The 69,403-nt window shown below is 42.0% G+C and overlaps 8 protein-coding genes and 1 non-coding gene across 12 annotated transcripts in view; 3 read left to right on the forward strand and 6 right to left on the reverse strand.

Annotated features, from left to right (window-relative positions):
- Positions 1–30: 30 nt before the first annotated feature.
- LOC139647195 (insulin-like growth factor 2 mRNA-binding protein 2) lies at positions 31–25,244 on the reverse strand (the record flags this gene model as incomplete). The annotated part of the gene is made up of 3 exons (XM_071523059.1): positions 24,885–25,244; positions 23,677–23,737; positions 31–79 (listed from the first exon to the last, which is right to left on the reverse strand). Coding segments are annotated over exons 1-3 (285 nt in total), but the record flags the coding sequence as incomplete, so codon positions are not given.
- Positions 25,245–28,962: 3,718 nt separating this feature from the next.
- LOC139647193 (transformer-2 protein homolog beta-like) lies at positions 28,963–35,600 on the reverse strand. Of its 4 annotated transcripts, XM_071523056.1 has the most exons (9): positions 35,455–35,572; positions 33,097–33,334; positions 32,590–32,735; positions 31,913–32,114; positions 31,629–31,817; positions 31,395–31,510; positions 29,658–29,783; positions 29,430–29,506; positions 28,963–29,309 (listed from the first exon to the last, which is right to left on the reverse strand). In XM_071523056.1, the coding sequence occupies exons 3-9, from the start codon at positions 32,709–32,711 to the stop codon at positions 29,299–29,301; spliced, it is 843 nt and encodes a 280-aa protein (XP_071379157.1). In that variant the 5' UTR covers positions 32,712–32,735; positions 33,097–33,334; positions 35,455–35,572; the 3' UTR covers positions 28,963–29,298. The 4 variants fall into 4 exon arrangements, with proteins under 4 accessions (XP_071379157.1, XP_071379156.1, XP_071379155.1 ...); XM_071523055.1 differs by lacking the exon at positions 33,097–33,334 and having other exon boundaries at positions 31,952–32,114; positions 35,455–35,600; XM_071523054.1 differs by lacking the exon at positions 33,097–33,334 and having other exon boundaries at positions 29,430–29,503; positions 35,455–35,600.
- Positions 35,601–36,980: 1,380 nt separating this feature from the next.
- On the reverse strand, positions 36,981–39,557 carry hce2l1 (high choriolytic enzyme 2-like 1). Its single transcript, XM_071523030.1, has 9 exons — positions 39,433–39,557; positions 39,293–39,344; positions 39,004–39,063; positions 38,766–38,918; positions 38,491–38,608; positions 38,169–38,347; positions 37,940–38,021; positions 37,723–37,847; positions 36,981–37,634 (listed from the first exon to the last, which is right to left on the reverse strand). Exons 1-9 carry the CDS (start codon positions 39,502–39,504, stop codon positions 37,621–37,623), a joined length of 855 nt encoding a protein of 284 aa, XP_071379131.1. The 5' UTR covers positions 39,505–39,557; the 3' UTR covers positions 36,981–37,620.
- Positions 39,558–40,619: 1,062 nt separating this feature from the next.
- On the reverse strand, positions 40,620–42,913 carry hce2l2 (high choriolytic enzyme 2-like 2). Its single transcript, XM_071523031.1, has 9 exons — positions 42,813–42,913; positions 42,688–42,730; positions 42,517–42,579; positions 42,242–42,397; positions 42,000–42,117; positions 41,549–41,727; positions 41,255–41,336; positions 40,913–41,037; positions 40,620–40,743 (listed from the first exon to the last, which is right to left on the reverse strand). Exons 1-9 carry the CDS (start codon positions 42,873–42,875, stop codon positions 40,724–40,726), a joined length of 849 nt encoding a protein of 282 aa, XP_071379132.1. The 5' UTR covers positions 42,876–42,913; the 3' UTR covers positions 40,620–40,723.
- Positions 42,914–43,338: 425 nt separating this feature from the next.
- trnak-uuu (transfer RNA lysine (anticodon UUU)) lies at positions 43,339–43,411 on the reverse strand. The gene has a single exon. It is a non-coding gene; the product is annotated as a tRNA-Lys (tRNA).
- Positions 43,412–43,479: 68 nt separating this feature from the next.
- On the forward strand, positions 43,480–44,864 carry LOC139647179 (paramyosin-like). Its single transcript, XM_071523032.1, has 5 exons — positions 43,480–43,790; positions 43,950–44,050; positions 44,216–44,353; positions 44,521–44,642; positions 44,729–44,864. The coding sequence occupies exons 1-5, from the start codon at positions 43,740–43,742 to the stop codon at positions 44,788–44,790; spliced, it is 474 nt and encodes a 157-aa protein (XP_071379133.1). The 5' UTR covers positions 43,480–43,739; the 3' UTR covers positions 44,791–44,864.
- A 366-nt stretch (positions 44,865–45,230) lies between these two features.
- On the forward strand, positions 45,231–49,824 carry ankzf1 (ankyrin repeat and zinc finger peptidyl tRNA hydrolase 1). Its single transcript, XM_071523022.1, has 16 exons — positions 45,231–45,274; positions 45,616–45,747; positions 45,838–45,941; positions 46,067–46,169; positions 46,290–46,501; positions 46,612–46,721; positions 46,854–47,007; positions 47,327–47,549; positions 47,647–47,745; positions 47,990–48,160; positions 48,309–48,440; positions 48,578–48,875; positions 49,011–49,122; positions 49,217–49,384; positions 49,470–49,540; positions 49,686–49,824. The coding sequence occupies exons 2-16, from the start codon at positions 45,624–45,626 to the stop codon at positions 49,810–49,812; spliced, it is 2,208 nt and encodes a 735-aa protein (XP_071379123.1). The 5' UTR covers positions 45,231–45,274; positions 45,616–45,623; the 3' UTR covers positions 49,813–49,824.
- Positions 49,825–50,506: 682 nt separating this feature from the next.
- On the reverse strand, positions 50,507–55,468 carry glb1l (galactosidase, beta 1-like). The gene is made up of 16 exons (XM_071523023.1): positions 55,257–55,468; positions 54,687–54,856; positions 54,447–54,597; positions 53,702–53,762; positions 53,535–53,629; positions 53,270–53,450; positions 53,110–53,168; positions 52,888–53,009; positions 52,642–52,682; positions 52,376–52,494; positions 52,181–52,255; positions 51,947–52,036; positions 51,707–51,820; positions 51,364–51,495; positions 50,874–51,101; positions 50,507–50,726 (listed from the first exon to the last, which is right to left on the reverse strand). The coding sequence occupies exons 1-16, from the start codon at positions 55,320–55,322 to the stop codon at positions 50,523–50,525; spliced, it is 1,908 nt and encodes a 635-aa protein (XP_071379124.1). The 5' UTR covers positions 55,323–55,468; the 3' UTR covers positions 50,507–50,522.
- Positions 55,469–68,315: 12,847 nt separating this feature from the next.
- myo10l3 (myosin X, like 3) overlaps positions 68,316–69,403 on the forward strand; it is a 59,318-nt gene continuing 58,230 nt past the window's right edge. The window contains exon 1 of the mRNA XM_071523027.1: positions 68,316–68,553. Within this exon, the coding sequence (XP_071379128.1) occupies positions 68,533–68,553 (21 nt within the window). The 5' untranslated portion in view covers positions 68,316–68,532. The remainder of the gene's footprint in view (positions 68,554–69,403) is intronic.

Raw genomic sequence — 69,403 nt, forward strand, 5'->3', positions numbered from 1 at the left:
CACACACATACACACACACAAACTACTGACCTCCCACTGTAGATGAGGGGGAATGTTCCGGATCTGGATCTTCCGACTCCTGCGGAGATGAGAGACAGAGAGGGAGTGGATTTAACAGACCTGAACCACAAACACACACACATACATACACACACACACACAAACACACTTGGGAGTTACAGTCGTCTGTTGTCTGTTGATGGTCAGGAACACACTCACCAACACATGGCACAGACAGAGTGTTTACAACTAAGCCGAAAGCTGAAACTTCACTCTCGCAGACACTCACACTCATATACACATTCACATACGCAGCATCACACTCACAAACTCAGTCATTTGGGAGAGTTACTAGTTTCTGCAATACGTGAGAAACCACCTAACTTTCATGACTAGAGCTGAAATGCAGAGTCACCTTCATGACTGTATTGTATGTAATTAATCAGTCTATGTTATATTACATTGTATAACACCCACGACTCATTTGTCCCAGTCACGCTGGACAGTAACCCAAATCAGAGGATTGTCACAGACCTGCTGGAGGAAACACAGGTGTGTAGGTAAGGGGGTTTATTACACAGCACCTAGTGACTTTCAGCAGCACCCTCCTATACGTGCTACTGCCCCACAAAAAAACATGAAATGATAAAAAATAGATCTGATGACAATGGTTGTGAGCTGAAAACAAGAGTGCTGGAAATGCTTGTGAATGGAAAAACTGAATGATGAATCGTCAAGTGATTCGATAAACCCAAAGACTACATGATTAAAGTAGAGATGATTTGATGAAAACCAAACCATTTTTAGCATTTATCACCACTTTTTTATCATTCATCATTTATCATATAAACAACAAAACTGCCATTTATCGTTTAAAGGCCAGCCCTAGGAAGGTGGAAGTGACAAAAATATAAATAATTGGAGATATAAAATTTTCCTTTCATTCATCACTTGCACTACAAAATTGCCATTTATTGTTTAGTGGTGCAGCCTCAAGGTTGTTTATTGCTTGGAGATAAAGTTCTGCTCTCTTACCTAAATGACAATAGAAAACCACACCCACTGACAAACCTCCTTCCACAAACCTGCAGCAGACAGCAACAGGAGAAAGTCGAGCAATCTGACACTTTTTTATCAAATCACTTATATCTTAATAAAAATCATCCTTGGATTTACCCAATTGCTTGACAATGTATCGCTCTTGTTTTCAATTCACATGCATTACCAACAAATATATTTTAAATCATTTCATTTTTGTTACTTCCGCTCCTCATACTGTCCAGATAGTGCTTGTGTGCACGTGTGTGTGTGTGTGCGTGTGTGTGCGTGTGTGTGCGCGCACGTGTTGGATATTCCAACTTTGTGCATGTGGATTGCACTTGATACAGAGACAAGCCCATGGCTCAGACAGACCCGGAGACAGACAGACAGGACTCTCCCTCTCTGCCCTCTCTGAGATCCACTGCAACCAAACAGCCTCTCTGCCTCAAGTGAGCGTGTCCGCTCAGAGAGCAAAGCCACACAAACCGCCCAGCGACCACAAGCTGTTAACAACTACATTAACGTGAGTGAGCCCAGCTCCGCAATGAGAGCTGCTGATTTAAAAAGCAGAGAGGCTGGCGGAGAAAAAGCCACACCGCTGAGGGAACGAATCCCAATAACCATTAAAGAAGCATTTCAGCGTATGAATAGGAGGTATTAGAGGAGGGAGAGAGAGAGAGATTGGAGGACAGAGGTACAGAAATGGAGTGAGAGTGCTGGTGTGGGAGGAGAGAGGGGAGAGAGATAATGAGAGGTGGATCTCAGTTCAGGGGGTTGCGGCACGGTACACCCAAACACACGGAAGCAAGCATATAATACATGTGCGTGCAAAGTTAAACACACACACATACCTCCCTTTCTATCTCCCTCTTCTATCTCCCTCCAATACACACACAAACACATATTTCTCCATCTATGGCTTGCATCTTTCTCTCCAGAATCTGCAGTCGTCTGGGTGCAAAAGACCGCAGGTCAGAATTTCCTGTCAGCGAGGAGCAGAGGACTGGGCTGGCAGCTGGACATGAATGAATGACTCTTTCTAATTGTGCTGCTGGAGGAAAAAATCCCAGAGGGAGAAGAGCAACACAGCGTCACACAGATCTGGGACAGACCCGCTCCCTTCTCTCCTCTCCTGCCGTTCCCTCCCTCCATCCAGGGATGTATTGTTAAATGTAAGGGGGGTAAACTATAAACTGCTGGCAGTGATCACCATCAGGCGAACAACCACAACAAAAACAGTAACAAAACACAACAAATATTATCACAAAATAAATTATTTTCAAAATAGTGCTGCTGTGATGTTTTAGTTTCTTGAAAAGACCCTATTTAGATGCAAATTACATCAGCGTGATTCTACAGACTATAATCTATTCGATAAATCCATATGAATAAGATTTAAATCAGTTTGAAAAGGTGGATAAACTCTTTCTTAAGTAAAACAACAGGCAAACTGAGTTGAGGTGGGTTTATCCTCCACTACATCCCTGCCTCTCCCATGCGTTTCCTCTGACAATAAGAGACCGTAAAACATAGAAAAACGGGAAAGTGATTATTCTCAATGCATCCTACCAAACACTGGCCTGCAAGCCTTCCGTCATTGAAAGTGGCTACTGGTGAGTGTTTTGATGAAAGATCTCTCTTGGCAACCAATATGCAAACAAGGATAGACCCATAAAATCAGTCTGTACCACTAAACTACATTACCGTTTTCAACATAGTAAACAACCTCCTGCGATCCAACAGCAGCCAACGGCAGAAAAGCATTTAAGGCCAACTCCAAACCTCAGCAACAGCCCCAAACGTCGACTTTCCTGGGTAGCCGAATATGGACAATAAAAGCTCCATTCATTCGGCATCGTCTGGCTAAATAGCCCGTGAATTCTGAGGGCCAGGTTCTCTATTGTGCTTTTGCTAATTGATTTGCTTTTCTCAAGTGCCAACTCTAACCTTGATCAGTAATATTAGACCGCATGAGGCTGAACTGGTGCACAGCAACAGTGGTGTTGTCCTCTGTACCCTTTATATAAGCACCCTGGAGAAGGATCCATTGACAGAGAGCGAGCGAGAGTGCGAGCGAGAGAGAGAGAGAGAGAGAGAGAGAGAGAGAGAGAGAGAGAGAGAGAGAGAGAGAGAGAGAGAGGGGCGAGGTGCACTCCTGGAGGGCACAGCAGAGATGCGGAGATTGGCGTGTGCAGCAGGCTTCCTTTATCCACTACATCAGTAACACTAGATCACCACAACACATGGATCTCTTCCTTTTCAAACTAGACCACTTTTTTATTTCTTTAACACACACGTTAACTGGAACTAAAAGTCACTTGCTTGTCTCTCATTCTGAAATATTTCTCCTCTGTTGCTGAAGGAAGCACCCTGAATGGGCATCTCATGGAAAAAGTGACAGTGCGTCCCAGCAGTTCTTCAAGATCTCATTTCCAGCATGCCTGTGGCTACTGGCTGCCCATAAGATCACTGCTCTCTGTCTGTCTGTCTGTCTGTCTGTCTGTCTGTCTGTCCGTCTCCTGGGTTTAGGGAGGGGCCCCAAGACACACACCACCCAGACCTGGCAACACACACTATTGTCTCTCTCCACACACACTGCTCAGGTCTGGGTACGCGTGATTTATTCCCACAACTTGTATGTCCTCAAGCAACAGTTACTAAGTTTGTTGCTTTATAATCAAAGCGACGGGGCATAACCCAGTGGTAATATCTGAAGCAGCAGGCATCAGTGGTAATATCTCCTGTTTGTTTGCAGTCAAGGTGAACCCAACGCCCTTTCTCAGCTAGCCCTCCTCCTGCTTTCCCAAAGCCCAAAATGAACTGCAGTAGAAGATGCAGACTGAAGTCGATGGTTACTTAATGTTTGTCGAATGTAACCAAGCTGTCTGCTGTTGGTTTGGAGCGGCCTGCCAAGAGAAAAAAGAAAGCCTCTCAATTTCGGCCTTTAAATATCTGAGGGTGGCCATGTTCATTTGAAAAGCTAATATTTACTGCACCCAGCTGCACTGCACAAGGTAAAAAACCATGTCTGCGCACACGCGTGCATACTAATGCGCACATGCATGCGGAGCAGTCGTAGGAATTCTAACCTCTGAGAGGGCGGGCAGACAGAGGGGTGAGAAAGAGGGTATTCACCCCTCGCCAGCATCTTGCAGTGTTCCTAACGATGAACATCTGATCATCACTGTCAAAAGCTCCAAATGAAATTCACCATACATAAATCACAGGGCTGCATGTGGAGAGACCTAATTGAATAAGGAGCATGTGTCTGCCAATACAAAATGGGGGAAGGCTTTTAAATGATACCCTCTTTGGTGGAGGCTGAGAAAAGCGGTGGGACAAGAAGTCAATAGCTAGGGCAGTCAGGGAAGAATCCCACCACAAATGGTATACATTAGATTAATATAGTGTAGTAATTTTGCAGTAGCCAACAGCATGGCTTAAAATATATACCGCAATTGCAAAACGCTGCGAGTCAAACATATCGTGAGATATTAGGCGTATAACTCAAAGATATCACCGTGAACCTGACAGTGTTCGTAAAGCTTTGTATTTTAAATTGTCTCTTAATTACAGGAGACAGCTGAATTCCATTCAATTGCCATTTATTGAATTGATATGAAATGGAATTAAATGAAATATAGGCCTATGCAGGCTGTACTGACCACTAAAAAATACAACATAAGGAAACAAGGCTAAAAACTGTTTTTGTTTTCCCCAACAACCTTGTTAGACATTAAAAACCTCTTTCACCTTCAGTGAGTGCAAATAATTCATTTCATGCTGTTCTATGGGGCATCATGGCCACTCACCTTGTCCTAAACTATCTTTAAGTATTTTCTTGTTGAACAGTCCAAAAGAAATCCAAGTCGTCAATATCAGTATTAACACAAGGGGAGAACACAGTAAGTCCATGTTTTTCTTTTTTTTTTCTGATATCCTTCAGAGTTCCTTGACTGGGAAAAAACTTTTAAGAGGAACTCACAAGGCAGCAGTGATTAAACATTTCCTTCTCTGCTCAAGCATTCTGTCTAATGAGGCCTTTAAAAGCGTTGTTTACCTTTCCCCCCCGGCTCTGTGCAGATGCCCATGCTGTCAGAGCGCTCACAAGGCCCGCAGTTCTGTGCCCAGCGGGGGAGCTCTCTCGGGAAGAATAAAGAGACATCCCAAATAGCCTTTCAGTTCACCGGGCCTGTCCGGGGCACGCTGCCTCACCAAGCTACCACAGTCACCTCTGCAAAACACCTCACATCTAATTGTTCCTCCATAAAAAACCTCACCTGACTGATAAAGCGTGTTTTTTTTAATCCATTCAATTGTCAATTCCCTCTCTCCTGTCTCCATCCGGCTGTCAACTCTCTCGCTGACTGATTCTCAAAAGTGTCTGATTATAAACTGCCCCTCCGTTGCTTCGCAGCAGTGTAGCGACATATTAGCTGGTGATTATAAGAGACAATTGTGTCCCTGTGATAAGATGGTGAGTAATATCAATGGATCAGTCTAATGGCAGAAAAACAGAAAGCTTCCTATACCGCCCTCCTCTCCTCTCTGTAATCTGTGCGTTGACAAAGTGCTTTGTTCCAGCAGATGGCCTCGCTTGATGACACAATAGATATCGGAAGTCCAAGTCAAGCCAGAAACAAAGGCTCAGGCCGATGAAAGACTTCATATTGCGCACAAGAGAATGGATGACTGTCAAAATGAAAGGTGATACAGGCTTCATCACAGCCATACAATATCGGTAAAATAGGAAATTAAAACCTCTACGGTCATAAATCACATTTGAGGCTTGTGATTATGCACCTATACGCTCATATTGCAAAGCCTGTCTGCTTGTTTTTTTTTCTCGTGTCTGTCTTCCTTTGTGTGTAGTCCAATGCTTCAGTGCTTAGTGTAGTATTATGTGACCATCTAACAATCAGATACACCTACATTGCTCTGTATGTGAAGTTGTGCTTATACCAGTGTGTCAGCATGTTGCTGTAAAGCTCTGCAAGTTGTCAAGATGCCTCTGCACCATCTACTGCATTTAGCAAATGACACAATTCTGATTTACCCTGTGTAATATTGAAAACAGTGCTGGTTCGATTGGTATATGGGTCAGTCAGGGTGGGTTGGTCTAATAGTCTGGTGGTCCTTATACACCATCCAGAGACTAGTCTAATCTGAATTAACCGCATTTCCAGCTTTGACCCTTAAGCTCTTAAGCACCTAAATGCCCTGAAATCTCCAAGAGGAAGCCACAAGTCAACAATATTCAGGAGACCCTACTGTACTCGTGTGAGAAGACGTCCCTCTGCTCCTCTTTTCAAAGTCTGGCAGCACTCCCACTGTGCTTTCTATTGCTGGATTAAAACAGAGCACAGTGCCATTTCTGTGTAGTCCTCTGTGACACGTCTCTAATGTGCATCCAATTGTTGCGGAGCAGACATAACAGAATTTGTATGGTACAACTGTCTATCCATTGTCATTGTCTTTTAACTAAAAGGGTCTGCTGCTCGAAAATATGTGCATGACACTGTAGCAGTTCCTCAGCTTACGTATTACATATTATATACATAAAACATATAGTTGTTGTTTTTTTTTTCTTAAAACATAACCATTAGTTGCATGCTTCAACATGTCAAGTTAACCAAATGCTGAAAGGTAAAGCACACAACCACTGGCCCATGGCGTCAAACACAAGCTATGGATGACACAGAAAATTGTTATAATGCAGTAAAGTATATGTAAATATAAATAGATTAATTGACTGAAATGTCACTTACTGTGAGCCATGTTTAAGAGAAACATAGTAAAGAAACTGCGTTACAATAAGCCTGCTAAGAATTAAGGATCATTACCAATAATTAAGTTGACCGAGGCCACAAGTAAAAAAAAGAACCCAGAGGAGAAAAGAGAGCTGTGCACAAAACAGATACTGGGTCAGAAATATTAAAGACCTTGATTCAACTCAATTTATATGATAATATTTTCAAGGTAATAGCCATCGTTACCAGTGACACTTACCTTCACATTTAATTTAATTAATTCTCTCTATTCATCCCAGCATTGAATTGCATTCATCACAAATCTATTCCCCATCAGCCTAAGCCAGAACATGGACATTGTATATGCTCTTTGTCATTTCTCCCTCATCATATATTTTTCACACTGACACTGTAAAGTGAACAAAGCTGGCGCTCCACGGTGCTGCTAACCATCTCATCTCAGTGTGTAGCGCTCAGGTGCCGGGCTCTGTTTTCCCTGCTGGCCCTCAGCGCGTACGTAAGAACTCATCAGGATGCAGCAGGCTCACCTGCCTGCCTGTTTCTCCTCACGCATTACTATTCACTGTGGCTGTGGCACAGAGGCAGGAAAGCAGGCAGAAAAGCAGGCAGGTAGACACACGCAGCTCCCTGCTAATGGAAGCTACAGCCTTCCTGTCGAGATCTGCCTGCTCCTTGCTGTCAACACTCACTCAGCTGGATAATAGAAAGATGTAAATAAGCAGCGCTCGCACATCGTTTGTTCACCGCTGCATTCAACACAGAGTGCGTTGAAATGGTCTGTTGGTGATGCGGAGAAACATCAAGTAGATTGATATCTTGGACCACAGAATAATTCAATAGCAGAGGATGAGGTTGATTCAGAATGATTCAATTGATTTCACTAACTCGGTCCAAGCAAGTCATTTACGTTTGAGATGCACACAGTGTTAAGGATGGAGTAGCAAAATGTTTATCCTGCTTCAGATGAATGGTCCTCATCATTACCTAAGGAAGCAACTTTCTGTATAGAGCGTTATGATTTTCACTGGGCATGTAAGCCCAAAGATAGATAATATGGTCAGAATGAAAGGCAAGAAAACAAGCAATTAAATCATATAGCATTTTCATACACAATATGATTAGACATATGTAGCACTCTTAAAATGTGCAGAGCAATTTGCATAAAGCTGTAGATGTAAAATTAATTTCAGTTCTCAGGTGTAATAATCACATTTAATTTCAGTTGGTGCTAAAATGCCACAGGGTACCTAGCTGACACAAAACAATTTTTCTGGCTCCTCAGCCAATGAAGTGAGTATTTTAAAATGTTCAATTTGCTTATCGCTGTGGCACAATGCATTTCTGTTTAAATGACAACTGTTGGCAGCAACACAGCTACTGAGCACACCAGCATGACACAACACGAATTCACACATTCTCAAACAAATCTGTACATTTGCATTTGGTGCGCCAATCATTCTCGTCCCCCGTCGTCGCCCCTTTCTTTCTAAATAAAGGTCCCCGCTGAACCTCCTTCTTAACCAGTATAGTAGGTGGCCTTGGCAGTGTGAAACAGTTGCTTACGCTGCAGTGGGGAGCTTTATAAATGTTAATGACTAGTAAGAACCATATGGGATGCCCTGCCTCATAAAGGATGCTACACTGACAGAACGGCTGGGACAGAAACTGTGACAGACAATTGACTGTAACTATCGCTAGGACAACTTTCCTGAGATTATCAACCGAACCTGAATGAAACACCAGTGTGGAGCGCAGGCAGCTTCCAAAGACCTGCCAACAGTCCTACACACAGCAGCAAACCTCACCAACAAATCGGTGTTTACCCAAAACCTAAAATAGAACGAAAAACATTGAAGGCTTATAGTGATGGACATGAAACACAACTTGCAATCCTTTGCAAAATGGGATTTCTTTTTACACAAGTGCAGCAAACATTCAATCAGATGCAACGCCAGCATTTAGATCATCTACACATAAAACGTCATCGGTGCTGCAACCGCTTCCCCTGCCACTGAGCCACAAGCATGAGACAAAAAAATAAATACAAGGATGATTCCAGAGGACATGCAGAGTCATGCCCTACACTGTCCTGTCTGTCCTGTCCTGTCCTATACTGTCCTGCACACATCAAACACCCGCTCCTCCACAGTGAGCAGCAGCCTGCTCCTTCAGAAACTGAGGAATCCTCTGAGTCCCCATCACAAAGCACACAGTCAGCACTCTGCTGCACTGTCACTGACAGGCACACAGCGAGCCTACAGGGATACACCACAGGCTGACACACACATGCACGCAGAGGCACGCACACACACACACACACACACACATATACGTATACACAAGTGGACACACTAACGCATAGCGACTGGTGTGCGTTCTTTTCACATCCCCCTCCCCTACACACACACACACACACACACACACACATATAGATATACTCTCTCTGTGTCTCTCTCTCACACACACACACACACACATTCACACACACCAAAGGCTTGCTCTATGTGCTAAGGGCTACTGACAGGTGGATACCAGCTCATACTGCGGTGGTGCAGTGTGGGTCCGATGTTAGCTGCTCCTCATTGCTGTGCTCTGTAGCTTTACGTTGAGTTGTACAGCATGTTCCTTAGGTCTCATCCTTTAATCTGCCAACCGTGCGGTATTATAGCTGGGAGGCTGAGCCTGCCTGCCATAGGTGTAGGTCCCGTCAGGGTTAACTTGGATCAATACCGCACGTACACCACTCAACATTATGCAAGCCCTCGGATTGTCTGCCCGCCCGTCTGTCTTTCTGTCTGTCTCTCTCGTTGCTCTCTCCCTCTCTTGCTCGTCCACAGTCTGTCTCTCACTCATCCTCCCATCTCACTATTCTCTCCAGCTCCCTCTGGAGAGAGAGGTTACTTGTTCACGCACACATACACACACACTACTTCTTCTCTTTCCTGCTCTCCTCCCCCTGTCTGTAGTGGAGTCCCTAACAGAAAGTGAAAACGTGTAACTGGCAGGAGGTGAGTGAAGACTTATCCTCTGAGAAGCAGAAACACTGACAAGCCCGGTCAACAAGGAGCATATTTTAAAAACATCCTGCCAATCACAGCTACTGTCACTGAGGAGCGCTCGCTCTCCATACGGTGGCAGAACAAAGCGTTCGGGAGCCACAAGATCGCTGGCGGTGTGTGTGTGCAATGTAACACACTGCGTTTCTTAAACACTGGGCCGGGAATCGGTACCAGGCTGTGAGATGCTGCTGAGGGACGGGACAGTTGTGGCTGATAAAGGAATAGGCCACTGTTTAATATGAATTTGAATCAAAACAAAACAAAATAAGTGTAGTGTCCTAATGGAAAATATAGACAGAACATTGGATTGGAGCCACAAATTAATTAATAAACATAAATAAATAAGTAATAGATAATAATAAATACTATTACTACTAACAATAATACATTTTATTTGTATAGTGCTTTTCTTGATACTCAAAGACACCTTATATAAACCAGAGGTATATACAAAATGAAAACATTGCAAATAATTAACACTGCTTAATAAAGAAAATGCAACTAAGAAAATAAAGAAAAATCCATAAATAAGAACAGATAAAGAGATTAAATGAATTGTAGATTAAAAGCGAGTGAAGTAAAGTGTGGTATAGTAGAGTGAAGCAACCACAATAAGCCATCAAGAGAGGAACAGGGTGGGAGGGATTATCTATATAACACACACATGTGCGGGTTGGGGGGCAGGGGCAGTGCAAAACGGTTTAAGGTTAAAATTACATCAATAGCAATTTTTGAGCAGTAGAGAGACCAGATTCAATTTACTGCCTAGAGAGGAGGAGCATGGAGAGACAGAAAAAAGTGATGAGGGTGGAAAAATCTTCTCGTCACCACTTGTTTCCTCGCCACCGGCTGCAAAACAACAGGTTTTTTTTTAACAGTTATGGGCGTCTAGCTGTAGGCAGGGCGGAGCTAGATGGATAAGAGCTTCCAATACATTAATTACATTATAGTGCTCCTCCCAAAACCTTAGATCATCTTGTGTCACGTGACTCACAAGTGGCTGAAGTGGCATTATCCCTGTCTGTGTTTAATCCTGTGGCTCAAATGGCTCCAAATCCTGACCTAGTCTCCGAAATGAGGCAGGGGGGCTTGAGAGGAACCGGAAGTGGGCTGGAGGTTAGTGTGGAGGTGTGTGTATGTGTGTTTGTGTGTGTGTGTGTGTGTGTGTGTGTGTGTGTGGGGATCAGTGGGGACTGGAGGAGGTGGGTGCTGGGAACGGGAAATGGGTGATTTGGATAAGGAAGGGGAGGGGGTAGTTGGAGTTTAGAGGGTGTGTGTGTGTGTGTGTGTGTGTGTGTGTGTGTGTATGTGTGTGTGTGTGTGTGTGTGTGGAGCATGGGCATGCAATATGTGGGCTAATTCAATTATCTGAGGTGCTCATGAGGGTGTGAGCCATAATCAATATGCGATAAATGCTTGAGTAAAAAATCCTGAGTTGAACGTCGATATCTGAAGTTAGGAGTCTGCCCAGAGCCACACAGCAGAGGAGAGCGGATGGAAATGCCTGTTGTGTGGGCAGCATTTAAAGTGAGACAGAGAAGGAGAGAGAGAATTATGGTTATGGTGGAAAGGCCTGGGGGAAAGGTTTGTTGTTGGTACCTCTACATCTTGTATGTGACTAGAAGGCACTTGGTAGAGCCCAAACCTCTGCCAACGCTGAGCAATCCTTCAACTTGCAAAGCTGCGGTCTCCAAAACGGTTTATGTTTGTTTGTTGTTTGTCTTCTGGGTTTTATTTTCTGAGAAAATAGCACTTGAATGCAACGCTGTTAGCAGCTGACTTGGAAGTCCTGGATGTCGGACCTTGCACATGAACTCAGCATAGTGGTTGTGGTTAAAAAATGATAATCGTCGAATAGCGGAAATCCCAGGTCCGGATCGGCACCAAAATCTGATCAAGTGGTCCTTGGGCCTTCAAATTTCAGCTAAATCCATTTGTAACTTTCTAACAAACATAAACAGACAGGGGTGAAATCATAACCTCCCTCCAACTTTGCTGCTGTTGGTAAATGCACACAGCGTAAGGGAAAAGATGCTCGAATTCAGAACCACGTCATGATAAATAGAGCAATCACAATGAAGGAAGGGCTGTGATTTGTGAGAGGGGATATTGAAGGGTGCAGTCTTCTAATTTAGCAACTGTTTCCAGCCCTACTCTGGCTGTCTGCTTATGACTCTCCACCACACAGGAACACTGAAACAAATCTGCAAGCATTTACAGGCCGGCTGCTTTCATCATTCCTGGCAGACAACATATGACGCTGGTTCCCCTCTTTAACAAATACCCTGTTTAAGTGGAAGGGCTATTAGCAGTGAGGGCTGACCTGAAAACCTGGCTGCTCATTCTTTAAGACAGCTACAACAACCTCTCAGAAAACCACAGAGTCAATGTCAAGGCCCGGGACAAACAAAATGGTAATAAAAACCACACATTATAAAAGGACCTCATCATCAAAAAGCTATTGTTAGCAGTGTGTAAATTTAATTACATTACATCACATCATTTAGCAGATGCTTTTGTCCAAAGCTACTTACAATAAGTGCATTTTGTCAACAGTAGTCAAAACTAACTGTATATCACAGTCTTCATCAGCTAAGCCTTTAATATGAATAAGTAGCATTTGTAGAATCAGAGTGTTTTTTTAAATAAGAGTAGAAGGGGAGGAAAATCGTTACATGATTTGTGAATTCAAGTGGGGTCCAGGTGTAACCTGAAGAGATGAGTCTTCAGTCTCTGGCGAAAGATGGGTAATGATTCAGCCGTCCTGTAATATTCTGTAATTGTTTAACGTTCAGTAATTATATAACGTTCTGTAATTATTCCATGTTATAAAGACGACAACAGTGTAAGAGAACTGGCCAGTGTTTTGAGAAGTGAACCAGTGCAGCATTTTGTCTGGTGGCATTTCCGTTATTTTCACTGGCACTGGATCAAATCCGAGCCTGCCTGTCTGTGTGTGTGTGTGTGTGTGTGTGTGTGTGTGTGTGTGTGTGGACCTGGGCCGTGAGCGCAGGGACACACCAGCTTTGACGCTATGTGGCGATGGGGAGGAAGCAGCAATACTGTAAATCCTCCACAAACGAAAGCCTGAGATGTACCCAGCGCAGCTGCACGTCCATCAAAGGAGGAACAATTACACTTGACGAAAGGAAGAACAAATACAAGTCCTGTTGAATTAGATTGTTCTTCAAGTGTAGCATATTTGATGTACTATCTTCAGTCGCTCCACATCCATACCGCTGTCTCTTTGACATCAAGCTCGGCTTTGAAGCTTGTCATTCTATATCTCTGTAATTTATTTCTCCGCAACGTCAAGAGACTGGAAACTGGGCTGACTGGAGTCACTACTCACACCACTTAAAACAAAACCAGCTTAGCAACCAGCTCTGAACTGTTGCCTCCCGCTTGGGGAATGGCAGGCACACACAGGCGCTATGCGCACACACACACACACACACACACACACACACACAAGGACATAAAGACACATGCATACACAGACGTCTATTGCTGTCAAAGAATTCCAATAGCGGTAACCACAACTCTACTAAGAATAAACTGGCTGGCTCTGTTACACTATATGATAGGGTGGCTCACATTTAGCTTACAGTACATAACATACAGTTGGACACTATTTACTCCCCCTCCATGCTTACACAGAACCGGTCTCATTCTGTAATGCCACGCTGTGCCAGGGGAGAAGTGACATTGTGAGTTGGAGAGAGAGAGCGCACGCAATCTAGGTTTCACATGGCCCGCTGACACAAAACATGCACATGGGGGGTGGGGGTGGGGGGTGGAGAGGCACCAAACGCTGCAGTGGAAAGAGAGAGTGTGACAGTCCCTAGAGTGAGGAGCTGAATCGAAATCATCGTGTGAGCTGCATCTTGTGGAATTCACCATTAATCAAAATGAAAATCTCCTCAGCAGGCGCAGAGTGAGTGTGCTGCTGTTCTGTACTGCTTAGCTGTACGTGGAAAAAACAAAATGAGTTGTTTTGATCTTACTATGCACCAGAAGCAAAGACCCCATTAACTTTCGCATCCCCACCCGCAAGAACACATGCATGGCTGCTTCAACATCAAATATTTACTAACCCGGTGAGCTGAAGATGCCCAGGTTTTGCCTTTAGATTTTTACAGGATCATGCTCTACAGTGGGTACACACTTTGGTTGTAATTGGATTTGTGTCAATGTGTGCTTCATTGAATCTGACAGGGATGGGTAATGCATTAATCAGTGTCATAATGTTGTTAGCGTGCTTAAGGCAATTGTGCTGCATTGTTGGCTGAAGAGCCAGCATTTTGGTGAATGCTGAAGACAGATGGCAATAAGAAGTATTGAGAACTCAATGTTTAACACACATGCCCAATCAATCAATCAGCTGGTATCCTAGCAACTTGCTTGTACTTTTGACAGCATCACCACTACCAGTGGGTGTTGCTTAGGCACAGAGTGCATTTATAGATGGGAACATAACTACGCTGAAACAATATGGTTTGCAATAGCTTCATAACCTGAAGAGTGAGCCAATGCTCTCCACGTACAGTAGAACATCAGCACAGCTGCTACTGTACCCATAGGAAATATTAAGCATGGAGAAACCAGTATGACTTGCACAGATTGAGCACTTCACAATACGACATTGAATACATCCTCCTCTCCAGGGAAATATGAACCGAGGGTCAACAAGACAGCAACTCTTTACAAACAGTTTTTTCATGTTCTGCTCACAGCTCTACATGTGCAGCTCTCTGCGGCTGCTGTATGAAAACACTCTGCTCTCCACAACCTGACGTTTGGTGTGATAAAAATCAAGAGGCTCCCATAGGGTTTCTCTCTTGAGGCACTGAGATACAGCGATGCTGTATATGCTAAGCAGACTGCACCTCTCTATTCCCCTCTCTCTCTCTCTCTTTCCATTGCTTTCTCACTATCATTCTCTTTCACACACACGCACACACTCGCTCTCTCTTTCTCACTCTTACTCTCTCTCTCTCTCTCTCTCTGACTGACTGGGTATTGGCATGTGCTAGGTCACTTGGCAGGGAGGCGGATGGAGCCGTTCTGCTCTCTAGCACCTGCCTGGCCCACACTACACGACTCATCTCTGGGCTCAGCAAATCATAGACAGGATCAAGCACAGCTGTTTAAAACAACAGGCTTTATGGCATATCACAACTGCCAAACACTAAACGCTGCTTCAACTGAAACTCAAGGAAAGCCTACAGAGACAACCACAGCTCTGTGCTGTAAAACATGAGAAGAGCTGCCATTGTGGACGGTTGTAAAACAGTCCTGTGGATAGAATAGAATAGAATAGAATAGAATAGAATAGAATAGAACAGAAAGAGCCTTTTTGAAGCCAGATAGATGCAAACAAATCTCTCAGTACTTTGTTAACTTGAATGTGTTAATGAGCTCGCTCTATCATGCAACTGAGACGAAGATAATACACGGTTAAAAGAGAAAAAAAAAAATTTCCACTTAAAAAGACAGAAATAAATCATACAGTAGCCACTTCACATTGCACATATTTCAGATAATGATGTGTTTACCACAACAGGGCCATGATCTGTGTCTCTAGAAATTTATCCTACTCACTGTAGGCGGGGATATTCCTCTAATAAATTACATCTCAGCATCTAACTACCAGTCACGAGGCTGGATCTCTATCAGAGTGATTCTCTTTAATGCACTCACTGCCCAGCAGCGAGAATGACGGCAGTGTTACACAGTACAGTGCATCACAGTAAAGAGACTGCGAGAGAAGGTAGGAAACCGTGGAGGGAGTGAAGTCAGATGCTGGGACAGAAGAGTGAAAGATACGGGGTCGATGTGAAAATATAGATGGTTTCCATTTCTGTCAGCTCCGAAACCCACAATCAGCAATCCTAATTTTTGTGGGCAGACCCGTCAGATTCCGCTGAGAGAGGGGCGAAGCCACTTGGAGCCACCAGCAGCCCCAGCTTTCCGAGCCTGTAGCACAGCCTGCCAGCCAAGGGGTAGAAATACTGCCCTCTATCAGCAGTGCTCATTCCCACCCACACAAGTACAGAGACACAGACGCAGAGAAAAACACAGAATGACAAGCACAAACATGCGGATTTGATATACTAGACAAATACGCACACGCACGCACGTCTCTCTGACTCTGCCTCTTTGACTCGGAAGTCCTCCCCAGGTCTTCCTCTTCCGTCAGAAGCAGAGTGAAACAAGAGGAAACACAATGCGCAGACTGTACTCTGGCTCACTGTACTTGTGTTGGAGGCTCAGCTGTGCGGACCTTACTGTAGATGATTTGTTCTGCAGGGGATTTTCCCTGCGTTTCCATTCCATACATATGGAAGAGGATGGAAACGGTGGCTCTGAGTGGGTTTATGAATAAGAGAGGTCAGGAAAGGGTTGAGGCAGTGACATAGATGGGCAGCCCACTCGGCAGTTTTCCCTGACTCACTTGTGGAAAGAAAATGAGTACTTGAGCGTTTCAATGAAGAGATAACATTAAATTCAAGAGGCATTTTTATTGAGACACCTTACTGGGATATGTATTCACTGTCATATAAAATCAGCACTCTGACCACTGCACCACCCATAGCATGAGCCGCCGAGACAAGACAGCACTACAGACCGGCGCTCGCAGCTAACGGGTGGGCAGTCTCCACTCTCCTGGAAAGGAGGGAAATTACAGGGTCCCTAAACTCACAGCAGTTCACAACAACCTTAAACTGTAATCATAGGATTGTGAAAACGCTATCAAAAGATATTATAATGACAACTTGTAAGGTGAAACCCAGGGTGGCGAATGCAGTCAGCTCAGATTATTTTCTGTAAAGGCTGGATAAGAGAGACATAACTTTCCTTTTTGCAGCTTGTGTGTTGCCCTTTTTTCTCCAGAGGGCTTCGGGCTCATATTCTGAAACCCATCATACTTTAAGCTCGCCTCCTATAACTAAGCACAACACTCAAATCTGGTTCCCATAGCAACGCAGAGAATAACCCAACCTAGAACAATTGGAACTGAATATAGAGCTACCTGAATGTAAACACATGGACGTGCACACACAAACACACCAACAATGACACTTTCACTCTGTCTCTCTCTCCTATTTAAGCATGCTCACCTATGTGTTACAACATTTACTGCAGCATGGAAAGCCAATATCAAAAAACATTTACACATCCACGTGCGAAACTTGGTGTATAAACAGGCAAATGCATATATTTAAATAATTTAATTTTTACACCAAATACGGTTGTTCCTTTTAACGTGACACACAAGGTAAAAGACCTTGAGAACTGAGAAATGGCCGTGGCAAAAGTCTGAAAAAACAGATGAGGAAGGCGATTGGACCGGGAGACGCTTCAGGCCAGCAGCATTCCCAAATCGAGGCTCTACGCCAGTGTCGCCGAGCGTTAAGGACAACCTATGAACATACTGAGGGCTCCTCTGTCAGGCCAGTCAAGGCCTCTTCATAAATCTCACATCCACACCTTCTATCCCTAACAACTCGACCCGCTTGTGCAGGATTGGCTGCGGGCGAGAGTTAAGGGCGTTGGCTCGCTCGCTGTTGCCCTCTGATAGGCTCGTTGGATGTTTTCGCCATATTCATTTCACCTGTTCAAGACCCATCAGAGCTCCATATTTCCGCACGGGTAGTGGGTTATATGGCGTTGATATGGGACAGGGACAGGGTCTGCCTGTGTGAGAATTACCACCTGTGTCTCAGCTGCCCACCCTTGCGTGGAGACACACCCTTGGGTGCCCACTGGGAATACCATGTCACTGGCATACTGAGTGCTGAGGGGGTGAGAAACACTAAACTTTACATCCGGCATGCAGCAATGCCTTCAGCTGGGATTCGCCACAGCCTTTCTCTCTTTCCAGTGTCTTCCTCAAGCTGCATGTGTACGCAACCCCCCCTACATGCACATGCCGCACACACACACACACACACACACACACACACACACACACACACACACTAACACAAGAGAGACAGACTGAGAAGCAGAGGGACTGATAGAGATGGAGGGAGAGGGTGAGAGAGAGAGAGAGACGGAGCAGCTGTTACACTTCAAATTACTTACCCAAAAAAGAACTTGGGTACAAACTGCGCTACTCATAATAATGATTTAATATTCATTAAATATTCACATGCAGCACATTTAAAATTCCAGCAATTCATCAAACCCTACTTAGCAAAACAGCATCCTCAAACATCATAAATCTTACAAAACTAGACAAAATGATCAAAACAGTGATGGTCTTTGCTGCAGAGGAGAAGGATGGTGAGGATTACAGCAGTTAGACTGATGACAGATTTTTTTTGTACGAACAGGAGAGATATCCGACCGACCAAACACAATATAACATCGGTGACAAATCCTCTCACGGACTTCTACAGTTCAACATCAGAATAAAAATGACCCCACTGGCTCAGTTCAAGGAGACTTTATGCTAAGTTTTTTTTTCCTGCTATGGGCTATCTTTCCATCGCTCTTATCATTCAATAATAATAAATAGTGAGAAGTAACGGTGAGGTCACATCTAAAAAACACACAGACAGGAGCAACCGTTCCAACTACGTGTCCTATTGGCTGAATGGTGCTCCTCAGCCGAAACTGCTATCTGTCACTGACCAAGCACATCAGGAATTGCTGCTCCAATTCTGTCACTTCCCTTCAGGTGAAACCATCTCCAGCCGGCCATAAGCAAGCAGTGAATGGTCCTGTTTCATATTTGCACTAAAAGAGGACACTCAGAACCTCAAGTCAGAGGAATTCCTCTAAACCCAGCCACACCTTCCACACCTAGTCACCGCTGTCCCATAGCCATCAGGCTGACTACTTCATTCCTGGTGAATTTCTGGTGAATTCCTGGTTCTAATGAGTGTTACCATGCAGTAACGTATTAGTCATGCAACAGGTTGGGGTGGAATGACAGCTTGCCACAGAGATACTCTATCGTTGCTGCTGCTGAAATGTACATTCAAGTGTCTGTGAAAGGAGATTCCAACACAAAGAGCTTAAACAGCGATTCCACAGGTCTGATAGACACACAATGAATTTACAATTCTCTTATATCTAATCCCACCGTTCCCCTAAGCTATGTACACTGTTGCACTAGCAAGGCTGTTATCACTTCAAGAGAAAAATACACTACTCCGCTTTTATGAGAAAGGAATAAATGTTATACAAATTTAGCACTGCTGGAGAAAGACTGAAATGAGAACGTAGGGGCTTGAACACACTCGATTACAAACCTATATCTGGCACATGACAAATAAACAGTCATTACCACTTTGATTATTCCTGGAAGTGCTAATGCAAATATATTTCGTTTACTGCTGTATGTTTTCACCTCTTATGAGCCTTATTGCACAGCAGAGGGGATCGGTCAGAGATGCATCACATTGAACGCCCCCCCACCCCCCCTTCGTGAGTCCAAAGCCTGAGGCAGACCAACGGCGAGTTAAACAAACAACAGCAAAGCTCTTTAGGGCAGAAAATGAACATTCTTGAGGGACACCTCAGGCATACAGCCTCATCTGTTCCCCTCGGTCCACAAAGCGTGTCCCTTTTTGTGTTCTGTGAAAATGAGCGAGCCCTCCTCACAGACAGGTGAAGGGAGACATTAGGAGTCATGAGGAGGGAGCAGCGGATAGAGGCTGGGAGAGGAGCAGTGCAGTGCCTCCTGCTATCACTCCGGACAAAACCGGAGCCTGATTCGGAGAGCCCCCCACACCCAGGATCAACTGGGGAGTATTAATGGATTCGGAGTGGATCAACTGATGGCTATCGTATTTCGCTGTTATGACTCAGTGTGCATTGACAAACCCAACACACATCTGCATGTGCACTGTGGTGCAATGCAGATGTTTACACCCATGTCTTGGTATATACCCCTTTTGGAACAAACAGGTCTAGTAGTCAATTTAGCTTTATCAAACTATGTTTCACTTCAATACACTATAAACTTATATTCATGTGAATAGCACAAGACAGTTCAACCTATGTTTATTGTAATAAAACTTACTGGCATGTGATGCAACAGTTAGTTACTAGATTCCATTCAATTCTATGTTCAACAATTGTTTACTTTAGTATATAATCATGACAGGAAAGTCTGGCTTTATCACCTACAACAGCAAGGTACATAACCAATCAAGTGTGTAATATTCAGGAACACAGATTTAAATGTGTAGCCTATTCCACAACAATTGAAGTGACATGAAACTGTCTTCACATGGCTAATAATACTTGTTGATCTGTCTCTTCCACACCTCCTCCACCTTTCCTCTAGTCAATCAACGCTGCATATCATTTACGTAGCACCAACATCAGTTAACACCAAGTTATATTCTGCTTCCTCTTGAACAATTATAACAATTCAAAATACATGTGTCACACTGTGTTGCACTGGCAGAGACTCAGAAATGTCCTTTTAAAACTTCAAGAAATTTCAACTCAAAAGATGAAAACGGAACATGCAGCAGGTGATGTAATCGTGTTATTGAAAAAGAAGAAAACTTGTTTAAACAATTTCTGATTTCTGGTGGCAGCATAAATCATCATTAATAAAATACAGCAGCAAAAATACATCAGGAATAATTACCTTTAGGCTAACAAACTCAACATTCACAGTTATATTGTTCAGTCTTTAGTGTGAGAAATCTCTTTCAGAATATGTCAAACAATGCATATTCTATTGAAATTTAGCCAATATAAATTAAGGAATTATTCATAATCATTCTACATACAACTGCCACCAAAGATTTAATTTATTTTCTCTAGTGTAAGTGTGTTCTTTGGTATTGATTATTTCAGCAAATCAAAAGATGTAATAGTTTATATCTTACACCTGCAATTTTGCAAGAAGCTCAGATGATTATGACAATTAAATTACATATGCCAAACATTTAATTTTAGGTTTTACTTGCAAATATCAAAATATGCAAGTAATTTTGAATGAGATCACAATACTAAAATCCAGATAAAACCTATATTAAGTAACCTACATTATTATAACACTGATCTCATAATCATATCGATCAATTTTGATAAAAATATTCCTTATAATTTAAAACATATATTTGGAACATGATTGATAATGTGAACTTAATTATTCTGCATTTACTGAGAAAAGAAGCTTCAAAGGCTTTTACAAATTAAATCAAAAAGCTAGTTTACTGCTTTTTAAAATGAATCAAAAGTAAAAACATATGCAAGATGATGATTTTGAATCAATTTAATATTTCAAAATGTAAAATAACTGTCATTTCAATAACATTAAAATCAAAATTAGGATATCAAAATCACAACAGTTAATATCTTTGTCCAGTAATTGCACTTAAAAGGCCCAGTTCTTTCCAGAATATAAGTTCATTAGTAAATGTAATTACACAGACAGTATCAGAATCAATCACAATTCTTTACCTAAAAATAGATTTAATTTAATTGTCAATTCCACCATACCTATCAGCACACTGCATAAGACATTACACAACAAAACACAACTAAAAAACAAACAGCAGACTTCACACACAACAAACGCCAGTGAAATCTGCAGCAGCCTGACAAAAAGCAAGAAGTGGCAGCAGGCCTCAAGATGAGACTGAAACCTGAGCTTACACAGAACTTCCTGACTGAGAAAACCCAAACTGATGATTGGTTCATTCCTCATGCTATGTTCAGCTATGACTTCCCTATAGTAATGACGTATATTTTACACCAAAACCAGCTAAGCATATCTATAATAATGACCATTATTATTTAAATGCAAGAATGGGTGATACAATATTAGATTAATAGAGCAAACACAGAGAGGAAATATAATTTCTATGAGTAGACCTACATGAGTCACAATTATCAATTTCATTTTTTTTTATGTTAGCAGCTAGAGCAGCATGGATACATTTGATAGCTATTAATCAGAATCACACATCTAAACTTGCATCAACTAGACTTCTAAAATTTAAGACAATTATATCCCACGTCGAGGGACAAAAAAGACGCTTTTTAAACAGTCCATACTAAATCAACGTAAATATTTCTGCAATAAAGGACAACAAAACAACTCCACTTCTCTATGAGAGCTAAATGTGAACAATAGCTGACAAGCCTTTTGCAGCACTCACCACAATTTCAAGCCTGAACGTGGAAAAACGTTATCACTACAAAAACGATTTGAACAAATATTTTTTTGGACAATATCAAATAAAACTGCATAACAGAGCTCATTTTTTCGCAGTGCCCTCTGGGCAAACACACACACACATATAGGCCTTTTCTACGTGGGCTGCACCTACACGTGTAATTTCGCCCAATTTCACAGATTCTCTGTGCATTTCAAAATGAACACCTGTAGGCGTCATTGAATATAGACATTTCGACTCAACTAACTCAACCGTGGCGAAGATCACGCTAAGGCCTTTTTCAACGCGCATGCAGCTCACACAGGCCTACAAAGTGCTGACTGCACACACGCAGCCACATGTATGGCCGTTTGATTCATTTGATTTCCCCCTCTAGTCGTGCAGTGCAGGGCCATCATGGCAGCCATTATGAGGCTCCAACATTTCCATGGCCTACGTGCGCATTGCTGTGGGGAGTGGCGCAGGCTTACACCATGTTGCGCCCCACTCCACGCAGCCTACAGAATACCTCAAAATCGAGTCAAAGTACAGCAAATAACATCATTTAGTATTTTAAATTGATATTTTTGTTCAGTGTGGCACAGCAAACAGGCGAGAGCTGTATGCAGGGAAGTCTAGCCTGCACTAGAGGGGGAGGACTGGGCTGGAGGCGCATAAAGCAAGGGTCACGTGTTCCTCCACAAGGGGCTTGAATATTTACCTTTTTGTCACGCAATGTACTCTTTCCTACACCCAAAGGCATTGTTATGAAAAGAGGCAGGTCTGTATGTGTAGATGGAGTAGATATCAACTGCCACCATCGAGGGATAATATGTTTTTTCGCCATTACGCACAGGCAAATGCTTAAGGGTTTTATTATTATTTCAATCAATCAGAAGCTGCTGAATGCCTGTAGGCTGCAGGCTGCGCGTGCAGGATGGGCCGTGATATAGAAGAAAAGTGGGATTGTAGAGTTTTTGGTTGACTCATAGATTAGCTGACAACCTTCACCTCTCCTCCTCTCGCTCTCTCACACACACTAAATCTCTGACACACACACACACACACACACACACTAACCAAAGGAAAGGCTCATTTGATTAGTATGCAACTCATAGTACATTGCAGTGTTACAGTCAATAATGAAATCAAAGTTTCCTGCATACTCATATTGGATATAAATGGCCTAAATGGCCTGGGGAGGGGGGGGGGGATTATGAATTGTAGCCTCGTGTAAAGTTAGCTCATATGGGAGATCCAAGCTATGAATCTCGGATACACTAATTTAGTTTATGCACAGTGTGTGTGTGTGTGTGTGTGTGTGTGTGTGTGTCCTTGTCCATATTGAAAAATTGGGATAGGTCTAAATGCAGATCACACGAAGGCTATGGGCTACGCGTGTTCTGCGAATGTTAGGGCACATACTGATTATTTTTAAAATCAGAATTGCATTACATTTCCAAAGCCAGATAATAAAAGATTGATTTGCCTGCAGAAACACACACTGAAGCCCGGTGAAGAGGGAAAACTCCCCCTACATTTCACAGCGGAAGCCTACAGGTCAAAGCGTGCCATGGGACAAAAATATAAGTGTATGACAAAATGTATGTGTGTGTTTGTATGTGTGTGTGCGTGTGTGTTTGTGTCAGATACATCCATTAGGCCTACCTTAGTTTTTTGGGAACAGAGTAGTCTACCTCTATCACCTTTCCGTGTAATTCAACTTTACCTGTAGGGACGAAAATTGATAGTGTAACATTAGCTCCATCATGAAAGTAACAATACAAGCTGACATGACCGGTAGGCCTACAGCAACACTTTGAATCACTTCACAAGTAGGTGCCTCACCATTCAATATGCAACAGTAACCCCTTAAAAACAACTTTAAATGGACGTGTCACGCGTATTGCGGCGGATAAAGTGGGTATGGTTTGATTAAAATGTTCGCCGTGTGACATTTTGTGAATCACATTTCAGGAAATCGGCGCCAAAATGAAGCATGATAAGCTTATATAGTATGGGGGAAATGGGCAGCCATGCTTTCCACTCCCACAACCCTCATTGCAATGAGGGGTATTTTTTTTCCCTCTCAGTAAAGAATGCAAGATCAAAGAAGAGGGGGTTTGAAAGAAGAATGACTTGTACTCTTATGTAGGTAGGTCTTTCTCCGTGTTGATAAAGCCGGGGGAATATCCGTGCTGCACAACGAGCTTGAACATGGCTTTCGTTACTACTATTATGTGTATAAGTGGCCTGGCGCAGCACGGAATTGGCGTCTCACCTCGTCCCCCCTCAGCTACCTGTTTATTAGCTCTTTCCTCCGGACCCCCATCACCCACCTCCAAGACACCTCGTAAAAACATACCCAGACATCATAGGAACATGGTTTTGACAAGTTTTTTCCGGTTCCTTTGGTCTGCTCTTTTCAATAAAATCAAGATAAAAAATAAGTGAAAAATAATTATGCCTACCCGAACCATCAGACCATCCCATACATTCCAGTGGGTGATTGCAAAGTAGCGCCCCACAGTATCGGTATCTCCAAAATATAGGTTATTATGTGCGTTAATTGCGTTACGACGACTCGTGTTTTCTTTAGGCATACGGGCAGTAAAGCCCTGAGTGTGTCCTATGATCTATAATTTACCCAATTTTTGTTTGACCATGGTGACTGAGCGATCATCTAAACTCTGATGGCACTGGTGTGATCGCAAACCCCAACACTGTCCCGAGCAAAAAATACAGGGTAAGGCAATTATTAACATTTCACATTTCTGTCCCAATCTATTGTGTGTTTTAACCTGCCCAGTTTACACTCGCTGTGGATTTTTCTGTCACCGCAGCATCACCCGTGTAGTTATCAAATCCACACTTACCAGAAAGAGTCTCAATAGCCTTTATGGCCCAGTTCTGGTCGGGGAAGTCCACAAAAGCATAGCCGGATTTCAGTAGGACCTGGTCGGCCACTGGCAGCTTCCTCTCCCCAAAGAGCTGCTTCAAGTCCTCGACAGTGACCGAAGGACTTAAATTCCCAACATATAGTTTGTTCATGATCTGAAAGGAAAAATCTCGATAGGGTATCAAATCTTACAGAGGGAGACGATATTCAGAGAAGTAGAAAAATAATAATAATAATAATAATAAAATAAAAAATAAAATAGAAAAATCTGCTGAAAAAAACAGCAATCACCCCCCAGGAAATACTAGGCTAGGCGACCCCCCAGCACCAACTCTGCCCCTGGTCAAACTCTTTTAACAGGGATTGAAAAAAAGTGTCGTTACGACGCTACTCTGGAGCCAACAAGCACCGCCTCTAAATAAAATCTCCTTTAAAATATCAGAAAAAAAATGTTTGGAGGTGCATGTGGGCCGGATCACTCGTGGTTTTCAGTATAGAAAGTGCATTAGGGTATGAAAGTGGCATGATGATCATTGGGTACATTCAGCAAGGGCTGGGCTAAAAGGAGGCAGAGGGGTTATTTCATCAAATCATAATAAGGGCTGTGCCTTGGGTCTCTCCAGGCTGGGAATGAAAAGGCTACTGTCTGGAAAATCAAGTCGTTGTCACTGTACTTGTAGGACCAAACAGTGTCACTGATCCCCACAGTTTGCCTTTTATTTATTTATGAGTAAAATAGGAATATGGATTAGAGTTGGTGCAGGCAGGAGGTCCAAACCTCGCCGAGATGCACCCTCATTAGACCACGGACGCCCATTTAATTAGATTTTATCCCAAGAAACCCCAATCTGAGGTTTACTTTTTGTGGTTTTGCAGAATTTCGCATAGAATTGCATAATGTTTTTTTTTGTTTTGTTTTTTTTACTGTAGGTGGGGTGTTAGCAGCAGTGGGGAAAGTGAAACCTATAATCAAAACAGTCCTCTTTATGCATGCTCTCATTGTGCTGACGTAGTGGGTGAAATGATAGTGAAACTCTTCCTCATTTTGCTCAAACCTGCTCTGGGACCCCCTGGAGGGCCCCGGGCCACACCTTGGGAGCCACTGGGTCCAGGGCACAAATCCAAGCCACATTAACACAGTGTTATGATCACAATTTAAATTTGTGTTATATCATGTGGATTGTGTTTATTGGACATGTTGTAAAATGTCAAACTCATCAAACTTTATTTTCCAGGAAACTGATCGACAGAGGCTAGTTGACACTTGACCTCACTTGAATTTGAAACCGGTCCATAGAGGAAGAGTGCTTTCCTGTTCTGGCTGAGCATGCATGCAGTGCCAGTCTGTCAGTCTGAGCTCATACCAAGGCTACAGCATCCATGCTATGGCATCACACAGTATTTCCCCTTTTTGGGTATAGACATGTCTTCTCTTCTAATCACATGACTTGTAATAGAAATGGTAAACAACACAAACAAAACCAAGTGAGAAGTTTATAAAAAAAAAAAAAAGTCTCTAATTGGGGAAAATAAAGGTTTATTGTGAGGAGATTCTTCATCTAGCTGCACAGCTGGAGGACAGGGTGCAGTGATCATGCATGGATGTGTAGTCTTTAGTCTTCTACCTACACTAGTACTCGGAGGGGAGGAGCCTTTGCAAATCCTCCACTTGAGTTGTTTCTACATGTGACTTGCCTACGCCTTGGAACATTACTGCCACCCTACTGTTGTGGAGAGACTGCCAGTAACACAAGTGACCAGCCTCATCCCACGTCTTGTTTACATCCGAGTGTGAACAGAGGAATGTCCGAGCTGTGGCCTATTTACAAAACAACTCTTTAGTTACTTTTCTGTTGACAGGCCACAACACAGCGCTGCACCCTCCCCCTCCCTCCTCTCCCTCCCAGCCCCTCCCCCCCCTCCCTTTCATGCATTCAAACCTGTTCCAAAGAAATGACTGTTTCATCCAATCATCTCACAATTCATTTAATGTTCAATTCATTTACCAAAATCATTGCAAAATTCATTTCACAATTATCGACTGAACATGTGATTTATGATTTAAATAATCATATTCAATTTGAACCATTCTCATAATCAGTACATTTTAAGATATTTGCTAAAGCATTTTAGATAATGTAACCATTACAATAACAAACCAGTTTTACAATTTAATTTTTTTTTTGCAAATGAATAAATACAGAGCAGAAGAAATATCAATCCAAACTTGGGATTTGTTTACTTTCTTTCCGGTACATTTTATGCCCAATCATCTCAGTGTGCCGACACTGCAGCCACCCAAAATGATTTCTGTTTTGAAAAGTTATTTTATATGAACTTGGAAGGGATGCAGTATTTGGGGAACACTGAGAGAACTGCTGGCCAAAATAAACAAAACGAAAAAATATAACACACACACACATATGCACGGAGACTGTTTGTATATTATATTACTTTCAAGAGGGAAACAAATGCAAAATTCTAATTGTGTGTGACCTGGTGGTTGAGTGGAATAGTGTATTTTCACACTGCCCTCTTTCCTGTCTTATCTGAGCCATATATGCACTTTCAAAAACGAATAAGATACTTGGAATACCTGCATTATGTGATAACTATTACTTGGAACTATTACTATAGATGCTACTTATTTTATCTCTCTACAACACCATTTTATCCATTATTTTGAATACTTTTCCAACTGTGAAACTTTAATTTTGAAACATCTTTTATACCTGTCCCATAGAATAATTCCTCTGTTGATGACCTTATATTGTGCAGTAAATTCAAAACTATACAAACTAAGTGCCCTTGAAGAAGGCACAGTAGGTCATGCAGTTTGCCAGTTATATCATGTGCTGTACTGTATGTCGGAGGCAGCGAGGGTTTCTCTGTGGCCAGTAGGGGTAGATGTTGTCCTTCAGTCCCTCAGACAGAGGCCTGGGCAGGGCAGAGCTCGTCACGCCACATGGCGAGTGGCACAGAAGAGTTAACACAGAGTACCAGGTCGAATCAGCTCCATGTATTTAGCCATATTTATCTATGGATTAGTCATTCTCACCAATTTCTAACGTTAAAAGCCTGTTAAGAATGCCAATAGCAAAGCGTTGTGTAAAGTAGAAAAGTGATTTTTATTTCCTTGTTCAGTTTGAAATTCAGTCCGACTGACAAGCCAGTGGCATTTAACAATCAGACAGGGAATATGTAGTTCTCTGTATTTTGTTTCCCAGTGGATATTACTGTATAAGCAGGATATTTACCTATAGGGGATTAAGCCAATAACATTGCATGCAACAACTATCCTCATAAAACCCAACAAAGACCTTCAGGCCGATCACTCATGTATCCCCAAATTGATCTAATTTGATACATATTACATAAGGCAGCTGATGGTGGAGTTTTTATTGTATTTAGCCAACACCATTGTCTGAAATGTATTGCCTCACCAATTATCTGTATGTGAAATTAGCTTGACAAAACAGCCTTTAAAATAGTTTATTGCTTTTCACTTCATAGGTAATTTTTCTGTATCCTTAAATCAAGGCCATATCATTTGTGTTGAAAGTTATCCATATCATCTATTAATTGAAAACAACTGTTTGGCAGCACCTAGGTTTTGCAAGTGATCAAACATGACCTGACCCTTGAAGATACAATAAAATAATTTCACCATCAATATTTTGCATATACTCACTTAATTTCTTCAAGATTTTTTTTTTTTTTAGCTTTCGATGCATTTTGCTCCAGTGTTCTAATATTACAAAGGTAAAATCTATTAGACTCAAAATGCATGTGATCTCATGTTTTGCCATCACATAAGTTATTGTATAAAAAGGTCAGACAACGCATTTCAGAGTGTAAAAAATATATTGAAGTGAATCAATCATTATGTAAACAAAGCCAATGGTGGGACAACAGTATTTCAGCAGAGGGCACCATACAGCATTTACAGATTGGGGCGTTTAAGAGATTTTGTCTAAACTTATAAACAGCCTTGCAATAGGAAATGACCCACAGATAATGTAAAAGAGGTGTAATGAAGGACATGAGTCAAAAAGTGGAAAAAAAAATTACATTTTCCTTTAATCTCATACAAGATGGATTCTCACACTCAAGCAAAATTTGTATACAAAAAACACGTATGGCATATGTGGTCCATACATTTAAAATTAAAAACACGAGAGAGGACAGCTCAAGTCATTTCAAATGACATACCACTTTACAACTGATCTCAGCATACAGTTACACATATTGGTCATGTACACTTGCTAACAAAAGTTACATGGTCACCTTAATAAAGAACATCTACTCTGAAATCAATCAATTTTCCTTCTCTCGGACAGAATTTCGCCATGTGCTTGGGAAGGGAAGGGGATGTTACTTGACAGCGATGTTCAATAACGACCTGTGAAATAAAACACAGTCACTAGGGAACTTGACAGCATTGCAGCCAACTGAGTGCTTCAATGTAATCAACCGTTCTCAAACATTTATAATGTAAATTAATAAAAAAAAAGGGACTTACGGGGAGAATAGGACCGTGATCGGGACCGAGACCTGTAAGCTCCTCCTCCTCTGTAGTATGGAGAAGGAGATCGCCTTCTGAAACAAGACACAAAATCCTCAATTACACTAGTTTGTCAAATCAGGAGATCTTGGATAAAACTGGGCGGGGAATCGAAATAACACAACTCAATCCATTCTTCCAGTAATGATCCACAGGTTATTCGTTGTGCATTGAGGAAGCAGGCACCTGTATGATCTGTTGTAGTAGTCCCTGTCGTCGTAGCGATCGTAGCCGCCTCTGTCGTATCCGCGATCGTAACCACGGTCGTAGTCACGTGAATAGCGTCGTGGACCACTTGGCCCGCCTCCACCACTAGACCAGAAAAAGACCATGCAAGATTAGATTTTCCTTGGGCTTCCATTTCAAGTCTCAGTTTCCACAATAAAAGAAGGGCTTTGATATACTGTATAACCATTTTGGAGAAATGTTACAAATTAAAATTCAATCAATATTGAAATAAAAAATAATTTAAAAAGATGTTCCCATCTTCAAAAACAGCTATTCTGCTAGCCAAGGTCTTCAGATGACTCATAACTTAACAGAAAGCAACAATGTGCCTTACATTCACACCAGCAATCATTTTGTCAAAATTTTGACCAATTAACATTGCCTCCCTACGCTGTAAGGCTTTTCTGTTCTGTATTGTGTGCATTTTCTAGCTAGTTTTTAGTCCCCCACTCCCCACATGCCATCTTCAGCAAACAATCATGGAAGAGCTTGTTGCCAAAAAGAATACAAAATCTCCTATTATTTTGGGATTATTTTGGTTTTAAACCGGATGATACTGGCAAGCCGAAGGACCTAAATTAAGTAATTTGCCGTCTCGTTTGCCGTTGCAAACGAGTAGTACCGGCAAAAGATTGAACAGCTGTCCGACACTGTTTGAAAAAGAGTCTGATGACGTCAGATGAAGGACGCCTCCGCTTGCAGCCTCCAAATGAACAAACAGGTGGGGATAACATATTATGCTAGTAAATGATCAGGGTGCACAACTGCACATACAGCTTTTGGTCTAGTTCTCAAATATGATTTATGAATTGACGCTGCTTTTCAGCATCAATCGATCGGACAGCAACCACTAAAGACGGCTTAATTGTCATTTAGTCGCTCACTGCCCTGTTTTGTGAAAGACTCGTCGGAAATCAGTGCAACAAGAACGTGCCTAATATGGCCCAACTCCAACTGCCAGTTCCTATTCGTGCACGATTTGAAACGCTTTAAAATGACAAAAATTGCCCAAAAAAAATCAACTGGCGATGGACTCAGCCAATCGCCGATATATTCGTCCTATTGCCCAACCCTAGTTGGCAATAAAGCTGGGTATTGGCAAGGACGTCACGATACGATACATGGGTCATGATATGATTGTATCACGATACATTGCGATACGATACATATTGCGATACATTGGAATACTCTACATAATTTACTGAAAATTTTAAAATAGAGCTGAAAATAAAAATTGCTGTGTATCACCTGGGTAGTCTAATATGTACATCACATTATATTGATAACTCAGCGGACAAATTGAGTCAAAACTATTTAATTCAAAGGGATTTGAGGGAAATTTAAGGACATTTTAAATCTGTTTAAAATATGAATAATTTTTTTTATGTATCGATACGAGGGGCTGGAAAATCGATACAGTATCATGGAAAAAAATATTGCAATACTCAGCTGTATCTATTTTTTTGCACAGCCCTAGTTGACAACAAAACTCATTTTTATTAAGATGAATCAAATAAAGCTGTCTTGAATCGATTCACTACTAATAAGCACTGGGCTTTGTTTCTGGCAGATTAGTAGAACTCAAACAGTAAATGCATCCCACATCATCAAACCACCATTATCAAAGAGGGGAGCTGTTAATGCGTTCCCATTATTTTGTCCATGTACGCACTTACTACTCTTCAGAGAACTTACTATGTGGGCCGGCCCATGTAGATTCCAGGGGTTGGGGTGTGAGGTCTTTTTGTGATGGAGAAGTCCACCCTGATTCTACGACCATCCAGCTCCATACCGTTGGCTCGTTCCTTTGCCTGACAATGAACAAACACGTCCATTACCTATGCAGACCTCAGACTTCGTAGATGCAAGCCACATATTTCACAAATAGGTCTGACAAGGGCCTCTGTCAACAAAAAAAATGCCTCGTACCTCTTTAGCGTCTTCTCTGGTCTCAAAGTAAACGAAAGCAAAGCCCCTGGAGCGCCTGGACTGCTGGTCATAGACGATACACACATCTGCCAGGGGGCCATATTTAGAGAAGACTTCCCTCAGATCCCGCTCTGTGGTGTACAAGCTCAGACCAAATACTCCCAGGCAACAGTTAGGATCTGGATTAGCCTGCAATTCAAAAGGTTAAAAAAGGTGATTGTCATAATTTACCCACTGGTTTTATGAGACTTTGCCAATACCCATAACAAAATGTTTTTTTTTACTTGGATTTCCTGTGTTAATGAGGGCTGTGGAGCACCTACACGGTTGCCAATGTGCCTGCGGCGGTTGGACATGGGTGAACGGCTGTGGCTCCGGCGCCGACGCTCTCCGCTGTAGGACCTGCTGCGAGAGCGGCGACGATTGGACCTCGAGCGGGAGCGAGAGCGACTGTAGTGTCTGCGTGAGCCACGGTGGGAATGGGACCTGTAGTGGGAAAAAAGACATTTATAATAGCTTTATAAAGGGTTCTATGGCTATTCTATTCCATTACTCTACTAAAAAGGGCTTCTTGAGACGGCCTACCATCTATACATCCAGTCCATCATATGGCAAGTGAAGAGTTTTAGAATAAATGAAGTAGCTTAGAATAAATACAGGCTGATTATAATGGCATTAGCTGTCACTCAAATCAACTCTGAACCACAGTGAAGGCTGTACCAGCAGAAAAATTTTGGTTTTTAAACATTTGTTGAAAATATGGTGTCACACACAATAGAAAGTTACTTTGTTGAGCACTTATTTTATTCCATGATGGACAGAACGTTTTCAGCCCTCCGGCCTTCGTCAGTGTCTATTTTTTTCTACATTAAAAATTAAAGCGCTGTCATTTATTCTCCAAGAGTAGCTGAATCGTTTCATTTTTTCTGTTTCCCTTGATTCAGCCCCCCCACTCACTCACCCAGACTTGGACCTGGAACGGGACCGAGATTTGGAACGGGAACGTCGGGAGCCGTCTTTGGAGTGGGCAGGTGAGTGGGCCGGGGAGCGGCTCGCCGACTTCCCCGAGCCCCGGGGACTCATGCTCCTGGATGCAGAGCGAGACTCCTGAACGAACCACACACACACCAACACACGTCTTGTCAGCTTCAATGAGATAGGAAACTGTGAAATTTGCCTTTAGACTACAATGTAGTAAAGAATTAGGCTATCCTGTGAGGAGTGTAGAAAAGAGAAGAATTTTGAATACTGGATTTAGGAATGCAGGTTAATGCTATTTTAAGTAGCCATGGATAGTATGACAGTAATATCATTAAATTAGCCAATGCAAATAACAATGTAATGAATAAACAGAGAAATCTGTCAGTTGATTAAAAAGTTCAATGATTTAAAGTAATGTACATAGTATTCAATAAAAAGAACATGCACGCATTTGAGAAACAGACTAGAAATTACTTAGCACAGTGACCTTATGCCCGATTACTTCCTTAACTTCATTTCTGTAACTTCATTACTTCATTTAATTCTTCTTTCTTCAAATTTCTTACTTCTTCTTACTTCCCACATCTCACACACTGCCCATACTTCTTCCCTCCTCATGTTTTAGCATGCATTCACAAATTCAGCTTCACACATCTGAGCTTCATATTATTCAAAATAAACAGGACATGAGACTTCTTCCGCATTTTTCTTCGTCCAACCTTAACCTTAATGAAAAAGAAAGGATGAAGAATATATGACTACAATCATAACTGCACCCTCATTCAACTTTTAATGTGTTACTGTGATCTTATGGCATGCATGGGAATGTTTCAGAGCACATAATACAAAAATTAAAGTCAAAACCTGTTAAATGTTGTGTATACATTTAAAAAATATGCTATGTGAATAATGCTTATTCAAGAATGAACCCCACAAACAGAACTTCCACTTTATCAATAAATCTGGGCTTGAGATAACCCAAAAAGCCTCAAGACGTCGGTGCTATTCATTTGTATTTAGTTGCATCTTTAGTGCAACTACAATGAATGCAAAACTTTGGGAGCAAATCTTCAACACATATCCTAAGTTGTCGGTACACTTGCAATGAAGTTGAATTTGACCGAAAAGGAAAACCGTTCATTAATTTACACTCCACGTCACTGGGGGTGCATGAAGATTAAAGGTAAATGTAACCCCAGGAAAATGGAAATAATGGTGACAAAAACTCTGCAAGCCTGTGCACACTGCAGAGCACGAACACAATGTGACACGTGCACACTTGTCTGCAAAAGTGTACTTTTGTCCATACGAACCTGACAAAATGTGTTTCCGCAGCATGATGATGATGCAATGTCTTTCTCAGCCAGTAACAACAAAACTGATATGTGAAAAAAAGGTCCAATTCTGTTGTTAAAACCAACATGGTACATCTCAGAATTAGACTGATGTTACTATCATTTGCCCCACTGTACAGACGCTGTTCTCCATGAGCACTGCCTCAAGCACCTACAGGTCAAATCTCAAAATAGTGATGCAGTAGTCCAGACAAACCCAACAAATGCCATTAAGAGCCTCCTATGGGACAGCATGGTGGACTTGTACATTATGAGTTCATTGTTTGGTCCACGCATCACTCTTTTGGACTGTGCATGCTATAGAGGTGTGGAGAAGGGAGCTTGCACAGAAGGGCAAATGGTGTGTTTGCTGACCAGATTGGTTTTCAGAACGAAATCAGTTTTAGTAGTGCCTAACCCCGCCCACCACACGCCTGTTTTGTACATGCCAACTGAGGAAGGCATTGTATCAGAACTGGTTTCTCATGAGCTGCTTCTTGCAGCTAATGTAGCCTAATGTAATGGTAATGTTGTCAAGATTTACTCCAGTCTTGCATGGTCGCGTTAGAACTCACGATGCGAGTAAATGCAGATTAACAGAAGCGACGTCTTGAGGCTGTTCGGGACAGGCTTTAGGAAATTCAAGGCACCCCTTTGTTGATCAAATGCTCAACACCTCCATTAAGGGACTTGATTGACACAAACTGCTGCGCCCCGAGTAAGAGAAACCGGCATGGCTTTCTATCGGATCAAATTAAAATTCACTCAATCCAGCTCTAACTGCTGCCTCTATGTGCCGCCAATCAAAAAAACGAACTGATGTTGATTTAAGTTTTCCTGGATCATCAATTTTGGAATGTCCGCATAGTTTCTTAACACAGACTTTGTTGAATTGCCCTTAAGGTCCTTAACCAGTCTAGCTAGTTTGCTAGGCTATTAACCAACGTAGCTGAAATGATCCTTGCAAATAAATAGCATTTGCAATTAAGCTATTAAAGGCCGACTGCCTGAAAATCAGCCTAAATCTGCAAAATAACGTTCATTCGATTATCCACAGTTAACGCAAAGTCTGTATCATTGCGTTGGGTAGCTAGTCCGCTAAAGTTAGCATCAGCAATCACAAGTTCTTTTGGCAATGAATTTCCTGGGCAGACTGGGCCTTGGGCCTGCTAACATTAATAAGCTAGCTAGCGAGCGAGCGAGTGTTAGCCTACGTTATCTGCACAACTAACGTTAGATGTACAGTGACTGGGGCAAATTTAGACGATGATTGTGCCGTTTTAGTCAAATTATTATCAAATCGCCTCTGTCTAGTTTACGTTTTTACAAACAATTGGCAATTCGATTACTGGTTTTGATTTGGAATTTTAGCTAGCTAGCTAACCAACATTAGCCAATACAACATGGTAGCTACGTTAAGTGCTCCCAATTAAATTTCATTCAACTGAGTGAAAAAAAACATTTCTTAATAAAGCAATCGAACAAAAAGCCTTTACAAAGTTCATACGTACCCGCTCGCCGTAACCTTTCTCGTTATCGCTCATGTCTTGTAGCAATAAATAAAAAAAATAACTGTTTTTCACGGTTGCTGCTAACCAGCTACGACCTGTAATGTATTCTCAAGTCGTGCAGCACACGGCTGTAAGCTCCTCCTCAAGACTGGGTGAGAGCGGGATCTCTCGGCTTGGCTTTGTCCCTTGGTCCTAGGGAAACGTAGATCTGATTAAATGGGATGGGCGTAAGCGGCTATCGCGGTCTTTCTCTGATTGGCTGCAGAGCGCTTTCCGATCTGTTCTTAGCGGACATTTCTGCAATGTAGCCTAGTATACTTGAAATCGCTTTGGTCTGACTGACAGTGACAGACAAGGATGGGTGTGTTTATACCAACTAGTCAGCAGCTTCATCTTACTTTAAAAATCATATCTCTGATGTTATCGGTACAAATTTATGGATTTAATTTATTTCATAATGGAAATTTCTGGAGTCCCATTCAACCCTCTACTACGAATAATACCAGTGTATGTTACTTACTTATGTTTGATTATTAGGAGCATGATACAAACAGTTATGATAATAGATACCAACAACACGTTGCTTGTTTATCTGAGACGCTAATCTTAATCTTAAAGCCGCTTAGAAAGGATCGAGATAAGAAGCCATCAGTGCGATGAGTTGATGTTGTTCAAATTTCTGATATGGAGCATTTTTTATTGTTATTTTTTAGTGTTACATTGTTTCATATTCTCATCTATTGCCTTTTGCTTTGGTGTTTTGTTTCCATCTTGGACCCAGTATGAGTCATCCTTTTGAAGAGTAGGATTTTTTGTTTTTGCACATCTCACCTGCACAAGGAATGCATGAAAGATGTGATCTGTGTTTTGGTTAACCCTACTGATCTCCATACCATAATAATGGTAATTCTCTGGTCCTGCTACCTTTTCCTCACCTATCTATCACTCTACCTTTCCTTCAACTTCATCCGCAGCCTGCTCACTTTAGACAGTGAAAAGCAGAGAGTGACAGCCAGAGTCCGGAGGAAGAGGAGGCGGAGAGGAAGGACGCGGATGTCTTCACGGATGTCTTTCCAGCGTAAGAGCGCTCACTAGCAGATGGATGCTGCTCCCTGGACTGTGAAGGATCAGGAGAAGAGGAAAACACCTCAAAAGGACTGCAGGAAACTATTAGCTTTTGTTTGATTTGACACTTACAGGGTTCAGTGGAACTGGACTGTGTTTCATGGAACAGAGAGGTTCAGAAGGAGAATGTGAGACAATTACAATAATTATCTGTTCATTCTGTGTTTATAAAGCTACAGTCATGTGCCTTTTTAATCATTAGATGCAAGTGAATGCTGCTAAAGGGGCCTGCCATGTATAATTAGATTGTCCTGGACTGAAAAGGATCACGCTCTGTCAGACTGAAGTCCAGTAATCCTTTATGTGCAGGACCTCATTTTGTAGCCCATTTCTATAGGAAACAGTTTAATCTGTCACAAAAAGATGCATGAAGCAGACCATTCATCTCTTGCATATTTTTTTTCTTTATTTAAAGTGAGAAGAAGCAGAGAAAGAGACAGAAAATCAGAGGATTGGATACATAATGGGCAGCTGCAGGCACATAAACATGCCAGTTTTCAGTCTGGCAACCTACACCACAGTGCTGATTTTACTAATTTAAAGAACATATTTACGCCTTTAATTCCTTAATACAATTGCTCCTTTAATTTATTTTTTTGGCCTAGCTGCTGCAATTTATTTGATTGGTCATCATCCGTCCATGGTCTGAAAATGGTTAAATTTTTATAACGTAACACTAGAAATTACTGAATGAAGGTTTACTTTAAGTGGCAGATTTTACTCACTACTCTATTGACTAAACACAAAATCTATTCATGTAGGTGTGGACACATTAGTCAAATGAAAATACAGACTAGAATGTATAATAATGAATCAAAAGATTCATTAAAAAGATTACAGAAATGAACCTACTCAAAAAGTAGTGCTGCTCATACAATCTACTTAAGAACAGTAGTTATAGTTACTTCCCACGGCTGGCTTAACCTGAGAGCAAAGTATAACAGAATATATCAGTCCATCTGTTGCTGTGATGGTTACACAGCTTTGAGTTGAGAGTCATTAGCAAACTGGTTTGGGCTTCTGTCGACATTCTGGATCCTGTTACTCCATGGTACCTAGTGGACAGCAGAAAGAAAATGGAATCAGTGAATGAATGACAAAAACTTAATAAAATGTACAGTACATGCGTGTGAGTTCACCTACCACAATTATACAGCATATTTATTTTATGCAGATCCAGAACACTGGGTCCATCTCGCTGGCCAATGGGAATGTAAGGATCTGGTTTAGGGATTATAGTTGGTCCACCGTCTTCAGAGAAGGCATACCTGCATCAAAAATTACACAAAGTATGTGGTGTGGTGATGCCTAAGCAAAATATGAAAAGCCTGTAACTATGTGGCCCTATAGAGCAGCTCACCTCCCATAATGCATGACAGAGCTGTAGTCATATGGAGTATTGAGGTTGTTTGTCACCTGCTTCCTGAAGTTATGCATACGGTCTGTCAAGGGACAAACAATAAAGGACAAGTGTGAATTTACTAATTTACTTGCTCGGAAAAACCCATACGGTAAAACATGAAAAGCTAGAAAATAAGTTTTCCAAAATGAAAGCAATTAAATAATAATAATTTATCATTCATCTTAACCTCGCATGATGTTTTTCCATACGATTGTGACATAGTGATCTCGGTCTGAGCGAGACTGCTCATGCACAAAGCCGAGAGCATGCATGAACTCATGGGAAGCCACTCCTGACCACATGCATCCAGGAGCCTGCAGCGACAGGGTCTGGCTTCCTCCAGTCTGCCCCAGAAACGACCAGCAGCTTAGGATGCAACAGAAGCAACAAATGTCCATTAAAAACATGACAATACAATGCCAATTCACCACATACGAATCATATATAAAAACTGTCAAAGGTTTCTACATGCAATACATGTAAAGGCCATATGCACTAGTCATACTCACCCGTATCTAGGCTGAATATCGAGGAAGTTGGCTTCATGAGTGCGCGGAACAAATTTAACGCATGTTCCCGAGGAGATGTCTTGCATCCCAGTTTCTATTGTGATTCTGTCCATATCATCTATCATTAAAAACAAGCAAACAGCAAATCAGACTTGAACCTTTGACTGTGAATCCTGTGGTAGATCAAGTCATGTATTGTAGTAAGCTCTAAATTGATTTTATCAAACAGAACGATATGAGCTCCGAAGTTCTACGTAAAACACCTGGATGCATACCATATAGTGGAGACATGATGAAGGGTACATAAACAAATCCATCAACTGATTTCGGCCATAGACAGGCATTGCCAGGACAGGTAATGGCACTCCGTATGTATGAGCTGGCAATATCCCCCTCTTTGAATGTCATTCCTCTGGGGGTTCGCAGCCCTGGTGAGAAAAATATTTTAACTAGTTCAAGATATACCCAGTAACTTGAATCAGTGTCATTCTCTAGAGTATACAGCTTACTTACTTCTGTTTGCCTCCAGGATTTTGTCCATCGCATTCATATTGTCATGATCTAAATATTCTTCTGAATACAAAGAAAAAGAGGAGAGAGCACAGTTAGGTTAAACATATCAGTTCATACTGCACTCCTGTTTTAGGAAAGAAGTAATCCTCTTTATTGCAACATAAACCTATTTTCCAATTAACAGAATTATAATAAAAATGTAGAGTATTATAACATTAACTTGCATGATAAAATACATTTATGCTGTGCCATGAAAAAGTAACATATCCATATTCTTGCAAGAACCCACCTGAGTATTTTCTTTTCAACCTCACTTTCCCCTCATGTACTCCAGTTGAATTCTGTAAATCAAAGGTGCATGTTAACATATTTTTTAGACTAAAGACTAAAATGGGCATAACCTATAAGAGATATTGTCTCAGTACTGACCTTAACAGGTAGGGCGTACGTATGGGTCAGCATGCCAAACAAGACACCCAGAAGGATCATGGTAGAATGCATTGCTTTGGTTCAGATTGGCACACGAGTTCCTGCCTGTAGTTCCTCTTAACACAACAGCTAAATGAACTCCCCATCTCCACCGAAACTATATACCCACTTCTCCTCCTGCGCTCCGTACTGATTGGGCACATTCTGCGGTGAATCATGATTAAGACCCCTCATCATCCAACTGTATGTAATTAACAAAAGTCCACTGCTGATCCATAACAGGTGGTCCCAGTGCTGACCTCCAGTTGTGCCCTGTACTTTACCGCATGTAAGATTCAGCACTTTCAGAGATGAGACACGTAAAGGTGTTTTTGCGCTTGGATGTGCTACAGCTCAGCAGGGAATAACTGTCCACCCAGTCCAACAGACCATCAATTTGTGTCTGACTGAACTGGCAACCTGTGATTTTGTGATAAACTATCAGTTTATAACTACGTCGACAGCAATCATTTTGTCATATAGGTAAATATATATAAAACAAAAACCTTATCCTTCTCCAAATATTATTTCTATTTATTTCAAGGGGCCAATTTGAAGGGTGATGACTGGGGCTAAGAATCTCCTGCATTAGCAGTTTATGCAATGCCTTCTCCTTGGTTTCCACGGGAACATTAGCATTGTACGATTTCTTCTGCATCTGAGTTATGAGTGTGGGGTTTCAAGTGTGGATACTTTAGATTCTTGTTATGCTGTTTGCAGGCACCTCATTAATCCAGGTATGTTTTACTCAGTCTTTCTCTGGGTAAATCTGACTATTTCTCTAGCTCTATCTCCCTTGTTTAATGTGATAACATCACCTGCTGTTTTATTTCCTACTTCAAATACTATGTGTCACTCAAATATTATAGTTTGCGTGTTTGAAGAGTGTTACATTCTCACAAGTCCTTTATTACTGATTTATTTATTAAATGACACATGTTGTATGGAAGGATAAGGACATTTGGATGACTAATGCAAACCAAACTACCTTGTATTTCAATGGTCCCCAGCTCCCTTTTTCTCTGACCTTTTTTCTATTAACTACAACACAATTTTGTGCACCCACTCCCTTTCTCAACCTCCTCAAGTTTGGGGACATGTTGCATTTAAATACTCAGATGATTGCATTTACACAGAGAAAGTGCTACTTGAAAGCTTGAATGAATCTTTATTGAAAATGTTTACATGATTTGACACCAGTTTACTGTATTATTATGTTCAGTAGCTCCTGATTCAATTCAACTCAGCTCGGTCAGTAATCATCCTTGTCACCTGAAGAGAGAAACAGAATGGAGGAGAGCATGTTAGAAAGAATGACATCTCTAGTATTAAGCCCTTTAAGAGGATATTTCACATTGCGATAAATCAAATATAACTACTACTTACTTACTAGTTACTAGTTCTCAAAGCATTATGTTAAACTAGGATGTTTGATACCAACCACACTTATAAAGCCTGTTGATTTTCAGCTTGTCAATATGGCTGGGAGCGGACGCCTGGCCCAGCTGAATGTCCCTGCTGTTCTTGGCAACAATGGTTGGTGCCCCATCCTCAGAGTAGGCATACCTTAAGATAGACATCAAATCGTCTTTGTGCTAAACACTGATTCAGCTACAGGTTTGCAAAAAAACAGCTAGACTAGGTACTTTCATGGTAAGTTAATAAGAAACAAATTGTTAAGATAATATGTATTTAATGTACATTAAGATAGCCATTCAAGCCAGATGATAGCCATTTTACAAGCTTGTAATTCAGTGATCTAAATCAAATTCATCCTACTTACGTTCCAAAGTGCATGATGGAGCCATAGTCATAGGGCAGATCCAGATTGTCAGTCTTGAATTTCTCAAAGTTCCTCAAACGATCTGTTGGAAATTGGAAAATATGTTTCATATTCATGATCAGACCAAGCAGATTGGATTTGTTTGTTTTTAAACCATGTAAAAGCACTTTGTAACTTCTTTTGTATTAGTGCTATAGAAATAAACTTTATTATCATTATACATATTCTTTAATTCACCATTTTGGGGGATTTCTTTCCCCAATGCCTTTCCCCTTCCCGCCCCTTTCAAATTACCCCTCCAAATGTTTGACCACATGATGGTGACATAGTTGTCCCGGTCGGCCCGGGACTGCTCGTGTACAAAGCCCAGGGCGTGCATGAGCTCATGGGAAGTTACTCCAGCCCGGACACAGTCAGGGGACTGGAGAGATACGGTCTGTCTTCCACCACGCGCACCAAGGTAGGACCAACACCTGGATTAACAAATACCATAATATACCATTACAACAATTTGTAGAAGCGAGGCAACTGCACTGCCAGAGAAGCAAAGCAGAGATTATGTAAGAACTGATTGGAAAACTGTTTTATAAGTTAAGGATCATTTTTTCCATTCTATCCAGGAGGCAACATAAGGAAATTCCACGTTCCTTCATCCCAGCAAATCATTTTGTCAAAGGAGGAGTCACAAATTTGAAGTGGAGAATATCACATTTTGGAATCAAACTTTTCAAACAACAGCTCTCACCCTGACTTTGGCTGGATGTCGATGTAGTCTCGCTGGTGAGTCCGGGGAACAAACCGCACACAGGTACCTTTCTCTATGCTCTCCATCCCTTTCTTTATCACTTTCTTCTCCGAATCAACTATTCAATGGTTTAGATAGAAATGGACAGGGCACAGACCAGTTATACATCACTGAATATGCTGAATATCAAGACTGTAATGTATTGTATTTATTTTCACCTTGAACACAAAAAAAAAACTTACTGTACTCAGATGAGAGCCTGTATGCAACATAGACATGTCCATCCACTGACTTAGCCCACAAGCAGCTCCGTGCAAAGCAGATTTTTGTGCGCCTCCCGGATGAAACAGCTATGTCTCCCTCCCTGAGACTGGTGCTACCATCTATGATGCGGGCAGCTGAGGCAGAAAGCAGGGAAAATTAAATAATTCTAGACAGAGTAATAGGACCTTATTTTTACACTGCATGTAGTCTATACTACACTATATTTAGATAAAGTGAAATGCAAGCAACTTACCTTGGAACTCATTAGCTTTGATGATTTCCTCCATTGCTGTCCCATCACTTTGCTCAGCATGATCTTAGAAATAAGAGGTGCAGTCAGTGTATCTGTTGTTTCTGCTACACAATCCATATTTTACCAAATGGAAATTGGTAACACAGTTCCACCAACATTTGGTGCAATTACCTTTATAGCTCCTGGGGGTCATTTTGGTGTTGATCATAAATTTCTGCAAAAAAAAAAGACAGAGAAAAGTTTTGTAAATCTGTTGAAGTCATAAAAATACCAGTCCCATTCCCATGCATATTTACCTGAGCATGTATGGCCCAGAGACAAGTGGAAACAACCATGTACAACAGGATAATCCGCTCCATCGTTGTGAGTCAGGTATGTCTTCAGTGCTGCCATTACCTGTAGTAACACTTAGCTTTATAGGCGTTCCCTATCACTCGCCTGAGAAAATACCCATGATTATCTCAGCTAAATTACATGGTTACTTTTGTTTGTTGATGAGCGAGTTTAATCCCCTAATTAGTTCAGTTCTTTCATAAACAACAACTCCAACTGTAGGATAATGTGATGTCTCCCTGTTTGTAATAACAGCTCCAGTTCAATGACCTGCTCTAAAATAAATGGTTTAATGTTTAGCATAGGTTTATGGCAATTTTAGGCTTTAGAAGACTCATACCAAATGCCAGGAGTGCTGTTTTTCTTTCTGGTAAGACTTGGCTTACTATCTGTTGATTTGCAATTGTACGGTGCTAACAGCAGCAAAACACATGACTAAAATATATATTCATCCAAATATTCATTAAATTGTGATGTGAAAAATACTACCGCCCGAACAGGGACTTGAACCCTGGACCCTCAGATTAAAAGTCTGATGCTCTACCGACTGAGCTATCCGGGCTCTGCATACTTCAAGCGGAAGTCGCCGAAATAAAGAAAACACGATCTCACGTCCTACCTAGGGTTTCGGTGGTTCTCAATCCCGGTCCTCGAGACCCACAGGGCTGCTGGTTTTCTATCCTGCCAGCTAGTTAATTGCAGTTATTGCATTCACTTGGCGTCCCAGGTGTAAACGTTATTAGATGTTAGGTGTAACGTTACATGGCTGGAATGAAAACGAGCAGGGTTCTGGCTGCTGAGGAGTGGGATTGAGAACCACTGGTCTAGTTGGTAGGTAACGTTAGGTGTATTCACAAAATCCACCAAACTAAAATAAAACAGAGTATATCATGAATGCGTTTCCTGCCCACATGCTTCCTCTACAACACAGCAATTTTGAGGTAAGCTAACGTTATGTCCACATTTCAAGCTAGCTTTTAAATTAGTAAACTAACGTTAACCTGGCTTCTTTTACGTTACTTTTCTTTTTTACTTTATGTTTTACTGGTACCGTTTGTGAGCTAGCTAACGTTGCAAATTGCACTAACGTTAAACTGCAGGAGCAAATCAAACGGTTACAGCATGCCATCGATGAAAAAACTGCCAAACTGGAGGAGGTCAAGCAGGAAAGACAGCGTGCCGAGGAGGACACCATTCAGTGGTAGGCTGCTGTTACCCATCTTGTACGCTGTTTTGGCCTCACTTTTTGGGCAAACGTTACATTCATGGCAGTTACAAAAATGTGCACATGCGTAGTGGGGTATTGTACCAAATCACTGTGTTTACTTTTTAATACTTTTCTAATGAGGCCTGTTCTCACCCGCAGCACCAAAGAAAGAGAACGGAGAGTGGTTTTGATGATGGAGTCGAGTGAAGTTTCTGATGTGCTGCAGCAACTGGGTCACCTGCTGCAAGAGGAAAATCACCTTTCTGAACAGCTGAATGCCCAAGTTTATGCGGTTAGGTATGGTATGATAATATGCTGTGTGTGTGTGTGTGTGTGTGTGTGTGTGTGTGTGTGTGTTAAGTAGAGAGAGAGAGGGGGAGGAGAAATGCACGAAACCGCACCATCAGCCCGTGAAGATGACATACAACCACGCAATTCAACGACGAATTTGCATTATCTTTCAGAAATCAAAGTATCGATTTACAGGAAATGGAAGAGTGTGTCGCGCAGAAAGCGAGAAGCCTCACCACTCAAATCTCGGAGGTGAAACAGTCTCTAGCAGATGCCAAAGGTCGCTGCCTGGCTGGTAAGGGGTGTGTGTGGGGGGAAATCCACTTGGCAAAGTTGTAGGATTTGAAATAACACGTGTTATACGTCTTTCTTTCCCTTCAGCACAAGCTTTGATCCATGCACCAACCAGCAAACCAAAGAGAAATCAAAGCAAACACAAGTGAATCATTTGGGGTTTTTTCTTTTGCATGTTGTGTCTATTTTAAAATGTCAAATGTGCATGTGTTTTATTACACCCAATAAAAGTTATGATTTGATTCTTTGAGCTTGTACACTGAGTGCTTTTTGGTAGCGTAGTAGGCCTCTACACCTCAATTCAGTGGATCCACCTTTTTAGGCTGACAAAACTCTCCACAACGCATAATCTACATTTTAGTCAGAAAAAGAGTCACACAACATGATGATGGGTTGCGGGAAATACGAGCATAATTAAATGTTTTTCTGTAAAGATGACTTATTTATATGGTTGGTTGTTATGTTGACTGGAGGTGTAGTTTACCCACCTTTCTGTTTAACACTACATTGTTGACAATGAATGACTATCCTGCTGTACTAACGTCTGAGCGTTTTTGTCGATGCTTACGGGCTTCCGTAGACACGTCAGGAAGTATCTACATAACAAACTATTTCGTGACACAGCCTTTTATGGTAAGTTGTTTAGTATTTTTAGCCTCGTAAACTGTCTAGTAACATACCCAACTAGGTATTAGAAGATGTACACAGCAGTAATGGTGTGATACTAGTAGTAGCTAATACGGATAGTAGGAGTAGTGACTGTTACACGTGTCGTTCATAGTATGCTACATTATGGTCCCGTAACACCACCGGTCAAGATATGGTTAAGAGTATCGGTTTGTACTGTGTTTGCCAGCTCACATCAGTAATGTTACCATGACGTAATAGGTCGCTTGACTCGTTAACAACCAACTGTAATGATTTTGGCGACCTCCAGACAAAATTGCAGTACGTTTCTGTTTTTTGCGTCTCAGGAGTGACCATGACGACTCGCACAGCCTCCCGCTCCGTCTTCGACTTCTGTCCCCATGACGACGCCGTGCTCGGACTGAGAGAAGTGACCACTGTCCAGGAGCAGCCTGTCCTCACGGAGCCAACTTCAGACAGTACGTATTGTAGCGTAATGTCTGTAAGCGAGATTATACCTCTAATTTTGGATAGGTTTGAAACCTAACCTCTGCATGCCATCCACACAGGAGGGGAGGATGGCAGAGAGAGGGAGAGCAGCCTGGCTAGAGAGGTGCCAGACAAGATGGTCTGCTCGGCCTGCAGGTGTTCCTTTAATAACCGTGAGGAACAGGTAATTAATCAATTTGGGCTTCAAGAATTTATCTAGTCCACCAGTTTAGTCCATATATGTATGCAGGAGATTGTTGTTTGACTTGTATGGAAGTGACTGAAATGTATGTTGCCCCAATCTCTCAGATGGAGCACTATAAGCTTGACTGGCATCGGTTCAACTTGAGACAAAAGATTGCAGGACTACCGCCGGTCACAGTGGAGGAGTTTGAGAGGAAGACTGGAACAGGTGAGGAAAACCAGCGAGTCCTAGACATCTAACATGGAAGTCAAAGAGAGGGCCGGCCTAAAATTCCTGACAGTTTAAAAGATTCTAACAATTGACTGAATCTCATTTGTCTCTTCACAGGAGACATGTCAAGTATCTCGGGTTCAGAGTCGGACTCGGGGGACGAGGACTCAGATAGTGACTGGGGAGGAAAAAGCAGTGATGTCATCCGCACAGATAATGACAGCTCAGCTGAAGGCGATTCAGTCCCTAGCCGGCTCTCCAGCAAGGTGGTTTTCCAGGACTCAGAGGGACAGTATCTAGCCGTCTACCGCTGCGTTCTCCAGAGCAAGGTGAATATTGACAGGAGAAATTCCCAAATGAACTATGGAGGAATGTGTAATCTGTACGTTAACAGTATTATTCAGGCTAATTTTGTGTTCTGCTCTTCCCGATATTGAAGTCAGATGCTGAGGGAGATGTAGTAGCTTCCCTAAAGACCATAAGTAAGAAGACTGTGTGGGTCATTCTCATGACGGGAGGGGGGCATTTCGCTGGCGCTGTATTCCAAGGGTAAGTGGTTGCCTTTTTTTTTTTATTTAAAGATTCAGTTTCTCTGATTGCTGGAATTATAAGTGTAATATGACAGCCTGCCCAGTGGTTTGCAAGCTCTTGCCCAACTTGGTGTATTTATTTGCATTACAGAAAAGAAGTTCTCCAGCACAAGACTTTCCACCGATACACGGTGCGAGCGAAGCGAGGCACTGCACAAGGACTCAGAGATGCTCAGAACCGCAGCCATGCACCCAAGTCAGCTGGAGCGGCTCTGAGGAGACACAATGAGGCGGCGCTAGTCAAGGCAAGGCTAAACTTCACTTGAGACTTCAAACACAACAGTGTTGTCACCTTATCTACACTGTGATGGCTGTACATTATAAAGAAGAGAAGAACAAATTTAGCTACTCTTGAAATGGAAAGGCTTTAAATATAGCCCCGATGAAGTCTTTCTGCTGAAACGTTTCTTCCGTCGGCTTCCAAGAGTGGCTGAATTTGTTCTTCCTTTCTACCTTTTTCTAGTTCATGCGCCTTACTTATAAGGTGAAGTAGTCACAGTTTTATTTTTCTTGTGTAATGCATTCATAAATAAAGTATTTATGTTTGTTTTGTTTTTTTTGCAGGAGATCCAGGATCTTCTGGAGAGCTGGGCTGAACACTTGAAGGAGGCCTCTGCAATATTCCTACGTGCCCCTAGCTACAATAAAACCATCTTTTTCGGTGGACGTTTATCACCGCTGGACAAAAAGGATCCCAGGATCCGTACACTTCCCTTTGCCACACGGAGGGCAACCTTTCGAGAGGTACAGAGAGTTCACGAGGTACTCTCCACGGTTCATGTTTACGGTAAGAGTCAAGTCATATACCTGGAATAACATGTTGTCTGCTTGTTGTGGTATAGCCAAGCTATAATCAATGTTTGGGTGAACATATCTTGATACAGGGAACGACACAGACATCTCCACAATCTTCAGTCCCTCTAAGAAGGAATGGAAAAGAAAACTCAAACCTACAGCACAAACAAACTCCGATCAAGAGAAAGGTGAGTTTTGAATGATGTTTAAAAGGTTAAGATTAACAATGCGGGCTTGACTTGCACTCTGTTCAAACCTGAGGTGGCTAAAAATTAATTATGTTAAGTTATCCTCTATAAACGGGCTTACTAAAATTAGGTGCAAAATCATTTATCATGACTATATGGCTTGCTGTTTCAACAGGCCCAAGCCTTTTAATTTATTACTGTGACATTTGGTATTACAGTATGCTTCCTTTATTTTTGCCGCCAGCAGAAGCAGATGAACATGATAGTTCAGATAAGGAGGAGGATGGAGAGATCCAGCTGGAGACAGTGGAGCTGACATTAGGAACCCTGGACCTCCGGGAGTTTGAAATCCATTCCTCCAGACAGAGGAAGAGGAGGAGGAGAAAGAAGGAGGGAAACAAAATGCAGAATGACGGTAGGTCCAATGTGTATAGGTGCTTATAGCTCATTAAAATCCTTTGGTGTGTCTCAGCACTGTGCATATGTTCTAACATGAAAAGAATGCTTATTTATCGCAGAATAGCTGTGCAAGTTTTACAGAATGTCTTATCCCTCCATCCCAGAATTGAATACCATGGAAGCAGATGAGCAAGAGGAGGTGCCAGAGGCTACGCCAGCAGAAGATGCCCCTCAAGAGAAACAAACAAAGAACAAGGGAAAGAGGAAGGCACAGAGTAAGAAGAAACAACTGGAAGGTGAGGCAGTGCTCTTTGTCGCTTTATCGCTCCTGCTGTTGCGGCTGTTTCTTGAGATCTCGTAACATGCCCTTGTCTAATCTGAGTGCTCAAGAGAGAAGGATGTAAACTTATTTTGCTTTCTGTGACCACCATAGAAGATGATGAGTCATGGGAGTACGGCCTGAGGGATGCTCTCTATACAGCCTGTAAGATCGGGGATGTGGACTCGCTGTGCACACTCCTCCAGCTACCGGGGGAAACGGCAGAGAGTCCAGAGGAGCTGGGGAGCAACACGTTTTATCAGCAGCAACCACCTGACGCCCTCGGCCCTCTGACTCTGCTCAACAAGCCCATCGACTCCTCGGGGTTCACTCTGCTGCATGTTGCCTCAGCAGCGGGGCAGAAGGCGGTGGTCAAGCTGCTGATGGACGCAGGGGCAGACCCGGCCTGCAGGTATGATGAAACGGTACAGGCAAGTGCAGTAAGAGTGAATAACTGATAAGTTGAAGTAAGTGTAGTGAGTGTTGTAAAACCTATGCCTAGACTTAATATGAATATAATTATTATTTTTGCTATATTTCTTTATAGGGATATTAAAGGCCAGACTCCGTATATTGTCGCTCCCGAGAAAGACACTAGGAATGTCTTTCGTAAATACATGGGTGAGAATCCTGACAAATATGACTACAGTAAAGCACAGGTAGGCAGCTTCCCACAGTTTGTGACACATCACATAAAATATAAAGCACAGCACTCAATGTTGACATTGAGACATCATTTTTGTGCCACTCAAGGTTCCTGGGCCGCTAACCGCAGAGATTGAATCCAAAAAGATGGAGAAGAAGAAGGCCCAAAAGGCAGTGAGGAAACAGCGAGAGAAAGAGCAGAAGGAGGAGAAGAAGAAACAAGAGTTGGAGGTGGAGGAAAAGAAGAGGTTTGCCAATCTCACAGATCGGGAGAAGGTGCGTTAATGTGTCTATTTGATCACATATTTGGTGACTTTAAAATATTTTGAAAATGTTGACTGTATTTGCGTTTTGATTACAGAGAGCCTTGGCAGCAGAGAGGAGGTTAGCAGAGCAGGTGGCTGCTACAGGAGTCGGCGTCTCTAACATACAGTAAGACTCTATGCACCATCCTCTCCTAGAGCCCGGTAACCCTAACCCTGTAATTCAGTTAGTCTTGAGCTGCATTATAAATGGCTTGTTATTCAAAAATATTAACTAAAATATATGTGCTGAAATTTGGTTTGTTTGCCACCAGGAGGTGCTGGCTGTGTGGGGAGTCTCTGCTAGGGAAGATCCCGTTTCAGTACCTGGATTATTCATTCTGCAGCCCTCGCTGTGTCCAAGCACATCGAAAAGCCAATGCTGTCACTGCCAAGACCTAACACTCATGTAGATAAGATGTTAGAACAAAGTTACCTCACTGAAACTAAAAGCGACTTTGAGAAGCTTTGAGTGTAATACTAGGGTTGAGACTCACCAGGGTGCTGCTTTCACTTTCCAGTGTTAACGATATTTCGACTAATCAACTAATCAAAGAGAATTTCATTATGACAGTCAGTGTCAAAGTCAGACTTTCTAATCTGAACAGTGCTTTATGTGATGCATATACCAAGAAATGAATAGGTGGTATTATAAAGCAAATGCATAATTTATTCACAGTATATGCAGTTATAAAAATTGAAATACAAAGCAACTATAATAAAGATTAAATTAATAAAATTACCATATTGATGTCATTTTTTCCGCAGGCCCCACTGAATGTCAAGCCTGTTTACAAGATGATTGGAATGCTGTTTGACTACTTGTGAAACACTGATTGTCACAAAACATGAGTGATTGAGAATACTGATGCAACAAAAATAATGCTGGACAGAGCATCATTACTCTGAGCAACTGCTTCATATTTCAGCCGGATTGTTCAGAGCACTATCTGACTATTTTGTTTCAGTCAAAGCTTCATGTGTTTTCCTGTATAGATGCTATGAACGCCTATCGGGATGTAACTGAATATATAACTGTATATAACTGAATGCTGAGTTGCGTCATGCCCTGAACAGACCCATTTTATTTAACACTGATTGAGAGCACTCTGTCAAGACCTTCCGGGAGTGTCGTTGAGCTGAGGCCGGTCCATGAACAGAAGCCGCAAGTGTGCCGGGGCCGCCTCCAGCTCCAGCACCGTGATGTTGTTGGGCCGGGTGGTGCTGAGCAGGGGGCCAGGCACGTACAGAGTCTGCTGAGGGCCCCTAGCTGGCCAGTAGCGTCCCAGATTCACACCGTTGATCCACACCTGACCCTGAGAAGAAAACAATGAGACCACATAAGCATTAGGGATGGCATTTTTCAGGTTTTTGGGCATGCAGCTCCCATGATTCGTGAAGTAAGCCTACACTGGAGTGCACAGTGTGTTGACTGTCAATTGTGCCGAAATAACAGCGTTCACCTTTGTCCATTGATAGAGCTTGAGAAAGGTGTCCCACGCCAGACCATTGGGCTGTAAGGTCCCCATGTAGAAGACTGGCCCGACTGAAGGCTCGTTCTGAAGGGCAGGGAAGGAGTGTTGACTGTCTGAATGAGGCCATCCACCAGCTATGGCTCCATCAATGTCCAGAGGGTAGATCTTCCAGTCTGTCAGGACATCTTTACCAAGGATCAGGTTGCTCAAGAGGCCCTGCAGTACACATACCATTAACCAGCTGGCACTTGCAATATGTGTATGATAGTTATATTAAATATGAGAGTGAGTCTTCATTCTTTATAATCATGTCTAAAGTTTTGAGGGGTTGTATATTTGCTACCACCTCTAACAGTAGCTGTCAACAGTACATATTCCATCTAAACTATTGCTGTATGAAAGAAGTGATGTTTATGCACATGCAGTATGTGTGTGCATGAAAACAATATCATTGCCTTGATTGGACTTTGTTCCTTGCCTTGTAGTCGTTGATCTTGCTGCCAAAGTTAACCCTGCCCATGTTCTCCACTAGGATGTCCATGGTGTCTCCCTGCTGCCCAGTGACATTTGTCACTAGTGCAGTGTCTCTCTCCAGCAGGCCCTGGAACACCTGCTCACACACACACACACACCTACTCAAGAGTCTGAACATTCAACTACAATATCACCCTTGTATTGGATGAATATTTGAAAAATCACAACACAATTATATGAACACGCATGTTTGGTCTTATCCTCTCATGTTTAACTTCATATTTGTGTTTTCCCCAAACCTGGCCACCTGATTGGCTAGACAACAAAAGTTCTTTGTGAGCACCTACCCCATTGACGGACACATATGCACGGTCATGAACCCCATTCAATGGAGAGATAAGTGGCGTGGGCTCTGAGAGGTCCCTGGGCAGCGTTGTCCGATACAGCATGTATCCATAGTACTGAACACAATAGACATGACAGGTTGCAGACACAACAGTCTAGAAGTTCTCCATGTTTCAAGAGGTTTACTGTCACTACAACACTAGCTCTCCTACAGTGTCAGTGCCTTCAGACGGGTGCCATACCTGTTTCACCTCCTCAAATGTCAGGGGGTGCTGGGATTTGACGGGCCCTTGGGGTGAGAGGGTGTCCAGTAGACTGCTGATGTTGCCGACCTATAAAGGCATATGAATAACATATTATTTAGATATTAGTCAGGCTCTGCCACAGCTGCCATCTTTGATGATTCACGGTCAGACAGTGTGTGGTCTTGAAACTTTTGAAACCCTGTCATCGGCAAGAAGAACAAATGATAATACCTTTCTCAGGGTCACAAAGCCGTACGCAAACTTGGGAGTTGCTGGTGGCATGGGACCAGATGGAATTTCTCTAAACTGTAAAAAAACAGTGATAAATAAATTAATGATATCGTTATACCTTGAAAACAAGATATACATGTGTGATCAGGATAAAACAGCCTTGGTGCGTGCGTGGCTACTTGCAATCAGTGGTACCTGCTGAATGACATCTCTGATGGCCAGCAGCTTCTCAGTGGGGTCTCCTGCCTCAGACAGCGGGGCGTTGTAATCATAACTAGTCACTACTGAGCGGAACCTGCTGTCATGATCAGCACCTTTAGGAGAGTGGCAGAATGATACAGGAAGCCACATTAGCACCATTAAGACCACAAATAACGTTTTTATCCGCATATCAATCACTTGAACAGACCGAGACGATCAATATCAAGATATTGATAATGAAACAAATCACTTGACTTTACCATTCCAGTAGCCAAAGTTGGTACCTCCTTCAAACATGTACCTGAGGAGAGAGAGGGGGAGACTGGGTAAGGTGATTCGAGGGGAAATGTACTCCGCATTGTCCATCAGTGCTTGTAATAAGACGCAGATCGGTGTCTTCCACCTCTCTGGAGCAATTTCAGCTAATATTGGTGACTAATGTGATGTTAACCAGGTTTGTACCCAGAGGAAGAAAGGTTTGAGGGATGAGGGTTTGGGGGACATACATGTTGACGCTGGCCCCCATGGACAGCATTTCTCCTAGCACTCTGCTGACCTTCTGAGTGTCAACCATGGCATGCTGATCTCCCCAGTGGTCCAGCCAGCCGGTGTAAAACTCTGAGTTCACCTGCAACAACAACCACAGCATGTAAAACACTTGTTTACAGTATGCTGTTAGTTGGATAATTTACTGCATGTTAATAATTAGTGAATCACATGTAACTAACCAGGGGGCCTCGAGGTTCAAACCTCCTTTGCCGTTTGAAGGCTTGACTTATATTGGTGTCTGGATGAAGAAATAAATGGCAGCGGTTATACATTGTTTGTAGCAACTTCTCTGTAAATAACCTCTAACATCTCTATCCCTCGCCTGCATACAATACCGACCTGTGCCAAAGTCTACAGTGGCATATAATCCTTCCAGAGACCCGCACGTCATTTCCTTGTCTGTGTTTCCATCAGTGGTGAACAGGACTGTGTCTTCGCCCAGGAAGAAGCGGAACAGAGTCCGCAGGTGACGGATGTAGTTGTAGTCGCAAGCGTAGTAGCTTCCATATTCATTCTCAACCTGCGATTAAGAAAGATGATGAGTTCAAGCCATATTGATGATTGATTGTTCTAGCAACTCATAGGCACCTGCTTAATGCTCTACCTGGACACTAATGATGTTGCCCCCATTGGTATAGAGCCAGGGCTTCACTTTCGGAAGGAGAACTGCCAGCCAGTTGTCGACTGCCTGCAAGTAATCTGGAGCAGAGGAAAATAAATCAGTGGCAAAATGAATAAAAGATTGACGAAGACAAGGGAGGGGCATTGTACCTGTGTCAGCCGAGCGAAGTATGATGTTTGGTTTCTGGAGGAGCCACGCTGGCAATCCACCCTGAGGAAGGACGACACATAATGTCACTTCAGGTAATATTAACAAGAGATAGATTTATCAGAAGTGGGGCATTTTATCAAGTGCACAGCAGCAGTGAGAGGATGCAGATAGAGAGGATGCAGCTAGAGATCATGCTTCAGATTTCTCAATCAGTTAGCTGGCTGACAGCCAAAGCAGGTTGTCATATGACAAGACAAAGTCTGCTGCTTAGTGGTGCTCGGCATCAAAATATCACTTGACTGATTTTTTGCCTCATTAAATGGTTTGTCTCATGTATGGCAGAGTACTAAAGCAGTGGCTCTCAATGTGGGGCCCGGGACCACCAGAGGTCCTTGAGGAGGTTCCAGGGGGGTCCCCCAGCAAATTAATGAATTGTTAAACTTCACCATTATTTAATTTACAAGACGTTGACACAATTAGAGAATGTAGAAGAATGACTATATTGATCATAGTTTCACTGTTATCTCTCTACTTCTCTACAGTCATGGAAATATGGACAAAATCATATCCAACAATAAATATATTCTCAGATTTGGGTCTGAGAGACAAAATCTCATCAAATGGGGTTCTGTGGCTCTAATTTGGACTAAATAAGAGGTTCTTGATATGAAAAAGGTTGAGAATCACTGTATAGGGAACATAGGGAACGGTGTAGGATTAGAACAGAAGGGTAAAATTTCTCACCATTTCCCACTCTGCACATATGTAAGGTCCTGGGCGCAGGATCACCAGGAGGCCGGTCTGATTGGCCACGTCCAAGAAATGCTCCAAATCTCGGTCCCCTGTGAAGTTGTGCACCCCCTGTACGGACTCATGGAAGTTCCATGGCACATATCTGCATGGACAAACAGTGAATATAGTTAAGTTATTACAGTATGGTAGAGAGACATGGCCCAGTGACAGTATCCCAAGTGTTCAGCTTACATTTGGACTGCATTAAGCCCTGCCATGTACATCTTCACGAGCCGATCCTTCCAGTAGTACCGTGGGATCCTGGAGTAGTGAATACTGCCTGAGATGTACTGGAAAGGCTTCCCATCTTTTAGGAAACAGTTGTTCTTGTAGTCTATGGAGAATGATCTCTCCCCACACACCTGCAAGAGAGGCACAGTATAAAGGGTCTGACTGACACAAAGTATTTAGCAACAGGTAGAAGTGAGGCTGTAATTGCCATTATGCCATATAAGTGTCACCAATTTGGACAGATATTATCACATACTATGACAATGCTGTAATACTATAATTGGCAGGGGTTCATACATGCCAGAAACACTGATCATTAACAAAATAAAAGTTTCAGAGACATCCATACATTCACAAAAATACTCCACTCTAACAATGGCCCGTGTACTGAAACAAGAGGGTGCCAAGGCAAAAGAAGTAGAAGTAGAAAAATCACAGGGTCTACACATTTATTAGCCAATAGGCGAATAACGTTAACTACAAAGAAGTTTTATCTTCTTTGTTTTATCTTATCTAATTTCTCTTTCTTACCAAGTTTCCATTTACAGCTAAATAGGCAAGGTTCACTGCAACGAAGAACAGGATTTTCACAGCCATGTCCAAACCTCCCTGTGAGGAAAGGCCTAACACTAGTTCATAACAACTTTGTACATTACGACTTCATCCTGTATTATTACAACTGTACGGTCCTCATCCCTGTGTCGCTCTGTTGACTAGGGAAGCAAGCAACTATCATGCGACCTCTCCTCTTCAAAAATGGCTGTCATGTGATTTTCTCACTGGTCTGATCTGCAGGGTCTTAAAACCCGTCATTTTACCACAAACCTATCCTGGCATTGGATTGAGCTGACCCTCTCATCTTAATTAGCAATGAACTCTGCCTGATTATCCCCATATTGTAAATCTAATCCTCTGTTGTCAGTTATTTCACTAATGACCAGTACATATAACAACCCTAGAAGACTGCAATTTATATATGGAAATGAAGGATAACAAGATAAACACATTTCCTGGAGAAAATGTTTGGGTTTTAGTCGAAAGCAGGTGGAAGTGTGCTTGCTTCATCTTGAAATGTAAACAAAATAATAATCATTTAAAAAAAAAAAATGAGAAAGAGTTAAACTTTTTAGAGTGTTTACAATTTCGCCACCAGATGTCACTGTTCACACAATATAATTTAAATATCTCAAAAAGTGTAAAGAGTATCAAAAAGTTGAATACACCAGCAAATCTCCTAAAGTACTCAAATATTTTATAGCTGGAACGGAGTCTCTAGCTGAAAGTATGTCAAAGTAGCTATAGTCCATAGTTTGGAGAGAGTAATATAAAAATATAGTGGGTATAGCATGAGTATAACCCTAACCGAATAAAAGTATATCACTGTAAGGGCAAAAACAAAAAACAGAAGGCCACCATATCATATACAGCTCTCACATAAAGCTGTCATATAAGCAGACGTTCGACAGACACTATGTTGGACTGAGAACAATTACTATTGTGCTTGGCATGGCAAGATAACAAAGCAGCCAGTTCAGGAATGGTTTGCTTTATTATATACTGTGTGTGTGCATCTTTTCATGTTGTTTGAATGATGATCACATGTGAGCCTTCAGCGTTGATTGTAAACATAGGTCAAAGGTTTATTCAAAGATTCATGACTGTTTTGAGAAGAATTCGGGTTTTTCGATTTCCCCTAGAAAATTGCTGAAACCCTAACAGAGAAAGAGACATGACATGTCATGAGATAGTAACTGATTTTATGTTGGTCTAATTACTGTATGATAAATGCATTTGTAGGTGCTCTCCTGATGTGAAATGAAAGATTGCGATAACGTCATATTCTTTAAAGGACACAAGATGGCGCTTGAATACCTCAATGGGAAACAAAACGGTGGTAGTCCAGTCTGAAATGAGAATTTATGGGCCTAATCGTCAAGACAGATCATAGGCCTATAGTCTTAATACAACAGGGCAATATAGAATTTCTTTTCCAATATGATTATATTTTATTTCAAAGTTGACAACAACAACTAAAATAAAATAAAAAATCAAGCTCAATTTACCACCTAATGCTGAGAACCCATGAGCTATTGCACCAACTAGTCAAACTCATCCAGAAAAGCAGTCACACATTTATCATGTGCTTTGCCTCTGTCTCTATTGAGATGGACCAGTACATTTTTAATCTAGTAAATCTAATATTTTAGGTTGTTTGATTATCGACTCAAATATTGTCATGAAGGTATATTTTTCTACACATTTACTTACATTTCTCCATGAAAACAGGAGGACTGTTCTTATTTTGTCACTTTACCTGAGTCATTTGCTTCCAAGTGCTGTGTTGAAACACTAAAAGAAGATCACAGAAGATTCCTTGACCATATCTCCTCCTGACCCGTATGTCATTATGGTCACAGAGAGCTTTAAGTGGAAGTGAAGGTGCTGATGTTGTGGTGTGTAATGGATCAACATGTGGCAACAGCAGTTTGTCTCTGTCTATCATGTAAATGCAAATCAGTTAAATCCTGGTAACGTAGGTTAATAATGCCTGCATTAGCCTACTCAGCCTGTCATCCTATTCATATGGTAACACACACACACATGCACACACACACTGACACAGACACACTTACTTTTACAGTACGCTTTTACCCTTTTTTCAGTCCCTCCCCCCAGTAGTAATGACTAGCTATACAGCTATACAGTAATCTCATTTCCTGCACTGCCTCGCTACTCATCAATCTCCATTTTAAGAGTGTGTGTGTGTGTGTGTGTGTGGTTGGGGTGTGAGTATGTGTGTGTGTGTGTGTGTGTGTGTGTGGTGGGTGTGCGTGGGGGTGCTTACAATCACTAATGGCAACTGATCCCAACTGCAGATAGGACAAATGCCCTGGCTCTCTGGCTCATTAGCCTACTGTCAGACACAGTTAATTGTCCTGGGAATGGCAGGTAAGACGACATGCACTGGTCTTGTAATTTTGTTATGAGCGTAATAGTGCCGATACCCTTTAATGACAGCGAGTCCGTCAATATCCCAGCTTCAAATCCCCTGAGCTTGTGGAAAATTGTTGCTCAAACCACAAAGAAACTCAGTAACTGGCTAATGCACTGAGGATAGCTCCACTTCTAGGGAGAGTGGAGGTCTCAGGAAGTGATTGAGACTAATACCAGAGAGACTACTTAACTCTCATTACTTCAGTGGCAGGCACTGTCAGTTGTTGACATTAGTTCATAACCCTCCATGTCTCTTGCTATACTGCATACGCTTTTGAGAGAGTTTTTTCAGACTTTAAGTACCGTACTCAGCCTTTTCATCACTGTACAAAGGTACTGACTAGACCTGCCTTCAGTAATTGGAGGGGGTCTGCCTCTTATGTGACGGGAGACAGAGAAAAAGAGTCACCTCAGGGAGGGGCGTCACCTGGGTGAAGTCATCTCCCCAGAGTCTGTAATTAGATTGAACCCCCCCCCCCCCAAAAAATAAGCCCTCTTTGTCATCTGCAGTGGAGGCAAGTGAATCCAGACCCTCCCTGGAAAGACAATTTGTTTCATTTTGGCACAGCTGATGTTAAAACCATGAAGCGTCTGTATGTTTTCATCACCAAGGTTGCTGATATGTTAATGGGATCGGATGATATATCACAATTCAATATATTGCAATACAAAAATGTGACAATACGTATCATGGGGCAGAAAAATCAATCGTGATATTAGCTACATTTTATTCTGCTGTTGTAATCACAAATAAGACGGCTTGCCCATCACAATTTCACAAGCTCTCCATTGAAATTACATTATTTGCACTTTCTAATGACATTTTAAAATTGTTATGTACATTCTAGTAAGCCAAAGCCATCGCTAGAAATATTTGTTGCTCAGAAATAAAGATAATTCTGCACAGCCGACTTTGTTTAATTTATTATATTGTATCATGGTTGTACTGAATTGTGAACCCCTCACGTATCGAATAGTATTGTGCAATAAGCATATCGTCCCATCCCTAGTTAATATAGTGGCCTACATTAGTCTATAGAGTAGACTGTACAAGACTATAGAGTAGTCTATAGAGTGGACTATAATAACTATAATAGACTGGGTAGTCTATAGAGAATGGAACAACAAAAAAACAGCCTAAAGCTTTGAGTGGTATAAGGCTTACTGATTCAGCAATGTTTATGTTTTCCAAATGTGAACATATAAGGAAATCCTCATAGGTCATTGGGGTACCTTCCCCAAAGGTGAAGCCTAAATGCTGAGCTGTCTGTGATTCACGCTGTTGAGTCACACGGTATGAGGCAGCGCTGCAGAATGCCCCACAGGTCTCCGTATCAGTGCTGAGCGTTGGGTCGGAAAACATGCTCAGGACACCATGGAGAATGTGCCCTTTCTTACTTCTCAGGCTCTGAATGGCTGGTGAGTCACAGCTGAGCTTACTGGTGGCTAAGGCTAATACTCTGACTGGACTCACTCAGTTCTCAGAAACAAAACAATGAACAATGACAACTCAATTCCCAATAATATGACAGGAGTCTAGTGGCATGTTTACAAGGGTCCTATGCATTTTATGATGATTTTTCACGTTACTTTAAATCATCACGTCACAGCGAAAAACGCTTGTTGAGTGACAGATAGCCAGGGAGTACTTTCTCACTCTGGGAGTGTAGAAATATGACGCTTTAAAAACAAACAGGAAGTTGAGAGGATCTGGGGGAGCATGGGAAGTGTGTGTGAGTCGGCCCTCATGCTTCAGCCCCGAGGAAGGTACGGTATGTGTGTGGAACGCAGGCATAATGTCTAAGGGGGAATGTTTGTGGTGAGATATATTGTGAAACCCTGCTGCTCGGAATCTGGTTCAGGATAACGACGCGGACCCAGGGAGGTCGGCCATGGTTGATGGAGAATCATTAGCCATACCAGTCACTGTGATGATGAACGGCTTTTTCCCATCCTTTTTCCACCCTTTTATAGGAAAGTGTTGGCCAGCTGCTGAAGTGGACATCTTATAATTGTCTGTCCATCAGCTTTCACAAGCATATTCATGGTTTCAGATTAAATGGTGACACTTTCTTGATTCTTGATCTTGAAGAATGCCGAAACATTATCAGATAAAGAGTATTTTCTATGGAGCTGGAGTGTGCGACACCTTTTCTCCTTTTTTCTTCTCCTGTTTACCGCCAGTGATCAGCACCTCTCTACAATAAGATTTTTTTGATGTGCGTTATCTCTACGATATAAAATTTGAATCACAAAATCCTTGCTTTTTATGCAGAATCTTTAGTTTGTTTTCAAATTTCTACGTACAATAACGGCAGTGGAAAGTTTTCCTTCATGAACTCCTCTACTGGAAAAACACGTAGAAAAGCAGTGACCCTTAATATACACAAAAATCAGCTGTAATTGAATCTACTGAATTGTTATCACTTACATAATATTTTTAGCTCATCATCTGTTGCTTGTACCCCTAAGACAAATAGAAAATCTTCCCATACTGCAGGCTAAAATGTTGACATAGGTGTGAGTAATGCTTTTAATGGAGACACGTTGGCTCTCTGGTGTTCCAGCATCAGCCGCATAATTCAATAATACGTGGCACCAGGATCTGTCATTGGCCATATTTACACATTATTGTGTTGCTGCCTGGAAGAGTGATCCAATATAGATTGAATCATCTCTATTTGATGTTATTGTTAGATGTTCCATTTCATCTGAATGTCCAGTTTTTCTCTCCTCCTTTTACCATCCATCTAACCTAAACCAAAACTGATTTGATCAATGTCATCCCCTCTCCCTCCCTCTCTGTTTCCTTTGTTCCCTGGGTGTGTCCACTTCAGTACTCCACTGCTCCCCTGACACCGCAGTCCCCATCCCGAGAAACGAAAAAGCAACACCCACATCAATTCAATCAGTGAAATTGGACAATATGAATCATTACATCATGTGCGTGGTTGGCTTGACTAATCAGCTGCTGCGTGGCATCTACTCTAAATAGCAAAATTCACTTAACATAATGCTTTGGTCTCAGCTAATGGGTGTGACCTCTTTGGTATGCTTTTATCAGTAGCTCAGTTATGGACATGACACATTTAAAATTCCAATATTACAATAAAGTGCCATCATCACATATTCAGAAGAAAATTTTCCAAAATCAGAGGCTTTCAAACATCATGTTAATCATTGTAATATCAATTTAATGTAATTATTTGCAAATCTGGACTCTCTTACACTTGAATTTACTCTATAAAGTAGTACTTCCATAGCAGAGCTGCGATTTGATATTGGGTATGTGGACTTTGCTATTGGATTGAATTTGGCAGTGTGACCGCTGCCTTTGAGCAGGAATGGGAACATACAAAGACTGTGCTCCCCAGGCGGTACTGAGGGTGGGTCAATGCTTGTGCTTGTTGTTCAGCTGGCAGTCAGGGTGCAGGCGATGCATGGGTGGGTGCTCTTTACATAATCAAACCATCTCCAGTTAAGTGATTATCATGGTCTGAATAAGAGTGAGAGCTCATGGCTGCAGAGAGACTAATCAAACAGTCACTCTCAGTCAATGGGACCTCCATCAAATGTACTCAAGCCAGACTTAACCATTATTTGACACGAGGCTGCACAAGGGTCCTCCACCCGACCTAAATGACCTTGCTTGAGGGCTTGTCTGCCAGTGGGAGGGTCAACACAGGCTCTCTGTCTCCATTAGCGCTCCAAACATACAATTTCTCACATGTCATGCTCCATTTTCATGCTCAATCACACTTTCATATAATGGAGCCAGTAGATTCATCTGAAATGATCTCATGACCCTTACTTGGTACTTTATTTAGGGCAGTCCATTAAAAAAAGAAGAATTGCTTTCATGCATTATGTATATCTACTGCATGTCTGTTGGTGTCAGTGCCACTGCATGAGACCATTTCTGCAGCCACACATCTTGCCACAAATGGAGCACTTACTGTAAGGGCTGGATGTGGAGCCAAAGACTGCAGCAGACTGTTGTCTGTGCTGCCTCCAGGCTCTGCATTTTACGGCCCTTATAACGCAACACTCAGCAGACCTTTTTCTACCATACAGTACACTCAGAATACAATCTTAGTTGTTGATTTACACAAATAGGGACATGTTTCTATTCCATTGGCCCTTATAACCCCATTCTCTTTATCTTAAGGCCCTCTCAAAAATCTTCCTGCCCCATGCAGTTTCCACTGACATGATGAGAATGAGAGCAGCTGGTTGACTGGGTTATTTTTGTAGGGTGAAGGACTGATAACAGTCCATTATGAAAACATAATGTATCAAGCACGTGCAGGGGGGGGAGATCTGGGTCCCTTTACCCTTAATTGAACAAAATGCCCCTACCAGTATAATTGTATTATTTTATTTTAAGCATTTTCCGAATAGTTGGTAAATTGTAGCAACACGTCAACACGTGACCTCCGTCAAGAACTGGAGGAGCAGGTCATCAAGTTTGCAGCCTGCGAGGCTGAGAATGTAGCCCTCCACAAAAAAGTGGAGGAGCTCCACAGCCCCTATAAGCTAGCCAAGATGATCAAGGCCTGCAGGGCTGAAAAGGAAGCCCTCCGCCAAGACATGGAGGAGCAGGCCATCAAGTTTGAGGCCTGCGAGGCCGAGAAGAGTGACCTCCACCAAGAACTGGAGGAGCAGGCCATCAAGTTTGAGGCCTGCGAGGCCAAGAAGAGTGACCTCCGCCAAGAACTGGAGGAGCAGGCCATCAAGTTTAAGGCCTGTGAGGCTGAGGAGACCCTTCGTCAGGAGAAGGAGGAGCAGGTTGTCCAGCTTGAGGTCAAGAATAAAGACCTTCGCCAAGAAATGGAGCTGATCCAGAGTAAGATGGCCTTCTCCACAAACAACCTGGCTGCTAAGCTTAAGGCAGAGCAGAAGGAGAAAGAGTTCCTCCTCCAAAAAATGGAGGAACTCAGACATTGCCACAAACAGACGGGCCTCGGTGGAGACCTGTGTATATAGATCTATTGTTCCAGTGAAATCATAATTGAAAGCAAGGCCTCCAGAGGTTATCAATAAATTCACTATGGGACACAATGATGAACAGGCATAGAAAGTATAATATTGTTGCTGAATGACACTGAAGAAACTGAATTAGACTTATTACCCAGGTTTGAGCTCTATACCTGCAAATTTTTTAGTGTTATGGGGCCACAAATTTCTTGTTTAGGGACAGCAAAATCCTGGGGCTGACCTGGCTCCATATACGGTTGGGGAGTCTAATAATGCAACAGATGTTAGAAGCTTATTGTATGTTTTGCATGTAAAACCTTATTCTGCAAAGTAACTAGTAACTCCAGCCGTCAGATAAATGTAGTGGAGGAAAAAGTACAATATTTCCCTCTGAAATGTAGTGGATGAAAAGTATAAAGTCTCACAAAATGGAAATACTCAAGTAAAGTGACAGCACCTCAGATTTGTACTTGAGGTACAGCACTTTAGTAAATGCACTTTCTGAAAGAGAAATATACTTTAATTTATTTCAATGTGAGTTCAGAATCATAAATAAAACATTAATCATAGAGTAAGAGTTGGTATCCAAGTTTTGATTTGATTAATCATCCCAGTTATTTTAACCTATTCACTGGTGTTTATGTGACATGTTAGGGTTAACCTGGAGAGGAGGGAGGGTTTGGTTTGTTCATCAAATGGAGGGCAGAGAAACTGCAACAGCACTAACAGCCCTAACAACACTAAGAAAAAATGAAAAAGTGACTTCTCAGAAAGTGTCCATGCCACTGAAAGACATACTCTTGCGTAAGGTGTGTGTGTGTGTGTGTGTGTGTGTGTGTGTGTGTGTGTGTGTATGTGTGTTTGTTTGCGTGTGACCTAATTCAGCCTAAATTAATATTCACTTGAACATAGTTGGGGGGCTATATCAGCATGCACTTATGCCCCCCAAACCCAGGTGGTTTCAGGTTGGTGCGGGCAGAAGAGATGCCCCTTTTTCATTTTGCCCCTGCCCCTTAGAGAGTCTGTGCACGCCACTGTACTGCATGCAAAAGAATCCGAATCAAATTGCCCCTGATGAAAGCACAATGAAATAAACATTTAGTATTGAGCATTATATCTGTGTGCAGCTGTCATCCAATTCTTGAGGTTTACTGTTCAAAGTTCTGTTCATGACTGTTCAAAGTTCATCAGCACCAGGAAGTTTTTGTGTTCATCTGCAGGGTGGACATTGGGGAAAGAACATATTCTGCACCAGGAGGCGGTTGGCAGACATGACGCTCAGCTGATCATCTCAGTCTGCGGTATGCCGGATGTCTCCTTTGGAGTCACATTGGTATGTAGGGTCAGAGATCTGTTTTTCCAACAGTAATTGAAAACTCCTAACACAAAAATAAACTGTGACATGTGCAGTCTCCCAAATTCCTCCCAGGAATTGATTTCAGTAGGAACAAAGTGAAACAAAACGCATGGGTGTGGAAAAAGTTGTAGATGAGGAGGAAACTGAAATTAATTCTCAAGGTGTGTCTGGAGAACAATAACAAGTTTGTAACAGTCATGGTTGGGGGTAATTTTGGTTTTGGTTCCACATCTGTCACTATTTTGGTCCCAGGTAGGTTGCACTGTTAAAACTCTTTATTATTTAATACTAGGTCTGGTACTATTATTGGTTCTATTATGGGCACAAAATTAGGCTGAATTCTCTTTATTTGCATTTTTATTTTCTTGGACAGTGGTAGCAAGTTTCCTGCTGCTTTCCTCTACTAGTGCTGAGTGTAGTGAACAGACTTCAAAAGCATTACTTACAGTACACCTACACAGTTGTTCTCCCCAGTGGATCTAGCATATGTTGAGTTGCAGCTTGTTTGAGGCATTGTGGCAAGAGTCAAGACCAGCAAGTCGTATGATCCTCCTCCCCTCCCCCGGTGCCTCTGGGGATCTTTACTTGATGACCAAATGGATGTTTTGTTCTGGCTCTTTGTCCCAGCCTCAGGTGGAGTAGAAGCAGGCTTTGGTTTCACACACAATCCGCTCTCCGCCTGGCAACTACAATTTCACATGTGGGGTAGAAGAAGGAGCTAATGAGTGACTCATTTAAAGAGCAATTCATTCTCTATTGTTTAGGCCTGGCAAATGCGTAATGGGTAATGCTTGGTCTGTGCTATGCTGAATACACTCAGTGAGCCTCCATGTGTACTCTCAGTCACAGAGTTGGGCTTCCATCGCTGACGTTGGGATTAAGGTCAGTTCACGTGGGACAGGATGAGGACTGTCCCTGCACAAAGCTGACTCTGATATCATTATTGTTGAAGTACCGGTGGTTAACGGATACGAATAAAAAAATAAAATGTCCCTAGCACTGTAACTGATAATACTTTTACATTTGAACTGTAGGACATAGAACTTGCATGTCCATGTAATTGGATCATTTTTTTTTTATTGGCAACATAAAATTCCAAAACAAAAACATGTATCACATATACTGTAAACACCCCTATTTTGCATTACAGCTGCATCCATATGTGATAAAACTATATGACGCCACATTTCAAGGTTTATTAGTCTATTTCAGCAAAGTCAGATAAAAGAAACAGAGGTCAGAGAAAATAAGATTTGCTGGGAATTAAGTAAAATTGCATTATAAATTTAGAGTGAGTCAAAGAGGAGAACCTGTATGATATGTGCATGGTATTAAACTAAAGCAGCTACATGCATTGATTGATCTGTGTGTCATTACAGAGAATCAGACCGGCTGGTGGACTGTCTGGATGGGAAATCAGCTGGTGCAGAGAAGCCAGGAACTTGTCTCTTCTCTGCACACAACAAGGGTTTACTGGAGCAGGCTGCCATGAGCAAAATGTCTCTGAGTGGTAGTCTAACATTGGCACTGGCACAAGGATTGCTCAAGTATTATTCCCTCTGAGTCCTAATAGGAGCTCAGAGTACTGGAACACAAACAACACAAAACAATGATTAGGCTGTTCTTATAAAAGCTGCTATTAACCTAATAATCAAGAATCACTAACTCGCTATTAACCTAGACAAGCTTGTCAAACCGCAACAACCTCAAGCTGTAAAATGTGAATATTTGAATGAAAAGGGAGAGGTGAAAAAACTGCTTTCCTTTAGATACAGTATGAGTCCAGTTTCCCTTAGAGGTAAAAGGGAATATTAGTAAAATTCTCAGAATTTCATTCCTTGAAAGTAGCATAGAGTCTTTTTAATGTTAAGCTACCTACTGTAGTACATACCTACACCACATCCACCTTGGCAGTACCCATTCAAAACCCTCTGACTGGACATTTTTGGATCAATATTGTCAAAGTATGAATGGAATAAAATTTGCTTAAATCATGATGTGTCCAACACACGACAAAATTAAGAAGTGAAGAACATTAATTAATTTCCAAATATATTTTTTAATGATTATTTTATGGCATTTCTGCTTTAATAGAGAGTTTACAGTAGAGCAAAATGAAGGTCAGAGAGGGGGATAAAATGATGCAACAAAGGTCCTAGGCTCAATTCACACCTATAATGTTGCAGTTACATGGTATGCAACCTAACTGACCAAGCAACACTAAGCAACACGACCATAAGGATTGCTGGGTCTCAGTAAAACGATGCCGCTCTATTATCTGTCATACTGACAAGACTGATTACATAACAGACTGCCGACAATCTGCCAGGCTGGATCTCTTGCATGACTATCCCATGCAGATTTGCTTGTGTTTTTCTATCCACGGTTAAGCACAGGTCAGTGAGTGGATGTCTGATCTTACTGGCACAAGGATCCAGATTAAAACACTTGTCTCTTCTTTCCTCTAGGGGTGCATCAGCAGAAATGAAGGTATAAGCTTAAAGGACAATCAGTGAGATTGCATCTGGCAAGTGTGGGGGAAGTCTACAGTAAAAAGGATGAGATTCCAGTGCCATATCTTCCCTGATTAGTTTGCCAGCTTGCATGCAATATTGAGACGGGTGAATGTCTAAGAGCACTTAGCCAAAGATCAAAGACAGAGGAAGCATATCGCTGTTGTTGGGTGAAAAGCTTGTATCGCCAAAATGTCAGCTTTTCAAGAACTCAGACAAAACAGCCTTAGTTTTAACTTGATGGTCATGCATTTTTCAGTTTATCTAATTGGTTTCATCAGCCCAACAGTGATGATATGATGAATTAAAACTGCTTTCAAGACTTTGTTATTTTTACACTGTGGAGGGACTGCACAAGAGACATATGAATACGCAGTACCACAGATATGTACTATAGCCTACATATACAGCTGTCCCATGCCTGGTCTTACAGAGAGTAAGCAGTGGCTACAGCTGGATTTTGGAATATGAGCCTATCCCAGCTAAAGCACTCCCAGGGATAACCAGAAAATGAGCACTGTAATTTCTTCATCTTTGAATAAATCTGCCCTGTCTTGGTATGACATCACATCTCCAAGTATACCCTAAAGGCAATGGCCTGAATGACAGAGTAGTCATTATATTTAAATGACTTGGATTTGAAGGATTCTTTTTAAAACAAGAGGAGAGAGGGAGCTATTAATGGAATACAGCAAGGTGTTGGGAGATTGGCCTGTTGGGCAACTTACCTGTTAAATGATGAGAAGATAGACACCAAAATCATCCATGTGCCCCCAGCAGACTGTTTGCTCCTCTGCTCCATGCTAACGCTTTAGCATACGCTATGTTGAGTGATAGTAGGCGGTTAGCTTTATCTCAAAAGTGATAAAATGAGAACTTATAGCACTAAAGCGAAAATGGTGAGCAATCTTAAATTATATACAGAGAAGTATGGCAGTAAGGACCCTACTTTGCCTGTTTCCATTGGAATGATCAAAGTAGACAATATGAGACTGTACAGCAGCAAAACAAAAGTGGCTACATCAGTTATATTGAGTTAGGCTAATGAGATTTAATTTCTTTTAAGATTTATGAATTTACAGGTCATATAATAAAGGGCACTAACAACGTTTTATTAGTAAAAGGTCAGTCTTCTTCCTTTGGATAATACATATGCTAAAGTGTTAGCATGGATTACTGGAGTGAATGATGTAGCCTACTACCAGGGACACATGGATGATTTTGGTGTAAATTAACCAACAGGCCAAATCTCCCCAAACAGTATTTACTGTCAAAGAAGAAAGAAATGTGAATGAAAATGTTGTGGGACCCAGTTCTTTACGAGCATGACTAACACGAAGGCCTCTGCCTCTTCCTCTTCCTTGGCAGTTTATCTTTCCCAAAGGAGGAAGTCAAAAAGAATTGTTACCCCTGGTATCCTCTAGCATTACAGCATATGCTTAAGTCATTGACCTGGTTACCTTCATTTGGACACAATTCCCACCTTTGATTACCCCTTCCTATATCTTCCTAGACGTGTATTCTTGTTGGAAAATGTAAGGGGGAAAGCAGGGAATGTGTACATCCTAAATGATAAGACTCTTTGTAAAAAATGGCCATGAAGAGGGCGTATGCTGTGGGAAGGACTGTCGGCCTCAAGCTCCGCCTCTATGAATAATATGCCGGGTCCATTGAAATGGCTAGACAGGAGAAACAGAGCAGCAGAGCGGCTTCCCGGGACAGGGAACCAGCGGCTAAAGAAAACAACTGCTGAAGTGTCAAAAAACTGCAAAATGGTTCGTTTCTGACCCACACGGCCTTCCGAACAACATCTAGGAGGGGACTCGAGTCGGGAAAAGAAGACGAACTTTTAATTTTCCCTGAGCTTGCGGATGGAAAGCATTTGGGAATACATCTTCCTCTCCTGCGCAACTGTGGTACCCTGAACTCAGACTACAAAGGGGCTTGAGCTCGGGCATTGGTTAAAATGGATACATTCTTCTTAGAGGTAAGTAACTTTATCCTACCAAAGATTAAGGGTGGCTTTTTTGTGACCTTTCCTTTCAGTGGAAGTCCTGAATTATTTTGGGAGCCCGTCGGTCTTTGTTAACATGCTGTGCGCGTTTCAGTGAGCCCAGCTGGTTTATGCTCAATACCATTTTAGCCTCTCAAAGTGCTTTTTATAACTCTTCGTATGGCAACTACATAGCAGCAGACCATCCCGTTGAGTCTACTGTATGTGGTCTTTGTCTAGTCTACTCAGTAAATAATATAGTCTAGACAAGCCGGGTGACACATGGTGTGCTTACAGCGCAATGGGCTGGTCTACAGGATGCAGCTGTAGTGTGAACTTGATGCTGAGAACTTATTAAAGCAAGCCCCAGACACATTAAACTCTACTGTTGTGTCCTGCACGAGTTACCTGACTTTAGAAATCTCCCACACAATCCAGCCCAGATAATCTCTTTACCAGCAGATGAAGATAAGCAGCAGTAACTGTCTGAGCTCTCATGTGACATCATCACTATCATTCTTGATGTTTGTTCTTTGTTTTGATTTTTTTTTTCTTTCTGTATCTTATTTTCAATTTTCAAAGTGAATCCAACAGTGGGTTGTCTATAAAGGCGCTGAGTGTGTGTGCCCATGTATTTACTGGCTATAGGTTTGATTTGTCATCTCCACATCAACACAGAGAGAGAGAGAGAGAGAAAGAGAGAGAGAGAGAGAGAGGCTAGAAAGAGACTGGCTAAATCTGATTTGTCATCTCCACTCACACAGACCCAGACACACAGAGTCACAGAGAGAGTGTGTGTGTTTGTGTTTGAGAGAGATGTGTAACTCCTCCCCTCACAGTCGCT

Source organism: Centroberyx affinis, unplaced genomic scaffold (assembly GCF_046629955.1).
Source record: "Centroberyx affinis isolate AG114_WGS23_722 - 3 ecotype Tasmania unplaced genomic scaffold, CSIRO-AGI_Caff_v1 ptg001058l_1, whole genome shotgun sequence".
NCBI classification, from domain to species: domain Eukaryota; kingdom Metazoa; phylum Chordata; class Actinopteri; order Beryciformes; family Berycidae; genus Centroberyx; species Centroberyx affinis.

What these genes read in the sequence shown, in the direction of transcription:
- ankzf1 (XM_071523022.1), top strand. Translation starts at nt 45,624, where the DNA reads ATGACGACTCGCACAGCCTCCCGCTCCGTCTTCGACTTCTGTCCCCAT. An exon ending in ATGAGGCGGCGCTAGTCAAG is followed by an intron (nt 47,008 to 47,326) that starts GCAAGGCTAAAC and finishes TTTTTTTTGCAG; the next exon opens with GAGATCCAGGATCTTCTGGA. An exon ending in TAAGAAGAAACAACTGGAAG is followed by an intron (nt 48,441 to 48,577) that starts GTGAGGCAGTGC and finishes TGACCACCATAG; the next exon opens with AAGATGATGAGTCATGGGAG.
- glb1l (XM_071523023.1), bottom strand. Translation starts at nt 55,322, where the DNA reads ATGGCTGTGAAAATCCTGTTCTTCGTTGCAGTGAACCTTGCCTATTTA. An exon ending in TATGTGCAGAGTGGGAAATG is followed by an intron (nt 53,763 to 54,446) that starts GTGAGAAATTTT and finishes GTCCTTCCTCAG; the next exon opens with GGTGGATTGCCAGCGTGGCT. An exon ending in ATGGGGGCCAGCGTCAACAT is followed by an intron (nt 52,683 to 52,887) that starts GTATGTCCCCCA and finishes CTCTCTCCTCAG; the next exon opens with GTACATGTTTGAAGGAGGTA.
- hce2l1 (XM_071523030.1), bottom strand. Translation starts at nt 39,504, where the DNA reads ATGCATTCTACCATGATCCTTCTGGGTGTCTTGTTTGGCATGCTGACC. An exon ending in GATATTCAGCCTAGATACGG is followed by an intron (nt 38,348 to 38,490) that starts GTGAGTATGACT and finishes TTGCATCCTAAG; the next exon opens with CTGCTGGTCGTTTCTGGGGC. An exon ending in ATGGAAAAACATCATGCGAG is followed by an intron (nt 38,022 to 38,168) that starts GTTAAGATGAAT and finishes GTCCCTTGACAG; the next exon opens with ACCGTATGCATAACTTCAGG.
- LOC139647193 (XM_071523053.1), bottom strand. Translation starts at nt 35,487, where the DNA reads ATGAGCGATAACGAGAAAGGTTACGGCGAGCGG. An exon ending in AGAAAGGTTACGGCGAGCGG is followed by an intron (nt 32,736 to 35,454) that starts GTACGTATGAAC and finishes TGGTTCGTTCAG; the next exon opens with GAGTCTCGCTCTGCATCCAG. An exon ending in CCAGAGAAGACGCTAAAGAG is followed by an intron (nt 31,511 to 31,628) that starts GTACGAGGCATT and finishes GTTCATTGTCAG; the next exon opens with GCAAAGGAACGAGCCAACGG.
- LOC139647179 (XM_071523032.1), top strand. Translation starts at nt 43,740, where the DNA reads ATGAATGCGTTTCCTGCCCACATGCTTCCTCTACAACACAGCAATTTT. An exon ending in GAGGAGGACACCATTCAGTG is followed by an intron (nt 44,051 to 44,215) that starts GTAGGCTGCTGT and finishes TCTCACCCGCAG; the next exon opens with CACCAAAGAAAGAGAACGGA. An exon ending in GCCCAAGTTTATGCGGTTAG is followed by an intron (nt 44,354 to 44,520) that starts GTATGGTATGAT and finishes ATTATCTTTCAG; the next exon opens with AAATCAAAGTATCGATTTAC.
- hce2l2 (XM_071523031.1), bottom strand. Translation starts at nt 42,875, where the DNA reads ATGGAGCGGATTATCCTGTTGTACATGGTTGTTTCCACTTGTCTCTGG. An exon ending in CAGGCTCTCATCTGAGTACA is followed by an intron (nt 42,118 to 42,241) that starts GTAAGTTTTTTT and finishes ACCATTGAATAG; the next exon opens with TTGATTCGGAGAAGAAAGTG. An exon ending in GTGGTCAAACATTTGGAGGG is followed by an intron (nt 41,337 to 41,548) that starts GTAATTTGAAAG and finishes AATTTCCAACAG; the next exon opens with ATCGTTTGAGGAACTTTGAG.